Below are 58389 nucleotides of genomic sequence, written 5' to 3'. Positions count from 1 at the left end.
TGTACGGTTCAGCCGCACATACCTATCGCCCGATCAGCAGTTTACGTTAGTTGCACGATTCATTAGCAAAATACATCAGTTCACGTTCACATATCATCATCGTACAGCGCGTTCGTGAGCTCATTCCTAGCAATTAAATATTAGCAAATATATTTATATTTTAACTTTTATTTTTATATCTTTTATCTACCATAATCAGCAGCAGCAAGTCAGGTGTAACATACATCTTTTTGGTCCTTCGAGCTTATCGTGAGCGGGACTTATATCGCGAGTGACTTTTTTACGAGCGCAGTAAGGGCCGCCACGTAAGTTAACCAGCAGCAGCTTTGGTGAGTCTACAGCTCTCTATTATCAGCAGTATCAGTATTTATATCAGTTTATAAAAATGGAAGATCTTCTAGCTAGCCAAACCCAGATCATGGAGGCTATGAATCAATTTTTAATCAATTTTAAAAAAGACGATGCCGAACGCAAGGCACCGGCTCATATTAAAAAGCGTCTCAGCACTTTAGAGAGTTATTGGCAGGAGTTTCAAAACAACCATTTGAGGCTTTGCGATTCTGGCGACAAATCAAACGAATATTTCACTAGCAATTACTATAAGAAAACATCCGATTTTTACAATGACACACGCAGCTATTTACTCACATTTTTACCCAGTGAGTCTAAAGAAAAAAGCGTACTAAAGCCAGCCACCCCGTTGCAAATGCCAGGCTTTACAGCTATACCGTCGTCTGGCAGCGTGTCACGTCCGGTGACATCATCCGATAAAGAAACTTCGCGAACCCAAGGTAATAGCAGCAAATTAGAAGAAATGTTGAGACGGCAAAGAAGCAATTTTAAAGCATTTCAGCGTACAATTAGCAGCATCGATCTCGACATTGTCTCAGAAAAATGGGAATACGAAGATATTTTGAAGTCGGTACAATCACGCTGGACCATCATTGACGCGTTGCACTGGGAGATAGACAGCGAATTATACGAAGACGATCAAGAATATGAAGAGATGTTTAGCAGCTATGAATCCAAATTTAACGAAATTAAAAAAAGTATCAACAGCAAGATGTGGTCTGATCTGTATCGGGAGAAAACCACCCCGAAAATGGATATCCCTGTGTTTAGTGGGAGCTACCACCAGTGGTTATCCTTTAAAGACTTGTTTGTCGAAACCATCCACACGAATCGAGCCTTATCAAATAGTCAAAAAATGCAGTTTTTGAAAAGTAAATTAAAGGGCGAAGCAGAAAAGCTAGTGCAACATCTACACATAACTACAGATAACTATCAAGTATGTTGGGATCTTCTAAACAACCGATACAGCAACATAAAACTAATTTTTAATTCTCACATGAGTGTCCTACTCAACCAGCCTATTATGCAGCATCAATCCGCAATTGCAATAAAAAGGATTCATGACACCACCAACGAATGCCTTAACGCTATCAAAAACTTGGGAGTCAGCATAGAGAACTGGGACCCTATCATCGTATATATAATCACGCAGAAATTAGATGCGGACACTCACAACGACTACATCGAGTCACTCAAGCATCCGAGAGATTTACCAGTTTTAAAAGATTTATTACAATTTTTAGAAGCCAAATTTACCGCTCTAGAGTCCTCTAAACGAAAACAAGATCCCTCAAAATCTATCCCGCATCCGCAACATATCTCTCAGCCCTCAAATTTAAAAAAACCATATACATTTAAATCATATGTAAGCAATGAAAATCAATTATTTAAATCAAATAATTTTAATAGCAAAAGTAGGTTAACGTCAACAGCGAAGACAAAATGCCCCGTTTGCAATAAAGATCACGCCATTCCATATTGCGAAACGTTTTTAGCGTATCAACCAAATATCAAGCGACAAACAATTCAAAAGCTATCGTTATGCCAAAATTGCCTTTATAATCATAACGGTAATGAATGTTTTTCAAGAAAAAGATGTCATAAGTGCCAATTAAATCATCATACTTTGGTTCATGAAGCCTTTGCCGCATCAGCAAACACTGCAACGTCGAATACAAAGTCCAACAGCACCGTTTCGAAATCTAACGCGTCACTAGATGACACTCAGGAGATTTTATTAGCAACCGCTCTGATCAACGTCCAAGCTGTTGATGGTTCTCTTCATACCATGCGAGCGCTTATCGACCAGGGATCTCAAACGTCGATTATCACCGAGAATGGCGCTCAACGGTTGGGACTACCTCGTAAGCACTGCAAGGGAGTTATCTTAGGAGTAGGAGCGAAAGAAAATAATTGCAAAGGTACTATGAACATCACCCTATCATCTTGTCATGACTCGTACCAGCTTAATCTAGATGTATTTATCATGCGCCACGCTGTAAACAATCTCCCTAACAAATCATTCTCAAAACCATCATGGGAATATATTAAAAATATACAACTTGCAGACCCTGAATTTTATCGTAGCAGAACAATAGATTTATTACTGGGCGCTGATGTTTATTCTTCTATAATTATGGGAGGAATCATCAAAGAAAATGACAACATGCCTATTGCGCAACAGACGCGGCTAGGCTGGATTTTGTGCGGAAGTGTAAAATCCTACAGCTGTAATGTCATCATGGTGGACTTAGATAGCATTCACAAATTTTGGTCCATTGAAGATATTAACGAAAATGAGGAAATGTCGTTCGAAGATTATCAATGTCTACAAAAATACAAGGAAACTACTTTTCGCCAATCCGATGGAAAGTACGTGGTACGTCTTCCACTTCACTCTGACGCTGATGAGAAGTTAGGATTATCTGAACCCACAGCCTGCGCACAATTTTATCAGCTTGAGCGTAAATTCGACAAAAATAAAAATTTAGCTTATAATTATAAGCAGTTTATTAATGAGTATATCAATTTAGGTCACATGCACTTAATAACAAAAGCGAATATGACACCATTATATTATATGCCGCACCACGCTATTGAAAGACCCGACTCTATTACTACTTCGCTTAGAGTTGTATTTAATGCATCGGGTAAAACGACATCGGGTGTAAGTCTGAACGATGTTTTATACAGAGGCCCAAATTTACAACAAGAACTTTTGATTTTGGTTTTGAAATGGAGACAATATAAATACGCCTTTACAGCTGACCTAGAAAAAATGTTCAGACAAATTATTTTGCATCCCGATGACCAACGTTATCAATGCATAGTTTGGCGAGATAATTCAAATCAACCTTTAAATAGATATCAGCTTAGCACAGTGACATATGGCACTAAATCAGCCCCATTTTTAGCAATGATGACGCTTAAGCAGCTAGCTATTGATGAGCGTCATCGTTTTCCTACAGCAGCAAAAGCGTTAGAACAGCATTTTTACATGGATGACGCTTTATGTGGTAGTTATGACGTCATCTCAGCCAAAACATTACAGCATGACTTAATCGAATTGCTCAAAGAGGGAGGATTTAACCTTCGCAAATTTTCATCGAATGAGAAGTCGCTACTCGAGGGTGTTGATGTAGCACCCAGCTCCCCAAATGTCTATGACTTCAAACATCAGGAATCAACGAAAGCACTCGGACTTACCTGGATCGCTAAGGACGATAATTTTACCTTTCAGTGCAAGATGACAACGCCAATTACAGTCAAGCCTTCTAAAAGGGTTCTACTAGCAGAAATATCAAAAATATTTGACCCTTGTGGATTCTTGGCGCCAGTCGTACTCCAGCTTAAGCTATTGTTCCAGAGTGTTTGGTTAGAAAATCTGAAATGGGATGATGTCATATCCGATAACATTTATGCAAAATGGTTAATATTGAGAGCAGACATTGAAAAGATTAATGAAGTAAAAGTTCCTCGATGGATCGGTAGCGGTAAAGAAAGCATAGTTCAATTACACGGGTTTTGCGACTCTTCAACTAAAGCTTACGCATGCGTAATATACGCCTGTATTAAACATCAAAACGCAGCCTCTGTAACAATATTAGCAGCGAAAACGAGACTTGTACCGGCTAATAAAACTTCAAACTCCAGTCATGTTTCGTTACCCAGGCTGGAGTTAAGCAGTGCACTTTTACTTTCGAAACTAATGAGTAAAATTAAACAGAGCCTATCAGCACTAACTCTAGAGGTTTACGGTTGGTGTGATTCCACAGCAGCACTAGGATGGATTCATGGAGACCCCAACCGGTGGAAGCCTTTCGTTGCCAACAGAGTTAAGAAAATCACTGACGTCATGCCCCCCGTATGCTGGCGTTATGTAAAAAGCACAGAGAACCCAGCTGACTGTGCTAGCCGTGGCATGAAAGTCGAGCAATTACAGCAGCACAATTTATGGTGGAACGGACCTACGTGGTTGTCATCATTTTCTGATCCCCATGAAAATAAAATAACTTATCAAACCGACTTAGAAACTAAAGTAAAATTAATTAATACTTTACAAACAAACAGCAGTAACAATAACGAAATTGATATTATTAATTTAATAATTCACAAGCAAAGCAGTTTTACGCGAGCGACGCGCGTACTTGCATGGATATTGCGAGTGTTTTCAAACAAAAGCATTAAATTACAATATTTAACATCGACCGAATTAAGCAACGCAAAACAGAAAATTATAATGTACGTTCAAAAATCTGAATTTGAGCAAGAAATGAATGATCTTTCTAAACAAGGAAAAATTAATTCTAAGAGTAAGCTTCTCTGCCTAAATCCGTATTTAGATCAAAACGGATTACTGCGCGTTGGAGGCAGACTCAAAAATAGCAACATCCCTTACGATATGAAGCATCCCTACATCATTCCACACAGAAGTCATCTTACTAATCTCCTGATCGATCTAGCTCACAAATCTACTTTTCTAAAAAATCGGAAATATGCGCGTAATACAAGATCAATGGAAGTTAGTGGCATACTACGATATGGAACCTTATCTGTACGGCACAAGGATACTTAACAATTATATTAATCACTTGCAAAGTTTATGTAAAAACTCGACTAAAAGTATACATTGTAACATAATATTACAACAGCTGATCCACGAAATCAACGAGCTCAAGTACAACGACCGCATATTACTAAGTCAGCATTTTGATAATCGTAAGCGCAAGCGCCGAGGCCTTGTCAATGGTGTCGGTTACATCGCGAATACATTGTTCGGCGTCTTAGACGAGCGTTTTGCGTCTCAGTATGAAAAAGACATTAATTTAATTCGAATCAATCAAAACCATCTAGCACAGCTGTGGAAAAATCAAACATCGATTATAGAAGCGGAAAATAACGTTTTAAAAAGGATAGAATCCACAATGGAAAGACAGTACAAGACTTTTAATCAACACCTTAACAACTTAGAAAAGGAGTCATATGATATTAAGATTAAAATGTCGGACATAGAAAATACTAATGACTTCATCATGTCCAGCATCATAGCTAACAATGTCCTGGCAAATTTGCGTAATATTCAAGATACTCTTCTAGATACCATTACTAACCTTCAACATTTTAATGTGCATCTTTTGTCACCTATTCAAATGGAAAACGAGCTAAGTATCATATCCAGCCAGATAACAAAGGATTTGTCATTGCCGTTAGATAATCTCCGAAATAATTTATCCAACCTATACAGGATTTTAAAGGTCAAAGCTAGAATGACGAAACAATATTTCATTTTTGAGATTCAAATACCTCTTACAAGTAGAGACGACTACGAAATTTACAATGCCATACCTCTCTATCACCAAATCGCTAACTCATCACGTACTATGGTTAATCTTCTCCCAATATCTGATCACATAGCAATAAATTTGAAGAAAGATACCTTCATACCGGTAACTGAGAATGACTTTAAGAACTGTATAGAATACAACGATAATATTTTATCAAATTATCTTTGCCAAATTCAAACGCCCGTCTACGAGAGACAGACGGACGAGAACCTTTGTATAAAAAGTAAACAAACGAACAGCTGTGAAATCATAACTAGCGCGTGTCAAACTACATGGAAAAAGCTTACTAAGTTAAACACATATCTAATTAATTGTTGCGGGCAATGTACCTTTCGTTTCATATGTCGAGATCGGGTTACCGTCGAACAGGTGACGGGTATTAATATTATAATTCTCGGTACCGACTGCATCATTCGGGGAAATACGCTAGTGATAACGCCTCATAAAATAATGACTAATGAGTTAAATATCGAGCCGGTAATCTTTGCACCAGAGATCGCACCCGTCAATAGCATCATCAATATATCCATCCCTATCCACACGATGAATATATCAGACGGTTTCGGACAAGATATCGATAACATCGAAAACAATATAAAGCAGCTAAAATCGGCTTCGGATAGCCTAGAAAATGAATCCAATAGCCTGAGCTATCATGACGTCCATCACTACGTCGCCATCTACTGCCTGGCGGCCGCAGGGCTGGCGGTTGCGGGCGGCGCGTGGGTGCGCGCGACCTGCAGACGCGCTCGAGCCGCGCGCCCGCCTCCGAGCAGTGATCAGCAGGACACTACTGTACATTGTGTGTGTTCCAAAAATTTTAAGTGTATAAGTGTGAGTGAAAAAGCAGAGCAAAGTGATTACAGTGTCAGTGTTCTCGGTCAAGACATTCCAAATCAGACTAATCGATCGGTTCATAAAAACACTTCGCCTGTTTTATTAAAATGTAATTTTAGGCGTACTCGCTAACTAAAAATTGTCGGGTCCATTTGTAAATTAGCCGTTAAGATTTTATGTCGGTTTCATCCTTGTTTTAGTTTAGCTCACATCATCCATACCTCACTCATCTTCTCGCCCGGGAGCATGTACGGTTCAGCCGCACATACCTATCGCCCGATCAGCAGTTTACGTTAGTTGCACGATTCATTAGCAAAATACATCAGTTCACGTTCACATATCATCATCGTACAGCGCGTTCGTGAGCTCATTCCTAGCAATTAAATATTAGCAAATATATTTATATTTTAACTTTTATTTTTATATCTTTTATCTACCATAATCAGCAGCAGCAATTCAGGTGTAACATACAGTTACTTACGAATATTTTATATAAAGTCGTTTTTTATAGTGGTCACTCTAGAATTTTCGACGACTAGAATTTATAAATCGTTTTCGTATAGCGGTCTACACACATATATATATATGTACATATGTATAAATGATAGAATGATAATATAATAATAGAGATACAATGATATGTATGTACGTGTGATATTTTTATGACAATAGCTTTGTTACAACGTTGTTCAATTACATCGACAAGAAATACAACGTAAGTAGACGAAAAAAATAGTCAAGTAAATATCAGATCTGGGACTACAACACAAGTATTAGAGTACACAAGTATTAAGCGAGAATCATCATAATAACTATATTCAGTAAAAAAGTTATACGGTATAATAAACCATAGTAGGTCAACGAAAAAATAGTCAAGTAAATACGCATTATTAGATATAATTCGAAAATTACTTGTTTGATCTCAATTAAATTTAAAAGGTACCACTCGACTCGCACAACCTTTCGATTAAAACAAAATCATCGAAATCGGTCCATCCAATCAAAGGTTCTGGATCGAATTGAGAACCTCCTTTCTTGGAAAAGTATTACTCCTCTATCACTTGTAGGTACAGCCCTCGTACTGGATACTGTTCTTGACTAGCAGAAAAACAAGTTATGGTTGCTTTGAATAACTATTTTTTAAATAATTCTTAATTTAATGATTTTTTTTTGTAATCGGTAGATTTAATGATTCGGTATAAGGAAATACTCGGCAAAGATTGCACCGTTTCAAATAATTATTGCGAGGGGCTCGCCGTGCTCGCGTAGAAGGTCTCGCGCATTAATTTGAATTTAATATCGCGGTCTAGTCTGGCGCCCGTCGCGCAAGGTGTTCAATATGCTAGTGAAACATTTCGAATTAAGAAATGTTGTCAAATCGGCTTTGAGCTTTATTTTTATTTATAATTATAAAGCTTGATTGTTGGTTTGTTTGTTTTAACGCGTTTTACTCGAGACTTGCCAGTGTCACAGGATTTTTTGATTTTTTACGTTTTAATTATAATAAAATTAATAAATTTATTATGTCGAGCCCGTTCATTTTATGTCGTATGACGCGATCATACTAGTCTTTTTTGCACATATATTTTTGAATGCTTGAAATTAATATGTACGATTTTTATTTTTGTGTTACCCACACATTAGGAATTCTAAACATTTTTGAATATCATATAAAAAATTGACCGCTCCAGCGGGGATCTAACCCGCGTCTCTGACTGACCGTGTCGGCGCTCTAGCCAATTAAGCTATTGAACGATGTACCCGATCGAAATTTTTGATATGATGATTTTTATATTCGGTTTAGGTGAACCGTGGCGCCGTCTATAGTGAGTTCTTTACAGAGACCGATATATAATTCGATGAAGTAAGTAATTGTAAGGGGTATAAATATAAAGTTCGTATGTTAAGTGATACTCTCAAGTAGTGTCATGTTCTTGTGGTGAGTAAGGACAGGGTCGGCGGTAGGGTCGGCAACACGCTCGCGACGCTCCTGGTGTTGCAGACTTCACGGGCTACGGTGACCGCTCACCGTCGGGGCGGCGACCTAGTCGTATAAAAGTGAAGCGATCCAAAGAGTGAGACTAACCGGAGACAGCGAACTGCACGGTGAGCAGCGCCTCCATGATGCGCACGAGCGGCTTGGCGTCGGGCGCGGGCGGCGGCGCGCACAGCGCGTGCAGCAGCAGGCGCAGCAGCGCGGGCGCGCGCGCCACGGCCGGCTGCGCGGCGGCGTGCGCGCGGAACGACGCGCTGGCGCCGCACAGCCGCGCGCACGCGCCCCAGAACGTGCCGGCGCCGCGCAGCGCCGCGCGCGCGTCGCCCGCCGCGCCCGCCGCGCCCTCCAGCGCCGCGAAGCACTGGTCCGTCGCTTCCGTCAGCGACTTGAACAGCATCTGCACGGACGCCAGCGAGCGCATCTCCCGGAAGTACGTCAGCTCGGCGTTCTCCTTGATCAGTTTGAAGATCTCCACCACGATCGCTATCTCGAGGATCGCGCAGCACTGGTTGGAGAACTCCGGCAGCGACACCAGCTCGAGCACGTAGCTGAGTCCGCCCTTCTGGATGAACTGCTCCGCGAACGGAACCGTGTTCAGGAGACTCGTGAAGATGTTGAGGCAGGAGACGGTCAGGAAGTAGGCCGACTCCTCGAGCTTCATCGTGTAGCGATGCTTGGCGACTATGAACGTCGGGTAGACGACGCTGAAGAGCAGCTCGTACTTCATCTCGGTGCGACACTTGGGCGTCACCTTCAGCAGGTGCGCGACGGTCGCGTGCAGGACGTCGGCGTGGTTGTCGAGCTGCAGCAGCGAGTTGTAGTGGATAAGGAAGGACCAGACGCTGCGGCGCTCGATGGGGCTCACGCCGTGCGGGCAGTACTTGCGGCCCAGGTCGCGCGTGTCGTCGCTCTGCTCGCAGATGGAGCACGGCAGCTGGTCGGAGACGCGCGGCACGAGGATGCCGGCGCCCAGCTCGCCGTACACCGTGCGCTCCAGCAGCCGCAGGCAGGGCGCCGCCGCGCCGGGCCGCGACAGCACGAGGCGCACCACGCTCTCCATGAGGAAGCTGGGCGAGAAGCAGCAGCACACGCCGGCCGCCAGCATGACGCGCAGCAGCTTGCAGCGCAGCGCGCGGTGCGCCGCCAGCGCCGGGTCGGGCGCCAGCGCCGCCAGCGTGCCGTACAGCACGGACACGCAGCACGCGGCCGGCAGCGGCAGGCCGGCGCCCGCCTCGCCCAGGATGTCGTGGTGGTGGTGCATGCCGGCCGCCACGCGCGCGCGGCAGGCCTTGTGGCGCGCGCGCGGGCACGCCGCCGAGTGGATCACCTCGCTGCGCACGCGCTTCATGGAGCTGATGGAGCGGCCGATGGACTCCATGAGCTTCTTGATGAGCGTCACGGCCTCCTCGCGGTCGACGTCGGGGATCCGGATCATGAGCTCGATGCACTCCTTGAGCAGCCCGCCCCTGAGGCACTCGCTGTACAGCTTGAACTGGTCGGTGAACTCTCGTAGCTTCTCCACCGTCCTGCACTGCATCAGGAGGCAGTGGAAGAAGGCCATGATGGAATAGGCGATTCCGAATACGAACTTGAGCAAATTTGAAGACTCGGTCTCGCTCGGCCTCTCCGAGGTCACATTGTGGTTTTCGCATTCCGCTTTGGTATTATATTTGGCACTCGATTTACAAATGACGTCCTCGAGGACACGGAGGAGCATCGGCAGGATTCCGTTATTGATTAATTTAGCACAGAGATCGGAATGTATGAGCACCTGGTCCAGAGACACCATTAGTAGTTCAGTCAACGCAACTTTCACTCTGGACATCTCGAGCGGGTCGTACACCGTGTTCGAGGGCAGCGAACCGAACTGTAGCGCACACAAGTTCTTGAGCGTAAAGTTTATGCACTGCATCGATATCTGCGACCCCTCCGAGCCGGACAGACTGCTCTCCGCTTTGCACAACTCTTGTAACAAATCGATTATTAGTATCGTAAATTCAAAGGTACTGATTTCTGAATTAATGATTTCCCTATGCTTGTCTGTCATGTAATCATCTGCTCTGGGTTTAGCCTTGCGCGGCGAGAAAAATGGGTCCGAGTATAAACTCTGATCGTACTCGTTGGAGGAGCGCGTCGGCTTCGAGTCGAAGTAATCGAAGTCGTCGCTCGGCGAGCAGACTTTAATTGTCATGGATCTGTTTAATATCTGCAGGTCGTCATTGGAGTCTACGGACTCCGATGACTGGTCGGACCTCTTCGTGTATCTCTTTTTGATTTTGTAATCTGATTCAGATTTGGCTTGGCCATTTATTCTCGGTCTGAAAAACCACATCAAGGTTAGCTTATTTAAAAAAAATGTTTTATTGAAATTATTTAAAACATATTTTTCAATAAAATTCGAACAGTCTTACCTTGAGATGGAACTTTTTTCAGACGAAGCTGCTGAATGGTTCGATCCCACGATGTTTGCTTTCTGCTTGGACCATATTCTACAAAAAATAAAATATTATTTATAAATATAAGGATAATATGGTACTACTGTAATCCTCTCTCAATTCTTACGGCAGAGTCAATTTAAATAAAATTAGATTTTAAAATAAAAAAAACGAAAATATAACTTATACTTAAAATTTACTTCTTAATAAACTGCTGTACAATTTTTTTCGATATGAATCCAAAAATAATATTTTTTAAACTATAATAAATTAACAATGTAAGCAAAGATAAGTAATCCTTGTAAGCTAGTATCCTATTCGTCGCACTACCCTCGACCAAGAAACAGTGCCGGATAGCTCAGTCACCTGGTGGAGAAGAGTTCGTGTATGGCGGGGCGGTGCAGCGCGCGGGGCGCGCGGGGCGGCGCGGCGGGCGGCGCGGGGGGCGGGGCGGCGGGCGGGGCGGGGCCGCGCGCCGCGCACGTCTCGCCGAACAGCCAGATGAGCACAGAGCTGAGTTGGCGGCAGCATGAGAGACCCTGCACAGCACACATTACTGCTTTATATATTTCTCATAGACATTTAAGCAATATGTGACTAAAATATTACACAGTAGCAATCACTTTTAAAAAATGTCGGCTTCTGTAGGTTGAATGCGAATAACTAGTAAGTTTTTTTTATACGAATAGGTCGGCAAACAAGCGTACGTCTGCTTGATGGTGAGCGGTATCTTTGGCTTATAGACGCCTATAATACCAGAATCATCACAAGTATGACCCCAACTATGACCCTCCTCGGGAGGTCTGGCTATCTACCTCACAATAGGAACACAAAACTACTTGAAAGCAGTATTATTTAGCTGTGATCTTCTATAAGGTCAAGGTATTTCCCCAGTCGGGCTGATTCAGATTTTGAGCAAAATATTTCCTGCTGTGTCCGACCTCAATAATTTTGATCTGTTGCTAGCACTTTTTAAATTCCGTCTGTCTGTTTGTTAGATGCGCATAACTACTAAGTACTATGTTTACATAAAAAAAATGGCTTTATAAACTCATCCTAAAATAACAATCAGCCCTTCTAACTTAGAATTCGGAAAGTTAAAGAATGAAATATCGTGAACTTTGAAACGAGTAACACGACTGAGTTCTAAACAATATTACCCAAGAAATAAACTGAAAACCACATCCCAAGGAGTCGCATATATCGTCGAAATCACCCATCGACTTCTGTCCAATCAGTGTGAGGTCAAAATATGGAACTGTCGAACGGCCATTGATTACACATTATCAGCTTCGGGGTCGCGAAACTGTTCGTCGTAAAATATCAAGATAGCACGGTGCACTATAATAATGCATTTACAAATATTCAATTTTATACCCTATTTCTGTTACATAGGACTTAATATTGATCGGTTGTGTTGTATGCAATCTAGCGCGTAATGGACCGTAAAATATACTGGCGTACGCAGATCACTGAATTATTGTTAACGTTGTTTCAAATATCGACAATATTTGTGTATATATGGCGTCATTATCAACATTATAATTACATTACACATGTAATAGGTTACATAACAGTGCTTATGTTTGACATTACTAGTCTAGGACATATTCCTTGATAATAGTGCATGTCGTGTGTTACTTTATAAGGTATTTTTGTTTTATATTAGATACTAGCTGACTCGGCAAACGTTGTGTGGCCGCTAAACGCTATTTAAAAATAGGGGTTGGTGGTAGAAGGGTGAAAATTTAGGGTAGTATGTATTTTACAACGCCAAATCATAATAGAGTAAAGAATAAATAATTTATCTAAAACTTAAAAAAATGGGGTGGACTATCCTTAACATTTAGAGGGATGAAAAATAGATGCTGTTCGATCCTCAGACCTACCCAATATGCACACAAAATCTCATGAGAATCAGTCAAGCTGTTTCGGAGGAGTTTAACTACAAACACCGCGATACGAGAATTTTATATATTAGATTTAATTTAACATAAATCTTATTTAACCATTTCCAAATGTAATCAAACTCATAATTAACAACGTTGTCTTCTGGTAAGCGGTTATGTCTTAGTCTTAGGTTGCCTGCAACACTAGAATATTCAAACGCGCATAGCAGACTTAACTCCCGAATCTCCCTGAACTCTGAGTACCTTACTCATCGCAGGAAAAAAAAACATCTTAAGAGACTGACCTCAACTCCTAACGCTCGTAGCAGCACTAGACACCTCCAAGCGACGCCACCCAGGAGATACTTGTGGAGGATTTCTGCGGAAGATTGGGTGTTCAGGCGCGAAAACGCACTCACTAACTTATTCGTCGACTCGTCGCTTTTGTTTTCTGTAAATATAAAATTACATTAAAAAGAAAATAACATTTTGACCATTAAATAAAGTTATTTATTTTTCCGTACAATAAACTTTATTATATTTATCCTATTCAGTCCTATCAATAATATAACAAAAACCCAACAAGTTATAAAATTTAACGGATATTTTCTGAAAAATGTGATGTCTGAAAGAAATTGATTATTACGGCACATTATGCGAACTTATTGTTATTATTGTGCTTCAGAATCTGTAACTTTAAGTTTTATTTGTTACGTATTTATGGCATACAATAAAGTATAAAACAGTTGTACAGTAGTATACTGACCCACAGTATCAACAGCGTTCGCATCGACCGCAGGGCCGGCGGGCGGGGCGGGAGAGGCGGGCGGGGCGGGCTCGAGGTAGGGCAGCGAGTAGTGCGTGTTGATGGAGGACGTCACGCGGTGGATGCCGCAGAGCAGCTCGCAGCCCACCAGCGACACCACGCCGCTCACCGGGCTGGGGACACGAAATATGGATCTTTTGATTTACCCTCAACATTTTTATATATTGTATCATTGGGCAATGGGCATTTGGGCATTATTGGGCTTTTTAAAATTGAACTTCTTTAAACATTTTGGGTAAATTTTTTTAAAACAGATGACTTATACAATATGATAATTGCTAATGATAAGCTTAAAATTTAAATGAAATAAAACCTAAATTTTAAAATCAGTCTGAATAGACAAGTTTTCTAATGTTTGCAGATTGAAGACTCACCAGAAGTTGATCAGTTTTTTCGCGTTTTGTCCATCGTTGAGCCTTATGATGAACTCCGCGAGAAAAAGCTCCAGCCATGTCGATTTCTAAAGACAATATTTTAAAATTGTTATGCTGCGTTATCGCAACAAGAATAAAATATTGGACCCAACATCATAGTCTCTGACCTTTTCTTTTACAGAAGAAAACAATAGATAAAGTGTTATTTATAAAGATAAAAATGAATAAAAATTTTAACGACCCTTTCAGACTAATTGCTTATTATATAATTTTCAAGTCACACGATGGTCACGGCAGATGTCACTCAAACGAAACATTGGGCAAAAATCAGTCAAGAGCGAGTCGAATTTGCAAAGAAGAGTCTATTTTGGGTTTACAATGACTATCAAGCTTTTATCAGCCTTTTTTTGGATTTACAACAACATAAATAATTCATGAAAGGGTTATACTGAAAACAGTATTTTCTAAATTCTTATTATGTTGACATCACAAGTATCCACTAGATAAAACACAAATAGAAATGAAAACAATCTTTTGGTTATAGACAAAATATTTTTTTTTAAACTACGCTAAAGGGGCAGATTAAGCACTAACTTTCTTCTGGCCTGCTTAGTCATTGGAAACTATTATGGTTTTGTCTAATATTATTTTGAGTGCTCGTAATATCGCCCTAAGTACCACAGGACAGGCAGACGTGAACGTTACTAAAGCGGTTGGGCTTGCAACATTTGGATAGGGAACCCTAAAACAAGGTAGGCGATCAAAAGGCGATAACTCCAATTAAATAGCCAATTAATACATTTATCAATACGATATGCAAAAGGTTATTTACAAACTATAAGTAGACATAACGCAAAATGATTTAAACTCTTTTACCTATGAATGTATTTCTTGAGAGGATTTTATTGCTTGGTATAATCTAATATATTGTATAGAACATAAGTTTTCTTTTGTAAGATATCGAACTGCTTACAAAAAAAAAAAAGATTTTTGAAGTTATACTTCTTTTGGCGCGTTAGGGGAGAATTATGAGAGTAAATTTTTTCGACGCGCGCGCACACCGTCGTGAAAAAAACCGACACCCTGAAGTTAGCTAGTTAACGAAGAAGAAGTTAGCAACGTGAAGTTAGCTAGCCAATGAAGTATAACTCTTCTGGCTAAGCTTTATAAAACCGAATTACGGAGTTTTTGGGTGTGAAGGGCGGAGGGTGTAGGGGAAGCTATACAAGGTAACCCCGCCACACTTCGAAACCCCATGGTTATGGAGATATACATGGTTAAAGTTTTGAGATTACAGGAAGAATTTAAAGCTATTATAATACCTTTGAGCCCCGCGTCTGACTTCATCTTAGCTCCGGCACTACAGGCAGTGCAATCCATGCGCCGTTTCGCAACTTTATAGTTATTTTTGAACAGGAGTACGTAAAAACGATCTCGACTCCAAGATAAACAAATGATACAACTTGCGGTAACCATGCTTAGTTCCGTAGCTTTCACATGTTATATTCACATTTCGCACTTGATATTAACATTTCAGACGTTAAGTTATTGTTTTCACACGGTTTTTAACCGACTTCCAAAAAAGGAGGAGGTTCTCAATTCGACTGTATTTTTTTTTTTTTTTTTTTTTTTTTTTTTTTTTTTTTTTTTATGTATGTTACATCAGAACTTTTGAGCGGGTAGACCGATTTCGACAAATTTTGTTTTAATCGAAAGGTTTTGTGTGCCAATTGGTCCCATTTAAATTTATTTGAGATCTAACAACTACTTTTCGAGTTATATCTAATAATGCGTTTTTCTTCTTCTCAGTCGCACACTCTTGTCAGAGTGGTCGTGGCTGCGCTGACGAGGTACATAGTGGGGTGTTTGGTGGGTTGATAATATTTTCGAGGGTAGCTCTCCTGGCGATGTGCTTCCATTTCCCTCTGTTGGAGGCGTCGCGAGTACACTGAACCATGGTGGACTCAGTAGCTCTTGTGATGACGTCTGTCCAGCGGGTTGGCGTCCGACCGCGTGCTCTCTTGCCTTCCACCTGGCCCTGCACCACTAGTTTCTCCATCGAGTTTTCATTTCTAGAGATGTGCCCAAAGAACTTCAGTATTCGTAGTTGTACAGTTGATGATAGTCTGTCTTTGATACGAAGTTCTCTGAGGATGGATACGTTGGTGCGAAACGCCGTCCACGGGATCTTTAGGAGGCGCCTCCAGCACCACATCTCTAATACATCGATTTTACGGCGATCCTGCAGTTTCAGAGACCAAGTTTCGGCTCCATAGAGAAAGATTGGAAACACAAGGCATTTCATCAACCTGACTTTAGTCTTCTTGGTGATCCTTCTGTCTCTCCAAATCTTTCCCAGTCGTTCCACAGCAGACCTGGTCATGGCGCACCTTCGCCTTATTTCGTCGCCACATCCTCCAGTACTTGATATAGTGGAGCCGAGGTAAATATAGTTTTGTACCACTTCGCAATTAGCTATTTTGTGTACATTGCTTCCACTTTGTTCAGCCCGGTCCACTATCATCATCTTCGTCTTGTCTCGGTTGATAGCAAGTCCGAATTGGAGGCTGATATTTTCTAGACGGGTCAAAAGATTTTCAATGTCTTCTCTAGTCTGTGCGAGAAGGGCAGTGTCGTCAGCGTATCTAAGGTTATTTATCACGTGTCCCCCAACCGATATTCCTTTGTTCCAATCTTCCAGGACAATACGCATAATGTACTCTGTGTAGGTGTTAAAGAGTAATGGCGATAAGATGCATCCTTGTCGTACACCGGCCTCAGTCTTAAAATTACTTGAAAGGGTATCATCCACTTTTACCGCTGCAGTACCATCTTCATACAGCCTCCTCAACAGAACTATTAAATGATGCGGTACACCCATTTCTGCAAGTATTGTCCAGAGGTGTGTCCATATGACCGTATCAAATGCTTTGCGAAAGTCCACAAAGCAGATGTAAAGGGTTGTATTGAATTCTCTGGCCTTCTCAATAATCTGACGCAATATAAGAATTTGTTCGCGAGTGCCTCTTCCTTTAACAAATCCGGCTTGCTCGGGTGCGATTTGACTTGAAAGGTAGGCCAACAGCCGTCTATTCATTATGTGGAGCATCACCTTACTTGCATGCGATATCAAGGATATGAGTCGGTAGTTGTTGCATTTCTTGGTGGACCCTTTTTTGTGCAGTGGAATAAAAATGGATTTCGACCAGTCGTCGGGCCATATTCCGGTCTCCCATATTTTACTGCAGATGGTGTATAAGACATCTACTCCGGATTCTCCCATTACTTTGAGGACCTCGACTGGGATTTCGTCACAACCTATGGCTTTATTGCATTTTAGGTGTTTAATTGCTGCTCGTACTTCATCGCGCATTATGTCGGGTTCACGGTCACGTATATCGTAGGAAAAGCACGTGAAGCTTGATGCCGAGTTGTTGGAAAATAGTGATTGGCAATACTCCTTCCACACATTCACTATATCCTTTATCTCTGTAACCGTCATCCCAGCGGAATCCTCAATAGTCCACGTCTTAGGCTTAAATTGGCGTGTTATGTATCGCACCTTATCATACAGATCTTTGGTCTGATATTTGTTAGAGTGCTGTTCCAGTTCATCACATATCCTACCCAGATGGTTATTGCGGTCACGTCGACAAGCAGCTTGTATGATAGCTGACTTAGCATTCAACTCTGTAATACTAGCACCACTGGCTTTAAGTTTTCGGCGCTCTTCAACCATATGCCAGGTGTCTTCCGTCATCCAATGCTGTCGTTTTAGTATGACGGTTTTCGGCTGTGACTCCGCAATCGCCTCCATAATATACGTCCTTGCCGAGGTCCATAAGAAATTAGAGTCATTATTTCCGATGCCTGTTCTCCATGCGGTATGTCTGCTCTGTATTGAGGTTGCCAGTAACTTTGGATCTCTCACCTCTATTCTTTTAGCCATTTTTATTTGTCTTGCTCTCTGCAATTTCAGTCGTATGTTTCCAATGAGCAGTTGGTGGTCGGAATGACAATCAGCACCCGGCAAGGTATGCGCATTGGTTATTGAGCTTCTCCATCTGGTTCTCACCAATATGTAATCTATCTGATTGCGGTGCTTGCCGTCGGGGGATGTCCAGGTATATAGGCGTCTAGGATGGTGTTTGAACATCGTGTTTGTTATGGTCATGTTGTTGTCGGCAGCGAACTCTATGAGTCGCTCTCCCCTTGGGTTACGGACACCATGGCCATAGTTCCCAACAATATGTCGTATGCCTGTATCCATTGTGGTGTTTCCTACCTTGGCGTTAAAGTCACCAATGATGAGTAAAAGCTCTCTTTTAGGAATTTTAGCTATAGAAGACTCAAGTTGACAATAGAAGTCTTCTACTTCTTCATCTCTGGCAGAACTTGTAGGAGCATAGACTTGAATAATGTTGAGTGGGGTTGGTGATGCGCTAAGTTTAATGGACATAATTCTATCATTAATAGGGTGGTAGCCAAGCACCGAGTTTTTCCACGATTTAGGGATCGCAATAGCCACACCCGAAAAGCTACTTTTGTCGTTGCCGGAGAAGTAGATAGTGTGTTTCTCTGAGTCAAAGTGGCCGCTATCTTTCCAGTGTGTCTCGCTGATTCCTGCGATAGTGAGTTTGCATCGCTCAAGTTCTTGTTCCAGAATGTGAAGTTTCCCATCTTCAAGAAGCCCCCGAACATTCCATGTACCTATGCGAAGATTTTTTCTTAAGTTGACATTTATTCTTCTTCCAGTAGCATTTTTTCCATAAGATGCCTGGTTGCCCGCATCCTGATGGCCGGTATCCCATTTCACACCCTCAGCCCCGGAAAACTCAGGGCGCCGGTCGCTACGCGGGTTGCCAGGCGGTCTCACAGTGTCTTTACGCATACTCATCATTGCAACTCTCATGGGATAAATAATGTAGTAGGTTCCCGTTACTTTCTGTGCTAATGCGTTTTTACTTGACGCTTTTTTCGTCGACCTACGTTGTATTATACCGCATAACTTGCTACTGGATGTACCGATTTTGATAATTCTTTTTTTGTTGGAAAGGGGATATCCCTAGTTTGGTACCGTGATAAGGAAACCAGAATCTGATGATGGGATCCAAGAGAAATTGAGGGAAACTCTCGAAAATCCGTAATAACTTTTTACTGGGTGTACCGATTTTGATAATTTTTAACTTAATCGAAAGCTGATGTTTATCATGTGGTCACATATAAATTTTATCGAGATCTGATAACTACTTTTTGAGTAATCTTTGATAACGCGTATATACTTGACTATTTTTTCGTCTACCTATGTTGTATTACTTGTCGATATAATTGAAGTCGGTTTTTCTTCGTTTGCTTGCAAACATAATTATAGAATTTCCTAATGTGTTAGTAACACAAAAATAATTCGTACGCATTAAAAATAGCATGGTGTCGAGTCCTGTCAAAAGATTTTCATTGTAATATGAAACGTTGAATAGTTACGAGTTCTATAAATAATTCACTATAAGAGAGTTAAGGTATATTGTTTCAAAAAACGTTGGTTTTTAACACAGAACCATTAAACCGTAACTGATATACTCTCCATTAGAAGGCTTTTCATACTACATTGATATATACAATAAAATCGATACATAGTAGATATATGAGACAAAATATTATTTAACAAACGATACAACTGATGTTTAATGACTGAGATATAGATGCTTTAAAAAAATGGCGCGCCACTTATCGTTTCCCTCCAAAGCAATGTAAGCATAAATTCATTGTTTTTGTTTAAATAACTGTAAAGGCAAAGGTCTAAGACCATACAGCCTTGTTTCATGTTATGTTTTTTAATTAAATATATTTTATTTTTATTTATTTACTGTAATAAAATTACGTCGATAAACGGTGTAATTTTTAAATTAGATAGGTTAGGGTTATTTTTTTTTTTTTGTAACAAAAGTATGGCGATAAACGGTGTAATTTTTAAATTAAATAGTTTAGGGTTTTTTTTTGTAGCGGAACTATGCCTATAAATGGCCCCTTTCTGAAGTCAGATAGATTAGGGTAATGTTTTTTAATTCATGTCATGTTTTTCACTTCACTATATTTTTTTTTAATTTATTTATTTTAAACATTTTTTGAATATTATATCAAAAATTGATTTGAATTCATATAAAATGAACTAAAATATTGAGTATTTTTCGTAAATAACAGTAAAGAAATAAAATTAAAATATATTTAAGTAAAAAACATAACACGAAACAAGGCTGTATGGTCTTAGACCTTTGCCTTTATAGTTATTTAAGCAAAAACAATGAATTTATGCTTACATTGCTTTGGCGCGAAACGATAAGTGGCTTGTCATTTTTTATTAAAACACCTATCTCTCAGTTGTTAAACATCAGTTGTATCGTTTGTTAAAAAACCGTGTGAAAACGTTAAATTAACGTGTGAAATGTTAAAATCATGTGCGAAATGTTAAAATAACATGTGAAAAGTACGTAACGGAGCACGAGAAACGTAAGTTGTATCGTTTGTTGATCTTGGAGTCGAGATCGTTTTTATGTACTCCTGTTTGAAAATAACTTATAAAACGTGAAAATAACGTGTGAAATGTGAAAATAGCGTGTGAAATGTGAAAAAAACGTTTGTGAAATGTGAAAATAACGTGTGAAAGCTGCGAAATTCTTCTCTAACATCAAAACTTTAACCATGGATATCTCCATAACAATGGGGTTTCGAAGTGTGACAGTGGTACCAGGGGTAGCGTTCCCCACCCCCCCCTTCGCCCTACGATCCCGAAATTCGGTTTTTCCTAATCTAAAGCTTTACCTAACTTCTTACGTGCCGTACAGAAGTACACACCTTTTTTTGATATTAATTTGAGATTTTATTGATACTAGTACAACTAATAACCAAGCAATTTCTTGATACAACGTTTTTCAGTTGACAATGGTTATGCAAAGTGGTCACAGCGAATGAAAGTTGTGCCAGTATTTTAAGTTTGACCCCGTTCATGACAACTCTTTGTATTTATGGTCTGGGTCGTCCTACACATTCTTCATTCGCGTTTTTTTTTTTTACTATTTTCTTTATTTCTTTTTTTTTATTCTAGTGGGATAATTGATTATGCATACTTTACTTACTAACTTCTTGAGCCGTGTTTTCAGCGTACCCATTGAGTGGATATATGTACCAAAGCAAAGCAAATTATAAAAAATAAGTTCCTTTATGAATAATTATTCCCTTTATGAATAGCTTTTTTATTTAATAATATCATGTAATCACCTCATAAGTCCCAGTCTCCGCTTTGAAGAATCGTTCCCAGTATATCTTTAGCGCGTCCGTCTCCTCCTCCGTCGACATGTTGCCTCCTCGCCCACCTGCGAACAAAGAACATACCTACATTACTCTATAAAATAATCTACGTAGAATCTTCCACCTAACTTCTTAGTATTGATTTAAAGCCTAGTCTTATTACAGACAAAATCAAATCAAAATCACTGTATTTAAATATTCAAATAGGCTTCGAAAGCACTTTCGAATCGTCATTTTCCAATTAAAATTTTATTTGATTGTAATTTTTCAAAGATAAGCTACTATTATTATTCGACAAAGTATCCTCAAAAAACTCCGCAGTTACTCTTTTAAAAAAATAATACATGTATAAACTGTGTTTTAGTATAAAATTAGTAATATCTTGCATGAAATACGCACGCTTCAGCCTGTAATATCCCACTACTGGGCATAGGCCTCTCCCCATGCAGGAGAAGGATCAGAGCTTGATCATCTTAAACACTTTAAATTTATTATGAGATAAATGCAAAATAGTTTCTGGGATTTTATTATACATGCGAATACCACAACAGGAAGGAGTCGTTTACTTTACGCAGTCGGAAATCAATCAACAAGCGTTTGACAGTTAAATATCACAATGTATAATATCCAAAATCTATCACCGGTTTTACTGATCTATTGGCGTCAGTGATCCTGCGAATCTGTCTGCGAAAGTATGTAATATTATTTATTAAATTAATTTAAAAAAATGTAACAATAAGTACCAGTTAATTAATGCGTAAGACGGTAATGAAGTTCGACTGGAGCAGACAACTGAGGATGCGCTTATCATTTATATTTCATTGATAAATAAATAATTAATAAAAAAGAATGCAGATTGATATTTTATGTTTTCCGTTAATATATGGCTCGAGTTTATCACAAACGAGTTATAAATAGAGAATCAATATAATAACGAGGACGCTTCTGTAACTTAACTCTTTCTCATTACTACTGCAGTAAATTACACGTATTAACACACTTATTACATACTCAGGAAGTTAGTTGACTTTGCATCTAATTGCCGCGGGTTCAACCACCGCTCGCGACATACATTTATAAAATTACTAGCTGACTCGGCAAACGTTGTCTTGCCGGTAAACGCTGTTTAAAAATAGGGGTTGGTGGTAGAAGGGTGAAAATTTAGGGTTGTATGTATTTTTCAACGTCAAATCATAATAAAATAAAGATCAAATAATAATTTATCTAAAAGTTAAAAAAAAAATGGGGTGGACTACCCTTAATATTTAAGGGGATGAAAAATAGATGTTGTTCGATTCTCAGACCTACCCAATATGCACACAAAATTTCATGGGAATCGGTCAAGCCGTTTTGGAGGAGTTTAACTACAAACACCGCGACACGAGAATTTTATATATTAGAAATAACTATGTTTTCAGTCTGAGTGTATGTCCTAACTCCCTCCTAAATAATCCATCATCAAAGAAATCCTTTTCCTACATGTAGAAAAGGGGCCTATCTAGCCCAGCAGTGGGACATTACAGGTTGAAAGGTACAGGCCATTTACATCTATCATGAGCGTCGTACAGTTGTATTGTGATAGCCACTTGACTAGTCAACATTTTGACGTGTAATTAGCGTCATTCGATAAAGGGATTAGTATCAACCAGTTGATTGAGAGATATCATTGTTTACACAGGTATTGAAGTTTAAGCCATGTGCATAATGAACGCTGTTAGAATTACACGTTCGAATCTTTCTTATAATTAGCCTAGATTTATAACCTCAGTCAACACTCAAAATACCAAAAATTAAATCTATAAAAAATATTGAATTACGATAACAAATTTAAACACAGTAGTTATTTATAGCAGAGTATGTATAAATTTCTTTAAAGAGATACACAAACGAATTATACGCAATAAATAAAACTTCATGACTAAGTAATTTGGTTAGCAGATTTGTATATGTATGTAAAATTGTATATGTATGTAAAATTGTACGAATTGGCCATTTTTTGTCAGTCTGGTATTTAATTTATACAGTCATCTTCACGCCGCATTGGCGCAGCGGTCACAGCCATGGATTGTACCTGTTGCGCTGGCGGTTGCGGGTTCGATCCCCGCACATGACAAACATTTGTATTGGCCATACACGTGTTTGCCGTGGTCTGGGTGTTTGTGCAGTCCTTATGGGTCTCCCCACCGTGCCTCGGAGAGCACGTTAAGCCATCGGTCCCGGTTGTTATCATGTACACCTAATAGCGATCGTTTCTCATAGTAGGGAATATATGCGCCAACCCGCATTGGAGCAGCGTGGTGGATTAAGCTCTGATCCTTCTCCTGCATGAGGAAAGAGGCCTATGCCCAGTAGTGGGATATTACAGGCTGAAGCAATAAGTCACCTTCAATTAAATAATTAAAGTTTAATATATATTAATTAATTAATTTGATTTAAAGACTTCGATGCAACAAGCAACATGTTGCAACAAGTTGATATGAGATCGCAAAAGTCGAGTAGAATGGAGAGTACGCGAAAGAGATTGAAACTTACATATTATATTATGACTGTGAATGCAATTTAGTCTTATTAACTTTTAACTGAGGTAGGGCAGAACGGGAAATATCCTGCTCAAAACCTGGAGCAGCCCGACTGGGGAAATACTTCGATCTTACAGGAGATCACAGCTAAATAATACTGCTTTCAAGCAGTGTTGGGTTCCTATAGTGAATAAGGTGAGAGCTCCTGGGGGATTGGGGTAGGGTCGGCAACGCGCTTGCGATGCTTGTAGTGTTACAGACGTCTATAAGCTACGGTAATCGCTTACCATCAGGTGCGTCGTACGTTTGTTTGCAGACCTTGTTCTATAAAAAAAGAAACTAATATATAATAGTCTGTATGTATGTTTGTTACTCTTTCACGCAAAACTAGTGGATCGATTTTGATGTAACTTCATACCTACGTAGATAGTTATAGATCTAGAATAATACGTAGGCTACCTTTTATCCTGATATTTCGACATAGTAATCTATAAAATGACCAGTCAATTCTAGTGTAGGGACGAGCAACCCGCGGTCTGCGGGACGCATGTGGCCCAACTGTCAATTTTATTATAATAAGGCACACCAAAATCAATACTTGTACTAAAGTCTTATTATTCTCCATCATTCTGTGCTTTTTTCAAATATTAGCCGTCTAGTTAAAAAGGTTGCTCACCTATTGCAAAGGTTGGACATAACCGTGGACTTCCCCTAAGAATCGGGCGAAAGCATTGACGTATAATTTATCCAAACAGTATAGAATGAGGTGTCAGAATTCTCGGAATCACTTGTATGAATTGAATTGTAGCTGATAAACGATGGAGTTACTGTTTGATAAGGAGATACGTGCAGCTACTGTTTGTTCGGCTTAGTTTGTTGCACTTGCATCGAAAGGAAATATAACCTGGATTCGAAAGTAGATGAAACTCAAACGTGTAAGTTTTTACAGTATTTCTTGAATTATTTTCAATTTTAAATAAAATCAATTTGGAAGAGTAACTGTCGAATTTCGTGCCAGTCTTTCTCAGCCGAATATACATTCGAATTAGTTACATCATCTTTATTAAGTTATTAGCTTTTACCCGCGGCTTCGCTCGCATTGTTTTTTTTTTAAATATAAAGTATCATATGTTTTTTTTAATACCTCTGAGAATATGCGTACAAGGTTTCATGATGATCGGTTAAGTAGTTTACGCGGGAAGGCGTAATAAACAAACTTACATTCATTAACACACACTCATACACACATTACATAAAATGACATTAAACATTCATATTTATACTATTAACTAGCTGACCCTTGCCATATATGTTATTATTATCCTTAATCCCCCCCCCCCTATAGCTTAGGGGTATGAAAAATAGATATTGGCCGATTCTCAGACCTACCCGATATGCACACAAAATTCATCATTCATAAAAATCGGCCCAGCCGTTTTGGAGGAGTATGATAACTAACATTGTGACACGAGAATTTTATACATAAGATAATATATTTGGGATATTGAATTACTTTGGTAAAATGTCGATTCTAAAGTGCTTTTGAAGTTTGTGAGTGTGTGGTTACAATTAATTCATTTTATTTATTATAATACTCTATACACAAATTTTGGGTTGTTTTCCCCAAAACGTTGTCACAAGATAAGATTTAGTTAAAAAAAAAGAAAAACAAAGCACAAATAAACTTGGTAGATTATTAAGTATAGATAGATAAGCAGAATTAATTGTACTTATCAAAAATACAATTTAGTGCAAAACATTTTGTTTTAAGCAAAAATATATAGGGCATTAGAAGATAGAGAAAATGATATTATTTGCTTGAAATAAACATATCAATTATTGAAAGAAAAAACCGACTTCAATTACATCCACCAGTAACACAACGTCGGTAGATATAAATATAGTCAAGTAATTACAATTATAAGAGATAACTCAAAAAGTATTGGTTAGGTCTCGGTCAAATTTAAAGGGGAACATGGGGTATGCCCACCTTTCGATTAAAAAAAGAATCATCAAAATCGCTCTACCCAGTAAAAAATATTTAATCTGTGGTTGATGCTGAACTAATAAGTCTATAAACGACACGATAACCCAGATTAAAAGAATAGCTGATTTAACACTTCTACCGACGAAAGTACGGCAGGAGAGGCTAAAATAATGATTTCTTGCACTGGGCCAAGTTTTAGTTTTTTTTTTTTAAACGGCTGACGCTCAGCGATTTCTGTTAGGATTTACTTCTATGTGGGGGGTTCGGAAACAGAAAAAATACAGAAGCACAAACGTGCAGACTATGACAAACCTCTGTATGACCAATACAAATGTACACCATGTAAGGGGATCAAAACCCCCAGTACAACAGCCGCAATTCAGTGCCGTTTACGCTAACGCGTTCGTCCTAGTTAATTAATATGGTAAGAAAAAATAAATGAACGGGGGGCGAATAGATATAGCTGTCGGGAAATAGTTTTTTTCTTTCAACCAGATTTTAGTGCAATAGCGACATGACGCTGAAACTAGCAGCCACTCTTTATATCTCTGCTTCTAAACAACAGATTGATTTGTAACTTTACACAAATTAGTATCGTTTGTTCATCTAACTATGGAAAAAAATCCAAAGGGTAAATACCACCCCTTCTATTTTTTTTTAAATTTAAAAACTAAAAAAGGAGGTTAATTCGATATAAAAGCTAAAAAATTAATGTTACTAAGCATAAAATAGGGTCAAAATTTGAAAACAAAGGTAATTTATAATAACAAGAAAGTTTATAAAAAAAAAAAATTACTTAAATTTTTTTTATTTTAGGATTTTTTCTAAGCAGACGATTAAATAAAATTTATTAAAGTTATCATATCTCGGCTCATAGACACTGCATTTTGTTGTAACTTCGCAGAAACCTTTCTGTTACTGTCTAGAAACGATGATAAAAATTTCAAAAGGGATACTCAATCCCTTCTATTTTTTTTTTATTTTTTTTTTTTCTCTAAGACAATGCCTATATACTACTTCTTCAAATGTCTATATCTCTGCTCGTGGACACTACATTTTGTTGTAACTTCGTAGAAACCTTTATAATACTATCTAGAAACGATGATAAAAATTTCAAAAGGGATACTCAATCCCTTCTATTTTTTTTTATTTATTTTTTTTCTCTAAGACAATGCCTATATATATACTACTTCTTCAAATGTCTATATCTCTGCTCGTGGACACTACATTTTGTTGTAACTTCGTAGAAACCTTTCTATTCCTGTCTAGAAACGATGATAAAAATTTCAAAAGGGATACTCAATCCCTTCTATTTTTTTTTATTTTTTTTTCTCTAAGACAATGCCTATATACTACTTCTTCAAATGTCTATATCTCTGCTCGTGGACACTACATTTTGTTGTAACTTCGTAGAAACCTTTATAATACTATCTAGAAACGATGATAAAAATTTCAAAAGGGATACTCAATCCCTTCTATTTTTTTTTATTTTTTTTTTTCTCTAAGACAATGCCTATATATATACTACTTCTTCAAATGTCTATATCTCTGCTCGTGGACACTACATTTTGTTGTAACTTCGTAGAAACCTTTCTATTACTGTATAGAAACGATGATAAAAATTTCAAAAGGGATACTCAATCCCTTCTATTTTTTTTTTTTTTTTCGCTAAGACAATGCCTATATACTTCTTCTTTAAATGTCTATATCTCTGCTCGTGGACACTACATTTTGTTGTAACTTCGTAGAAACCTTTCTATTCCTGTCTAGAAACGATGATAAAAATTTCAAAAGGGATACTCAATCCCTTCTATTTTTTTTTTTTTTCGCTAAGACAATGCCTATATACTACTTCTTTAAATGTCTATATCTCTGCTCGTGGACACTACATTTTGTTGTAACTTCGTAGAAACCTTTCTATTCCTATCTAGAAACGATGATAAAAATTTCAAAAGGGATACTCAATCCCTTCTATTTTTTTTTTATTTTTTTTTTCTCTTAGACAATGCCTATATACTACTTCTTCAAATGTCTATATCTCTGCTCGTGGACATTACATTTTGTTGTAACTTCGTAGAAACCTTTCTATTACTGTCTAGAAACGATGATAAAAATTTCAAAAGGGATACTCAATCCCTTCTATATTTTTTTTTTTTCGCTAAGACAATGCCTATATACTACTTCTTTAAATGTCTATATCTCTGCTCGTGGACACTACATTTTGTTGTAACTTCGTAGAAACCTTTCTATTCCTGTCTAGAAACGATGATAAAAATTTCAAAAGGGATACTCAATCCCTTCTATTTTTTTTTTATTTTTTTTTCTCTAAGACAATGCCTATATACTACTTCTTTAAATGTCTATATCTCTGCTCGTGGACACTACATTTTGTTGTAACTTCGTAGAAACTTTTCTATTCCTGTCTAGAAACGATGATAAAAATTTCAAAAGGGATACTCAATCCCTTCTATTTTTTTTTATTAAGTAGTATATAGGCATTGTCTTAGAGAAAAAAAAATAAAAAAAAAATAGAAGGGATTGAGTATCCCTTTTGAAATTTTTATCATCGTTTCTAGACAGTAACAGAAAGGTTTCTGCGAAGTCACGACAAAATGTAGTGTCCACGAGCAGAGATATAGACATTTGAAGAAATGGTACATAGGCGTTGTCTTAGAGAAAAAAAAAATAAAAAAAATAGAAGGGATTGAGTATCCCTTTTGAAATTTTTATCATCGTTTCTAGACAGTAACAGAAAGGTTTCTGCGAAGTTACAACAAAATGTAGTGTCCACGAGCAGAGATATATACATTTGAAGAAATGGTACATAGGCGTTGTCTTAGAGAAAAAAAAAATTAAAAAAAATAGAAGGGGTTGAGTATCCCTTTTGAAATTTTTATCATCGTTTCTAGATAGTAATATGAAGGTTTCTACGAAGTTACAACAAAATGTAGTGTCCACGAGCAGAGATATAGACATTTGAAGAAGTAGTATATAGGCATTGTCTTAGAGAAAAAAAAAAAATAAAAAAAATAGAAGGGATTGAGTATCCCTTTTGAAATTTTTATCATCGTTTCTAGACAGTAACAGAAAGGTTTCTGAGAAGTTACAACAAAATGTAGTGTTCACGAGCAGAGATATAGACATTTGAAGAAATGGTACATAGGCGTTGTCTTAGAGAAAAAAAAAAAATAAAAAAAATAGAAGGGGTTGAGTATCCCTTTTGAAATTTTTATCATCGTTTCTAGATAGTAATATGAAGGTTTCTACGAAGTTACAACAAAATGTAGTGTCCACGAGCAGAGATATAGACATTTGAAGAAGTAGTATATAGGCATTGTCTTAGAGAAAAAAAAAAAAAAAAATAGAAGGGATTGAGTATCCCTTTTGAAATTTTTATCATCGTTTTTAGACAGTAATAGAAAGGTTTCTGCGAAGTCACAACAAAATGTAGTGTCCACGAGCAGAGATATAGACATTTGAAGAAATGGTACATAGGCGTTGTCTTAGAGAAAAAAAAAATAAAAAAAAATAGAAGGGATTGAGTATCCCTTTTGAAATTTTTATCATCGTTTCTAGACAGTAACAGAAAGGTTTCTGCGAAGTTACAACAAAATGTAGTGTCCACGAGAAGAGATATAGACATTTGAAGAAATGGTACATAGGCGTTGTCTTAGAGAAAAAAAAATAAAAAAAAATAGAAGGGGTTGAGTATCCCTTTTGAAATTTTTATCATCGTTTCTAGATAGTATTATAAAGGTTTCTACGAAGTTACAACAAAATGTAGTGTCCACGAGCAGAGATATAGACATTTGAAGAAGTAGTATATAGGCATTGTCTTAGAGAAAAAAAAATAAAAAAAAATAGAAGGGATTGAGTATCCCTTTTGAAATTTTTATCATCGTTTCTAGACAGGAATAGAAAGGTTTCTACGAAGTTACAACAAAATGTAGTGTCCACGAGCAGAGATATAGACATTTGAAGAAGTAGTATATATATAGGCATTGTCTTAGAGAAAAAAAATAAATAAAAAAAAAATAGAAGGGATTGAGTATCCCTTTTGAAATTTTTATCATCGTTTCTAGATAGTATTATAAAGGTTTCTACGAAGTTACAACAAAATGTAGTGTCCACGAGCAGAGATATGATTACTTTCACAAATACAATATAATTGGCTCCTTAGGGAAATTGCAATATTAAAAAAATAATCAAAGTGGATTATTTATTTTTTTACCTTTTTTTCTATTTTTTTTTACTATTCTAAACGACCTTTGATTTAAATTTTAACCTTATTTCATGCTTAAAGACATAGATTTTTTTGCTTTTATATCGAATTAACCTCCCTGGTTGGGTTTTTAAATATAAAAAATAGAAGGGGTGGAATTTACCCTTTAGATCTTTTTCATAGCGAGATGATATAACGTCACTAATTTCTGTACAGTTACAACTTAATCTGTTGCTTTTTTAAGAGATATAAAGCGTGGCTTCTAGTTTCAGTGTCATTTAATTTTGGCTGCTAGCTGCTAGTTTCAGTTTCATATAGCGACGATGACGCTTCCAACAGCGCCGAAATATCAGAAACTCAAAGTAACCGCCAAGGAAAATCATAAATATCTCGTTTTACGTACAAATCATACTGTTAGCGACCGTGAAATTTTAAAAATGTATATGATGTGTATAATTGTAATCACATAACAGTAAAAATAGGGTAGCTAACTATATCACTACACGCTCTACTTTAAAAATACGCAAAAAGTATTTAAGATAAAACTTATTAAATATTGTGGAGTCAAGATGTGACCCTAACCTCACCCATGCACTACAAACATCACACAATTAAGATGTATCTACTTTCAATCTCTCAGGGTGGTAATCATTACATTTAATGAAATTGTAACTAATGTCTGCATATGAGAGATATTAAGAATAATCGAATATGGGTGTTTATGGCGGCAATGCATGGTGATTAAACTAAGGTAGGGGAAGGCAGGAAATATCCTGCTCATAATCTGGAGCAGTCCGACTGGGGTAGTACCTCGACCTTACAGAAGATCACAGCTAAGTAATACGGTTTTCAAGCAGTGTTGTGTTCCTATGGTAAGGTGGCCAGAGCTCCTGGGGGTATTTGGGGTAAGGTTGGCAACGCGTTTGCGATGTGACAGTAATCGTTTACCATCGTGTGACAAGTACGCTTGTTCGTCGATCTAGTTGTATAAAAAAGAAAAAACATTTTTTTTCTGTATGTACCTGTATTCAGTAGTGATTATGAAGGTCTAACTCAGAATCTGGTGTTACACTTACACAAGTATTTGATAAAACGGCACCGACTCGAAGTGGAGTAACTCTATGCACAAAATCATTGTAAGTACCTAATACAAAGTGGAATAAAGTTCTAGCATACTAATCGTGAGTCGGTAGATAAAAGCTATGGCGGTTCAAATACGAATAATAATTGTGTTTGCTAGCAAACGAAAAAAAACCGACAATTAGATCAATTATTAATAATATTATCATTATTCAATTACATCGACAAGTAATCGATACAACGTAATTAGACGAAATAAATTAACAAACGCACTAGTCACCACTACGATTTTCGAAGATTCCCCTCGATTTCTCTGGGTTGGCATAATCAAATCCTGGTTTACTTCTGATGGTACCAAAGAATCAGAAAAATCGATTCATAAACGACGAAGTTGTCTGTGGACACACATAAAAATATAACTATATATACGGTCGAATTGAGAAACCTCCTCTTTTTTAAGTCGGTTAAAAAGTAAAAATAATTATTTTAACATAATGTCTTGTCACATCTACACGTGCCTAATTTGCCATTGCCTGTGCCTTGATAATTATAACTAATTTTAACAGAAATCATACAGTGTGATAATACAATTATCATCGCAGATGCCTAAATTATACAATTTTAAAACGTCTGGTCAGCTTTCGCTACACGTGTAAACGTTTCATTATCAATGAACGAATGAATGTTTTACTGAAGATTTTGGTCTGATGTCTAAGGAAAGGTTAATGAACTGCTCGTAGTTCTGTGTCCAACTCTTTGCGCACGCATCGGCGAATTATAAAATTGTACAGTATTTTTTGTCAAATAAATAAAGAATTATTAAATCATTATTATTAATAATAATAACAAATAGATGCTTCACACTCCGCGGCCCCCAGTAGGATTTTCTCCTGTGTCGGGGGTCCGGAAACACATACAATACACAAGCGAGCGAATTGAGTGAAATTAACAGTAATTTTATTATTTTCTTTAATTTTTTTTTTATCAAAAACTTTTTTTATAAGTATTTTCTAATTAGCTATAAGCATGCAAATATTACACAATATAACTGTTTCAAAACTAAGTTTAATATTTACTAAGCTTTTGTGGTGTACTAAGATAATATCAATTTTGTATTAAGACATTTTTAAACAGTACTAGTATGTACATATTTTTTAATAATATGAACCTACCACACGAAAAAAAAATCTAAAAGGAGCTCTATTATCAACATATTGTATTGAAACAACTTATCCATTATAACCAGTATTTCAAACAGAAAATAAATTACAAAAAAAGAAATTATATTTTACCTGTTCTCAGCATACAACAACATATAACGAACTAATTCGTAGATTTCTCTAACCTCGAATCGCGCGTCACTTGCACTATCACTAAGTTATCATTGCACATCAGTTATTAACCTTTAACAATAACAGGTAAACGCTGTACACCGTTCACGAACGCAGCATGGACCGGCCGCGTCGAGACTGGCTACAAGAAACATTATCAATACGGTCATTACAAGTGATAACACTACTCGTACACGACCGCGACGATACATTTTTAGTTAAATTAAAACTAAAAACTAATTTTAAAAATATATAAACCCAAGACAAAATATTAATAAATTCATTAATTTTTCATTTTTACTATTACAAATTGAAAAGTAAAAATTATACTGCCTAGTTACTTATATGTATTATTATAAAACTACAAATAACTCCCTGTACAAAGTATAAAAGAAAAAATAACAGGTCAAGAAACCAATCTTATACCAAACATCAAAAACAGCAAAAACGCAGGGAAACATTGTAGTGAATTCATAAAACGGTAAAATTGAAATATTTCTTATTTAATTTCAATACACTTAACCGAAAAATATACTTTTTTTAAAAGCTTTTATTTAACTTGCAATGTATGTAAGCATGTATATTTGTTAGGTTGAAATATTGCAACTAAATTTTGAAGCACAGCATCTTTAACCGATTGAACTGAAATTTTGCATACACGTTTAGTTTGGATGACAATGCATGTTTAGCTATGTGACGTCATTCTAAATCCAACATGGCGTCTACACCCAAGATGGTGGCGTAGTTATTTTTTACGGACTCCTACATTATGGAAATCAAATGAAAGGGCTTACTGAGAATAGCTCGAAACATAAAGTGACGTCACTCTAAATTCAATATGGCCGACTTTTAAAGAAGGTGGACTAGTTATTATTAGTACCAATTAAAAGAGCTTGCCGAGTCACTCGAAAAAAAGTAGGTTAGAGTAAATCCAATATGGCGGACTTCTATAAATAGCGGAATAAGTTTTTTTTGCTTTCCTACAATTTGGGTATCAAATGACAGGGTTTGCTGAGAGCACCTCCAAGTTTTTAATTTTTTGTAATCATTAATTCCTGGCGGAAAAATTTTAAAACAATGATATCTTCTAAAGTAGTCATTGCAATCAAATGATGTCAAGCACAATTTTGTTCAAAAAGAAATCCTTGTGATGAATAGCGTATTTATTTGGATAAGAATTTATTTAATTTCAATAAAACCCCCTTCGCAAATTATGCATGAGTTTAGAAACAAACTTGATTACCGTTACAAAAGGTTATAATGAGTTAACCTTATAATATGGGCATATGATATCGCGGACTTTTTTTTAAGAATTTTTAATTGCAATCAATTCCGTTATACATAATTTTTGGGTAGCTTTAACCGTTTGCGCAGTGCGCGCAACGGAAGCTCACAAAAAAGGATTTTTTTTTTTCGTTTTCGTAACATTTTACAACGTACATATGATTTATTGTTTTCTTTACGCGACGACGCGTTGGCCCAGCGGTCACAGCATTGATTGTTCCACTGGCGGTCGAGGGTTCGATCCCCGCTAACGCCGTATAGCCGTATAGCCGTAGCGTGATATATAGCCTATAGCCTTCCTCGATAAATAGACTATCCATCACAATAATAATTGTTCAATTCGGTCCAGTATAGTTCCTACGAGTAAGATTAGCGCGTTTAAGTAAACAAACAAACTCTTCCGCTTTATAATATTAGTGTAGAAGATATTGCATTTTTATCATACTTATTATTATTTTTCGATTATTATATTTCGATGATTACTTTTTTTGATTTTTAGAAGCTTCTACATTTTACTGACAAACTAACTGCTGCCTGTGACGCCATCTGCGTGAACGCTATACAGCACCAAAAATACCTACGATTATACCTTTTAAAATAACATTCATTTACCCGTTTCTTCTTTACATTTCATATCTACAGAAAAATTTCATAGATGGCGCTGCTTTAATTGCTTAATTGTCTTGTCTACTTATATTCATTTAATTATGTTTATCGACTTAGTTACATATATTGCGTGATTTTTATAGTGTGAAGCTAGCTTATATAGCATGGTTATTAACATAATAATAACAACATTCAAATATGCGTCGTTAGATTACACGTTGTTACAGAATGCGTTGAGGAAATAAAGGTTCACTGCTCGTTCCCGGTAGGTGATAGCATGATAATATGTAGGCTATATGTTGACCCGACTTCTTAATAATATTCATGCCAAATTTAAAGTAAATCCATGCGGTACTTTTTGAGTTTATCCCGGACATACATACAGACAAACAGACAAAAATTCTAAAAACTATATTTTTGGCTTCGGTATCGATTGTAGATCACACCCCAAGTATTCTTTTAAAAAAATATTCAATGTACAGTTTTGACTTTCCTACCATTTTATTATATGTATAGATAACAGACAGATTACAAGCCAATAAAATTAAGAATTCATATTTAAATAGTGATATTATCGATACAAACATAAAAAAAAATATCGATACACAATAAAACGGACGGACGGTTAGATGTTATTTATACTGAATGCAAATAGTTCTGTTTATTTAATGTTATCAGTATTTGATACGATGTCCGCGCTCGTTTCATTGTGAATGAACGTTTTAATTGGAGACTTTATCGCTTTTAGCGAAATTTTGCTTCAACTTGGGTACTTATTGAGTGATGTTGTTGTCAATATAATATTCTTAGTAGTGCTTATTGTCTTTTTTTTTTGTATTGTTGTGCCTGGTGGGATATCGCATTGCCAATTCTTTTGAAATTTATGCATATTATGCTTATTTTTCAGACACACATAAATTTTAAACTTTTCAACCTCATCTGTCACTATAGGTAATTAATTTTTATAATACGAGTACATATATATATATACAATGGACAAAGTACTTATTCTATAGTATAGAAGAGGATGTTGTAGTTGCTCAACCGTATCTAATAACAGTTACTGGAAAACAGCATAATAGCCCAAAGTACAGAAAATTTCAGACCTTTCGGTGAAATCCATGTACCTGTAGCTAAAAAAATTCTTTTTATACAAAAAAATAATAATTATGAGAGTAAATTTTTACGATGGCTGCGCACACCGTCACGAAAAAAACCGACACCCTGAAGTTAGCTAGTCAACGAAGAAGTTAGCAACGTGAAGTTAGCTAGACAATGAAGTATAACTTCTGACGTGCTTACATACGTACACACCACTTTTTTTGTAATTTGTAGATATTAGTTTAGCCAAATATTATAACAGTTACCAGGTGAAAACAACTATTGCCCATCATTATTTATTACGAGGAACTGCAAGTCAAGGAACTCGCTACGTAAGTAAACCGTATTGCAACAAACACGCACATTACATAACACTGTAAAGTGCAGGGAAGTGGTATATATGTGTTTAAGTATTACGTTTACCTATAAATAATTAGTTACCCGCAACTTCATTCGTATAAAACAATTCATATTTTACGTAAAACTATTTAAAAATATCTATTTTTCCCCGTTTTGAAACCTTTTTCAATGATGCTTGGCTATAGCAGAGTTTACCAAGCAGTGTGTCACGATGTTGGTTTAATTTAATTCATTTATAGTATTAGTAGCCCTACTGCTATTTTTCCTGGGAGGTATAATTTGGAGGTCAATCGTCATGTGTACAAACCCCTTTTCCCTAAAGGCCGACAGCACCCGCAACTGCGTCAATGTTGCAGATGTCCACGTGCAGCAGCAACCGTTTAGCAACAGATGGCGCTGTCTGTTCATTTGCCGTCTTTTTTATATAAAAAAAAAAAAAAAATAATCAAGGCCATAAACCATCATGTTAGAAGAGAAGTCATGTATTTGTATTCATCCGCTTCTTTATCAACTAGGTCTTATACAATTAGGTCGGCAAACAAGTGTACGGATCACCTGTAGCATTACATGCACGTTGTCAACCCTACACTCAATACCCCCAGGAGTTTTGGTCACCTTACTCACCACAGGTACACAACACTGCCTGAAAACAGTATTATTTAGCTGTGATCTTCAGTAAGGTCGAGGTATTTCCCCAATCTAGCCGTTCCAGATTTTGAGCAGAATATTTCTATATAAAAAAAAAAAAAACTACTATTCTACGCTCTAAAATACATTTGACATTATTTACATCGACCCCTTTACAAAGCATCAACTACGCAAATCTCACCTAATTAAGTTATTTTTAAGATAACGTACAATGTAAGTTATCAGTACAGTTCATAGAGATGTTATTTATGTATGTTAAGTGCTGTTATCTATATTAATACAAGCTGATCTCGCAAAGGTTCTTGTGCCATATGGCGGTATATTACCACCAGGGGAAAAAAGCCTACGACCTGTTTCTACGATCTATCAAATATACTTAAATAAAAAAAAAAGTCATAAATATTGGTCAAGCTATTTCGGAGGAACATAACGAGCGATGTGACACGTGATTTTTGTATAACAGATTGTTAGCGACCCGCCCTAGTTTGGGTACGGGTCTAAAATCAACGACGGGGTGGGTGTATCTAGCGAGTCATCGGTGTGAGACACGCGCTTGTTTATTTTCGCACGCATTTTTTTATATTTGGCGATAACTATTAAGATGTTCATTAAAATTACACGGTCTAAAGTATTATCATAATTTGTATAAAATATTTAAAGAAGCCATCGTATTTTAATCGTAAAGGATTACAGTATTAATCCTATATATTCGTCTACTGTGCTGTGCTGTGTGGCTACGGCACTAAAGAATTTAGCCACCCCCTCTCTTCCCGTGGGTGTCGTAAGAGGCGACTAAGGGATAAAACAATTCCACTACCACCTTGGAACTTAAGAAGCCGACCGATGGCGGGATAACCATCCAACTGCTGGCTTTGAAATACACAGGCCAAAGACGGGCAGCAGCGTCTTCGGTGCGACAAAGCCAGTACTGCGGTCACCAACCCGCCTGCCCAGCGTGGTGACTATGGGCAAAACACATGAGTTCACGTTATTTTTGGCGTAAACTTGTGGAGGCCTATGTCCAGCAGTGGACTGTATAGGCTGTAATGATGATGATGATGATTCGTCTACTAGCTTTCGAATTACTGTACTCTACGTGACCATATTTTTGAAGTTAGAACGGGCGTAGGAATCTATCCCTAAAAGATAGATTTACATATACCTACATTCAGGATCCTTTTTTTAAGTTTATAAATTAATCCAATCATACGTTGTTTTCTTAATTTTTATTGTTAGTTACCTTCAAAGGATTAGTTCCCGATGAAAGTTCCTAGGCGACTTAATTTCCGACCTTTTTAACAATGATCGCAATATTTTAACAAATATATTTGACATCTAAACAAGTTATACACCAATCTTTTTATCATGAATCTCTCTGTGTATTTGGTAACCGCATAAAAATCCATTCGGTACCTACTTTTTAAATTTGCCGCGAACAGACAGACGTGGCGGGGCGCTTTGTTTTATAATGTTAAGGCTTGCTCAGAATTCAGATGGGACATTTTTTTTATTATTTTAAAAAGTGTGTGTATCAAGAAATATTAAGGGCGCGTAAGAAATATATACGACTTTGGACAATATGGGGTAGAAACCACAATAACAAATGTGTGTAAAACGATACTGATTGTTTAGTTAAATTGTTATAAGTAGTTTTAGAATTTTTTACACATCACGATTCAAATTTTTTTTATTCTTATTAAAACTATATTAATTCAGTAAATGAAAGTCGTTCCCACATTATTGATGATTATTGATGTTCAATAAAGAGGAATAAGTTGGGGTAAGCCCCTTCACTTAAAGATTTCTCATTGTCAGACGAGTCCCAGCAGATACTGAAACTGGGGTTTCTTTTAATAATGTAAATTGACTATAAGAAATATATGACATACATCAATAAGAATAATAGGTCACTTAGACCGAATATAAAATCATCATATTAAAAATTTCGATCTAACGAGTACATCGTTCCATCGCTTAATTGGCTAGAGCACCGACACAGTCAGCAGTAGATGCAGGTTCGATCCCTGCTGGAATGGTTGATTTTTGATATGATATTAAAAAATGTTTAGAATTTCCTAAAGTGTGGGTAACACAAAAATAAAATCCTACAAATACAACAATAACTCCAGAAAGACATTAAATTAATTCCTAATCATGAAGTCATGGTCAGTAACAATTAAATGTAGGGAATGGCAACTGATTGAAGCAGTAGTTGGTGTAACTGGATGTGACGGTAGTGGTTGTGAGTTTTATCTCCATTCATAACTAACGTTTGTACAATCCGTACACATATGTTGTGACCTAGGCATATTTGTTTGTGTTGTGTATGTATCAGATATGTGGTATAATACGTATGTCGCAATTAAGTATAAGCATTTATTATTATATATTTTCTTTTTAATTTATCATTTATTTTATTTCACAATTGTCTAGTGTTAGTGTGTGAAGTCTAATAAGTTTTTTATTTTATATAATTGTAATTATTTTTTATGTATTAACTAAAGCTAACAGTTAGATCAATATATAAATATATTATTAATTTTAATTACATTTAAAAACAATTGCACTAGAGAAAATAGCACACTATAATCTGCAATTTAATTAATTGTTGATTTTAACATACACCGACAATCTCATAGAAAATAAAAATGAACAACAAAATAATGGAATCTTGCTTTTTATGTATTATTTAATTCCCTATGATTAAGTAAGTTTTATTTAATCATGAAAAAAGGGACTTTCACTAATTTACTAGCACAATTTCCATTTCATTGCTAGAGATAAGGAAGGATATGACATTTATTTTATAAATAAATACCATTTTCAAATTTATTGGTCTTAATAAAAAACGGCTTTATTTCATTATACCAATAACTTTTCAATACTTAAATGAGTGAAGGTGAAAGTCATACAGCCATACAAACTTTAAAACACTAGATTTTTATATAAGATTGTTTGTAAACTTTACTCGAGTAGTTCGAATAATAAATAATGTTAAACTTTGAAACTTACATGAACTAACTGTCCGATGGGGGTGAGTTATAACTACAATTTCAAAACACTTAGACTTTGTTTATATTTTTTAACTATACCTAACTAAAATAAAAGTATTAAAAAGATTTGTATATATTCGATTTGCGGGGGTAACACACTTTGAACTGCGGCACTACGTTGTCAGATTTGACTTTTGACTTTGACAGCAATATAAAAATAAACCAAGAATAAAAGAGTATACAAAAAAAAAGCTAGATAGAAATTTTAAATCCAGACACGAGTGGAAAGCTGTGTGTGTGTGTGCACCTAATAATATATCACCGCTTCTCTTATCCTAATAAGAATACTTTCTGGAAATTGTGATGAATTATCGTGGCTCAAAAATCTTCTCTCTCGGAAGTCTTCAAAAATTTATAAGGTCGTGACATATTATTATGCGTAAATAAATAATCTGGAGTTGCCTCTGCGGTAGAAATGTCATTATAAAAAATAAACAGCAATTTTAAAGAAACTTAATAATCAAGTTAAAGTCATTTAGAAATTAATGTAATGCTATTTATTTAATTAAAAAGTACATTTTCATTATTTGATTGTTTCATTTGAATATAAAGAACTCAGAATTCAGATTGTTCTTTATCTGTTACATTATACGAGATCTGTGGTTAATAATTTTCTTTGGTCATATAATCCCTTATAATCCCAAAAAAAAAAAAAAACTTTTCCACATGTTTAATGTCAGGTGTTACGTCAAACTTGGCAGTTTCTAAAATATCAAAATACTTTATCTTATTGACCGAAAGATAAAATTTTATTAAACAGTTTTAACAAGATACTTACTTAAACCATATTTTATTGGCACAATTGCAAGTCGTCAGATATATCAATCGGTTAAACCATTACTTTCTTTTGTACTTGTTTACTTTTTTTGTTGTGGTCTACTACAGTACGTACAATAATTTATTTAAAACTAGTCCATCGGAACTATTCGGTAGAAGTTTGTTATAGAAATGAACGCTATCTGAGTGGATTACCCTCATATTAATAGTTTTATTATTTTATTTTCGCTTATTATTCATTCTAAAATGTGGGATGATATAATAGAATATTTAAAAGATCCTCTATTAGTGATTAAAGTGCAGAACTTCTTTGGTGTTATCTACAAGAAAAGTAACGTCAGTGACGAAACATGTGTCATACATTCTGATAGACATGATCACGATTCAGAATTTGATATCAGGCAGCATAAGAGAGTTCCCAGCGATATATCAGCGACATCACAGTCCTCGAGTGAGACAGACACTTCGTCGGAAGGCCGTGAAGAGGTAGAATGTTTGATCAGTAATAAATTCTGGTACTACGTGTTTGTGTTGGGAACCATGCTTGGCGATGAAATATTTTACGCAACATTCATACCGTTTTGGTTTTGGAATATTGATGGAGCAGTTGGAAGGAGGGTCGTGTTGGTCTGGACCATCGTTATGTATATAGGTATGAATTCTTGTTATAATATTCGGTACATAGGTTGCTAAAGAGTTTCAAAATAATAGTTTTTTACTTCCTACGGTTTGCTAAAAATATGATTACAGTTTTATGAAGTCCCCTTTTTTAGTTGTAATTTCTTTGAAGTTAAAGCCTGCGTTGGTTAACTATTTATTGATCTGTTTACATATTTCAAATATATCATGATTGTTTAACGCCGAGTTGCACGAAACAAAATTAAAATTTAAGTAGAAATTAAACTAATTTAATCACAAGAATTTAATACAATTCTTGCGATTAAATTAGTTTAATCACTACTTAAATTTTAATTTCTTTTCGTGCAACTGGGCGTAAAACGAAGTAAATAACAGTTAATTGATAACATATTTAATATACACTCAATTGTCTGTTCCTAAAGTAATGTAACCTAATGTAATGCCCGTGTCTTAGGAGGTATTCATTAATTACGTGAGCTATTTTTCGATCAGTTTAGACCCCTCCTCCCTTTAGGTGGGATTTAGTGAGATTTGCCTGGACCCCCCTTCCCCCTACGTGAGATTGATGCTGAATATAATACAGATTGACTGGAAATAATAAACTGTTCAAGTATAATATTGTTAATTATTTTAAATTACTTAAATAAATTTTAAAACAAAAACAAAACGATTTCAATAGCCATGAGATTTTATTAGCGGTCAATATGAACACTCAATTTTTTTTAATATTTTTGACTTTCTGAAGTTGTTGTGAGACTTTCGAAAATACCCCCTCAGCTTAAATGAGATTTGGTGAGATTTCATTGGACACCTCCCACCCATTTTTTGTATTGTATTGTATTGTAGTGGGCTCGGTTTTCCGCATTTAGACGCAAAGGTGGTCCATTATGCGTGAAAAGTGGGCTGACTAGTTCAGCCACCCCAGCCCCTTCCAGAAGCTCAGAAGCCTCCTGGGGCATTCACAGGCTTCTCGGAGCATCCTTATTTCACCTCCCACCCATTCTGAGCTCACGTAAGTAATGGATGACCCCTTATGTAACAGCTGACTGATATACATTTCTTCAATCATATCCATAATCATACCCATAACATAGTATCAGAAAGAAGGGTAATTTCAAACAGGTGGGTCTATTATAAATTAGAAAATAAATAATAAGGCTGAGAAAATCAGCATAAACAGATAATGATGTAGTAGTGCAGTGTAGTAAATTTTGTTTGACAATGCGTTGACGTAATGCTCACATTAGTGCCCCATGATATGACATTTGTATAATTGTCTGGGAATTTATACTTGTCTATTGTGTGTTTCTGGCCCTCTGACCCAGGAGTAAACTCTAGTGAGCGCTATTATTATTTTTTATGTGTAAGTTATGTCTCACGGTTCCACCCTGGTTAATTGGAGGAAAAATATTATATAGCCTATAGCCTTCCTCGGTAAATGGGATATAAAAATAATTTTTCAATTCAAAGAAAAAAAAAAAAAAAAAAAACAGACAGACAAACAAATGAAGTTATAATATTAAGTAGTATAGATTATTAAAAAAAACGATGACTACATATCGTCGTCAGAATTACCAGAATTAATATATCTAAGAAATTTAAACAGGTTTTATATATTTCCTGGTACAAATTTCAAGTTCAATAAATTATTTTATTTATAAATAGATAATAAAAATAAGATAAAGAATAATTTGTATTTTTGTTTAGCTTCAACGTCTCAGAAACAACTGATTTTTCTGCCGTCTGACCATATTAAATTATAAATTCTGATAAATAGGCCAAGGATATAAGACTACTTCCCAGAATTTATCTCTATACACATGTTACTATCAAACAAAACAATTGTGATTTCTAACTGAGAAGAATCTCTTTATCAAGTTTCTATTTATATAGTTTCAGGTTTTTTTTCATTTTCCTCAAGAGTTCAAGAACTTATTTTACTAGCATATGAAGATTGACTTTCTTCATTAATTTAGATTAAACACATAAAAGTCTTTCTGCTTGCTTTGCTTTTCTGCTTTACGTACAGATAAATAATAAATTGTGTTAGATTCCTTTGTTTATATATTTATTTTCCTTTGTTTGTTTTTTTTTTTTGTTTTGATTTATTTCCCATATGGTTTCATTCTGACCTGATCTACATATTTTTTTTTATTAGAAATTGACTTTATAAATAATCACATACAATTATTACTCATTAAATAAAAAAATAAATGTGTTTGCTAGCAATAAAAAAAAAGCGACTTCAATTACATGGACAAGTAATAGAACGTAGGTAGACGAAAAAAATTAACAAATGCACTAGTCACCACTACGAATTTCGAAGGTTCCCCCTCTATTTCTTCCGGATGCCATCATCAGAGTCTGGTTTCCTTATCATGGTACCACTCTTGGGATTTCTCCTTTCCAACAATAAAAGAATCATCAAAATTGGTGCATAAATGACAAAGTTATCCGCAAACACACATAAAATATATATATATGGTCGAATTGAGTAACCTCCTCCTTTTTTGAAGTCGGTTAATTAAAGAACAACTCAAATATAACTGTAAATGTAAAGAAATTTAAATTACTTTGAACTAGCTTGTAATAAAATGTAAAACCTATTTGAGCCTTATTTAACCTATTCACCAGTTCTTTTAAGATTTTTTATGTTCGGTCAGTAAGTGATTGGAAATAGTTACAACTAATTTCTCGGAAGATAAGCAGATAATTCTTCTGCCCCTGCTAACAATATCAACAAGGCAATCGAAGACTTGAATTCTGACTTGAATAAAATTAGTTCGTGGAGTGAGTCTTTTGGGATAGCGTTAAACCCCAATAAATCCCAGGTGGCTTTCGCGATCTGTTTTGCGCCACCTAACAAAGGTTAGGTGGCGCAAAACAGATCGCGAAAGTTAATATTGTAATGATTTTGTAATATTTCAAATATTTTATACGCTTTTTATAAAAATATCTTTACAATGAGTAGTGATTTTGACTATTTTTGGTGCTATGGATCTGTGTTTACTTTTAAATGAATTGTTTGTAAAATCAAATTTATTTTGTATTATACATTTTATTTTATATTTTCATACTTATTGTAAGCAAATAATTATTTGAGAAGATTGCCTTTTTATTTCTTAAATACGGATTGTCAAAAGCATTTGTTTCCGGTCGTTGGTTATAAATAGTTGTTGGCTTATTAAAAAGGGCAGTCTTCTGATATCAACGGTACAGAATAGAAGTCGGAAAAGAAGTTGTAATAGTAAAATTGAAGTAAGTTGTGTGAAGTGGAGGATATCAAGTGTGAATAAAGTTATTTGTAACAACTGGATTTTGTTATTTCACAACAAGTCAGAAGTGGGATCAGGACCCAAGTTAAGGTATGAAAAAAAAAATATTATCTTTTTATGACCATAAGCTTTTAGGATTTTTTTAGTTCTTCATAATGGATTTTATATATGATTTTGAATTGGATGTTTTCTATAAAGTTACTTTAGATAAATAATTTTTTCAGTTTTTATTATAGATTACCCACATATATTTAACATTTTATTGGGTTATGAATTTTACTAAGTATTAAAGATTATTAAAATGAAGTGATAATTAGAATTACTATGTATGCTTCAGCAATAATTTTACGTGTAGTTATTTAGAAGCCTAGTGTGCTTATCGATAAAGGTCATGTGTACCTAGCGAGCCATGTGAGCTCTAGTTATTTAGAAGCCTAGTGTGCTTATCGATAAAGGTCATGTGTACCTAGCGAGCCATGTGAGCTCTAGTTATTTAGAAGACAAGTGTGCTTATCGATAGAGGTCATGTGTACCTCGCGAGCCATGTGAGCTCTAGTTATTTAGAAGCCAAGTGTGCTTATCGATAGAGGTCATGTGTACCTAGCGAGCCATGTGAACTCTAGTTATTTAGGAAGCCAAGTGTGCTTATCGATAGAGGTCATGTGTACCTAGCGAGCTAAGTGAGCTCTAGTTATGTAGGAAGCCAAGTGTGCTTATCGATAGAGGTCATGTGTACCTAGCGAGCCATGTGAACTCTAGTTATTTAGGAAGCCAAGTGTGCTTATCGATAGAGGTCATGTGTACCTAGCGAGCTAAGTGAGCTCTAGTTATGTAGGAAGCCAAGTGTGCTTATCGATAGAGGTCATGTGTACCTAGCGAGCCATGTGAGCTCTAGTTACTTAGGAAGCCAAGTGTGCTTATCGATAGAGGTCATGTGTACCTAGCGAGCCACGTGAGCTCTAGTTATTTAGAAGTCAAGTGTGCTTATCAATATATCAATAACAAGCTAAATCTATCAAATTAAATGAAATCTTAGGAGGATTTGTAGAAAAATATTTTACGTACATCTTTTATTTAGTTTTTATTTTAATGATATGAATCTAATATTGATTTCTTTTTTTGTGGCAATGAACTCCGACAAAGTGATGACTCCTAGGAGGAGCGCCAAGGTCAAGGAGAAATCAAAGAAAGCGAAATTCCGCGACTAAGACCGATAAGGTGCAGTCTGGGACTAAAACAAAGAGGAGACGCGGACTGGCGCCCAGCCCGTCCGCGTTCAGCAGTGACTATTCGAGCGACGACAGGTCAGATGACATCAACTGGTCCACAAAAGAGGCAAAGAGGTGGTTTGACCCTCTTCCAAGCGCTAAGAGGGCGTTTCCTAACGAGCAAAATTATGGTCAGCTTCTTGAAGAGATGTTAGCCCGAATCACTAGGGATAGTGAAAAATTACACAGCTGTGAAATTAGAGGTAAAAAGGCCGTAGATTGTGTGATTCGATATCAGACAAGTCAATTAGAAATAGTGCCGAGGCATTAAGATGTGATGAAACCGGAAGACTTATTGAATTTTCTTAGTTCACAACGACCAATATAAGTTTTCGGTACATTTGTAGGTAGGAAACGTAGCAACAATATCGTGTCAAATCCGAACAAGTAGCGTTCAACTTCAAATAACTAGTAGTCACCCAGCGGTCGAAATTCGAGCATAATTAATTTAGATTATGACTTTGAACATTATTATGGTTCAGTTGTCCAAGACTATTCTTCTATAATAAAAAAAAGAGTATATATGCGTGTGTGTCAAATACAAGGTAGTGGGTGTAATGTAAAAAAAAAAAAAAAAAATAGTGGCAGTCTACACTCCTTCTCTATATAAACTATAAGTGTGCGAAATTTCAAACTCCTCTGTCCGCGCAACATTCGTAAAAAAATGTTACAAAGTTTTTGATTCATGTATTAATATATAGATAACCTTATTAGTTTCTCAATTGCCGCTTAGGGACTCTCTTACTTTAGATGCCCAAGTCCATTCTTAAATGCTCAGTTTCACAGAGAAGACCATAACGATAATAATTTCAAGCTTAAACCCTTAACTTTACGAAACGAAATCAAACAAAATATACTATTTCGACCACAAATAATGCTGGAAACAAATTTTATAAACATGTAAAAGTTAATAATACAAATTTAGTAGTTTTTATCGAATTTGGTAGCGACTCAAGCTTATTTCGTGAATTTGATGCTTAACGGTTTTTATTTGCTAAAATACTTAAATTTACCTGCTATCAAAGGATTAGGCAATTCAAAAGGTTTTACATTTTACCTATATTTAGGAGTAACGTTGAATTAAAATTAGATGAATTTGTGGCTAGCATAGAGATATTGGTAGTCAATGCCGAATTTCTACAATCATCCGTGCTGATAGGTCAAAATATCACTGAACTTCCTTGTGCGACTGTTTTTAAGGATGATATATATCATACTGATTATTATCAGTTTATTATTTTACCCAAGTCCTAATATTAGTGATAAATCTCAGTCTTCGGATTGCCTACAGTTAAATTTGGTTACTAAAAATAATATTACGATGCCAGAATTAGTCGAAGTTGTCACATCTGACCCAAAGTTCAGTGATGATATAGCTATAAGACTGAAAAATAATATCAAATACAGCAGCGTTCTTATAAGAGTCGATAATGGTAAATAATTACTAGCAATAACTAAATTGTCCATATTCTGTCCATTCGTTTTTCTTGTTGACAGTTCAGAAAGCTTGAAATTAGCGAGTCCCTCACACGTTACCGATCCGATTTGAAGTAATAATTGCTTTTATTTAAAAACAATTTTCAATCGATTTAATGAAATATTTTAGTTTAAAAATATTAATTATTCGTTTATTAGTTACTAGCGACCCGTTGCGTCGTTAGATTACACGCTGTTACAGAATGCGTTGAAGAAATAAGGGTTCACTGCTCGTTCCTCGTAGGTGATAGCGTAATAATTTGTAGCCTATATGTTGACCCGACTTCTTATAATATTCGTGCCAAATTTGAAGTAAATCTATGCAGTACTTTTTGAGTTTATCCCGGAAATACATACAGACAAACAGACAAAAATTCTAAAAACTATATTTTTGGCTTCGGTATCGATTGTAGATCACATCCCAAGTATTCTTTAAAAAAAAATATTCAATGTACAGTTTGACTTTCCTACCATTTTACTATATGTGTAGATTTTGTTAGTTTAGTTTATAATTTTACTTGTTATATTTGTATACCCAACTAGCTTTCACCCGCGGCTTCGCTCGCATTGAATATTTTTCAAAAAAAAGTATCCTATGTTACTTCTAATATCTCCAAGAATATGTGTACCTACGTATACCTATGTACTTCATGATGATCGATTAAGTAGTTTTCGCGTGAAAGCGAAACAAACTAACAGCTAGTTTTTTAAACAAATAAGTAGGTAGGCGTGTGATTTTCTAAGTATATTTATTAGTAAACTTAAGTTACACTTTATTAACTGTGCGTTTGAAAGTTAAATTTCACTAGCTCTTGAATAGTTACATTTTAAGGCAGCCTTCAAAGGATAAATGAATGAACAGAGTTATTGTTCTTTACTCCTTATTTGAAATGCAATTCCTAGATTTCGACTTAATTCCTAGCAAAAAAAATCAATTTTGGAATCTTAGATACTCTTTCTTTTGTTTCTTTAGTTTTGGTTGTTTGTTAAGCATGATGGTACATTTATAGGCGTGAACTTTCAAGCGGGTTAGACAAGGTATAATCAGACCTAAAAGTTTTCAGACAAATGTCACATAGTAAGGTTATGCGTTGATTATAGGGCCCTTGATAATCAGACTAGAAAAGATTGTTTTAATTTACCCTCTTTCGAGTTAGAAACGTTAGCAGTCTTGTGCGCGTTAAAGAAATTTAGATTTTATTTATAACCAAGTACGATCTTAGTCCCCGCATTGCGAGATTGTAACTTTTAATTAACGAATTTAATTCCAGTGTAGAATACCGTCCAGAGGCACGTATGGGTCAGGTAGATGTATTGAGCCACAATACTTATCTATAATACTATCACCTAACGTGACTGAAAACTCAATAATTGTGTATAGTATTAAAACTAGTGATTAGCACTTAACCTTACAAATAACTAACCCAAATATTTCGCGAATAGTTAAAATTCTCTTCTTAAATTAATCATGAGTCTGATGAAGAAACTAAAGATATAAAGAAGAATTACGTTATTAAGAATAATAAATAGGGTGTATAGGAGAGTAGGCAAAAAGCACTTATCTGGCTGTACCTGCTCGTACTTGCTGGCAGATAGTAGGTCTAATACGATGACTCCGGTTACTTAGGTTTTCCCAAAACAACTAATACAATTCAATATGTTTACTGGTTTTCGAAATAGAGATAGTTTTTTAAAAATATGATTAAACATGTATTAAATGTGCATATAATAAAGACGACACATCACGATGTAAAAATGGCCAATTGGCCTCTTCAGATCCAAAACTACTACTGTATTTATGAAATATTTTATGACTTTGGGTTACCATCACGAATAGTGTCGGATCGAGGTAGCTCATTCACTTCAACAGGTTTCATATAGTAAATGCAGTTGCGAGGCATAATCACTAATTAGATAATTCTAGGTTCAATATATGTATGTGTATAAAACCAAAATCAATTTGAGACCAAATAATGACCGAATGTAATGATTAAAACTTCAACAATAATTATTAAATAATAATCCGTTATTAATACTTTAAATTATATAAACATTTTAGTACACATTTATTTGTACGTGCGTCAGGAGACCGCACGTAGTAGGACGGCCGAATGTAATGATTTTGTAATATTTCAAATATTTTATACGCTTTTTATAAAAATATCTTTACAATGAGTAGTGATTTTGACTATTTTTGGTGCTATGGATCTGTGTTTACTTTTAAATGAATTGTTTGTAAAATCAAATTTATTTTGTATTATACATTTTATTTTATATTTTCATACTTATTGTAAGCAAATAATTATTTGAGAAGATTGCCTTTTTATTTCTTAAATACGGATTGTCAAAAGCATTTGTTTCCGGTCGTTGGTTATAAATAGTTGTTGGCTTATTAAAAAGGGCAGTCTTCTGATATCAACGGTACAGAATAGAAGTCGGAAAAGAAGTTGTAATAGTAAAATTGAAGTAAGTTGTGTGAAGTGGAGGATATCAAGTGTGAATAAAGTTATTTGTAACAACTGGATTTTGTTATTTCACAACAATATTAATAGTCTGCCTTTAATTAAAATAAATAATACTAGCTTAGTTGTGGGAACCTCAGTAAAGAATCTTGGTATTATTATTGACAGTACTATGTCATGGGCTCCACAGGTGAATGAGATGAGCAGAAAATTTTTTGCGACTATTGGCTGTTTGCGACGGTGGAAGCGTTTACTTCCTGTCAATACCAAATTATCATTAGCACATTCACTTCTTCTACCGCTTTTAGACTATGCAGACTCCTCTTATCCCGATCTTTCAGAGGAATTGCTAAACAAACTTGAACGACTTCAAAACGATTGTATATGTTTCTTATATGGATTGCGTAAGTTTGATCACATATCCGAATACCGAACAAGACTCAAGTGGCTACCAATCAGACTGCACCGTAATCTCCACATGCTTTCCCTTCTTTACTCCATTCTTTATAATCCCTTATCTCCTTCTTATTTAAAAGAACGTTTTTTATTTCTTGGCTCAAATTCTGACCTAAACCTTCGATCACGTAAAGACAATCGGCTGAAGATGTTTGTTTCGCAATCGCAAGTGTACAGCAACTCTTTTACGATTAAGGCTGCGAAACTATGGAATAGCCTACCTGGAAATGTTCGTCATTCTGATTCGTTATCAATTTTTAAGAATCGCTTATACAAACATTACCTATCGCTTTAAATGTTTTTTTTTTTTTTTATATTATTTTGTGATATGCATTTGTGTACTTATGTTGTATGTGTATGTATTTATGTATGTGTACATACACATGTATGTATGTATTTTGTGTATGTTGTAAGTATTTAATATGTGTACCTATATTCTTACGTATGGTTTACGTAAATTTATTTATTCTCATGATTTTGTATGTTTATCTTATTCTTCTGTAAGTGAATGTATGTATTTTTTTTAATGTATTTATAATTCTATTTATATTTATCTACTTTTGCACAATCCCGCACTTTGTTACTAATAATCTCCTTTTACCTGGGGTTGTCTGGAAGAGATTGCTTAAAGCAATAAGACCGCCTTTGCATGCTGTCATTGTAACTACTTTTTGTTTAATTTTATTTCTGTTCTGTTGTTTTTTTTTTCTTTTTTTTACTACGTAAAAGTGTTTGATTATATATATGCAAGAAGTAATAAATAAATAAATAAATAAAAATAATTATCATTGGTTGTTTAATTTCTTCCTAGTGGATTAAGCTCTGACCCTTTCTACATGATGAAAGAGTCCTATGCCCAGCAGTGGAATGTTAAAGGCTGAATCATAGTTAATTATTAAAAACTTAGGTATACATTCCTGTTATAAATAAAGAACATAATATATGCAAAATGTTTTTAAAGTGAGACTGTGATGAATGAACTAAAAAAAAAAAAAATATATATGATTCGAGAATTTTATATATAAGATATGTTTCTCGATTTCCAGGTCAAGGTTTCAAAGACATAATACGATGGCCACGGCCCGGGTATCCGGTGAAGAAACTCCAAGAGAAGTGGGCGATCGAGTACGGGATGCCGTCAACGCATGCCATGGTCGGCGTGTCCATACCATTCTCGGTCCTATTGTACACCATGAATAGGTACCAGTATCCCGTGCCCTGGGGTATCGTCATAGCGGTCTCGTGGTGCACGCTGATCTGTGTCAGCAGGGTTTATCTCGGGATGCATAGCATTCTGGTTAGTGTTCTTGTATAAGTTCTACGATACCCATTAGCTAAATGTTTGTTTGACGTCGAATTAATAGTGTATACTATAGCAGTCCCAAATTTTCTTGCGGACAAATTTGCGCGAAAATAGCTATTGTACCCATAATTAGTTTGCATGTGTAGACTGTTCTATGTCTTTATTAGTTATAGCGTGATGTTTTATAGCCTATGCCGGTTCTGGACAATGTAGCTTTTTAATGGGGTAAATATTGAGTGATGGAGTGTAAAATTTTCGATTGTTCGAATGTAATTTTGGCATCACTACACCAGAAAGATTGAAACTATTGATGCCCTTAAAGGTTTTTCATCCGTCAAGCCTCCGTCTGTTAAAACAATTTGCTTATGCTGGTTGGACTTCTGATATAACAAATTTTTCAGACTTAAAAAATAAAAAAAGCAGTTAGAAATAGTCCAGACGTTCTCGACTTAAGCACTTAGCGACATATATAATAAATTACTTCTATTTATATAAATATATAATTAGGGTAAATAAAGAATTTTCTTTCCTATTTTATTTTACACTAGCTGAACCCTGCGCGTGTTGCTACGCTTTATTTTATATTTTTTGGTCGTACCAACTCAGAAACCTTTGTGGGCTCATGCACAACACATTGATGAAGATCATGACATGATCAAATGCATAGTTTACGATTCTGTAAAGGACATATAGACAAACATTCATTTATATATACATAGATATCTTAGATTAATTTTATATTTTTAGGACATAGCAGCGGGTTTGCTACTATCGTCAGCTTTGCTGGTAGTCCTGATCCCTGTGGTGAATGAACTGGATGGTTTCCTGCTCACCTCGCTGTGGTCGCCGCTCCTCGTTATCACAGTCTCCATTCTTGTTATAGTGTACTATCCTCAATCTGATAAATGGACGCCTACAAGGTGAGAGAAACTGGTCAAATCAGATCTCAGGCCAAGCTCATCCTAGGCCAAAATTTTGTAATCATAAATCGATAGGTTAGTATGTATCCGTTGTTTGACGACGCTGTTACAGCATTGGCTGTTGCGCTGATGGCGCGGGTATTTGTATAAGCTGTACCGGTGTCTGGGCGTTTTGCTTGTGTGTTTCCGGGCGACACAGCAAAAATCCTAGTGGGGTCGTTGATTTAGGCGTTTGTTCATTAATATATTTTATTTATTTTGTATACTTTTCAATGAATTAATTTCTTATTGGTTAAACGAGAAGTTGGATTGAACAATAATAACCTTATTTTCATCACTTTGGGGTTGCCATGGCTAAGGTTGTTATGATGTACAACAGTAGTACAATATTCATATCTTCCGAATTTACTCTCCTTTCTCTTTCTCTTCAAAAGGTAGTTTTAAATTTTTCAAAGAAAGCTGAAAAGAAGAAATGGAATGATGATTTTTTTTTTAAAAACCACATCTTTTGTACACGTTAATGTTATATCTGTTTTAAATAAACTTTCTATTATATTTTCCAGGGGCGACACAACCATGATAGTAAGTGTATGCGCTGGTATCCTCACCGGCTCCTGGACTAACTACCAGCTGGGAAACATGGTGGCCAGCCCTTTAGACCCGCCCTACGAGATCATATGGCCCTCCATAGAAATGTTCGGCTGTACTTTGCTGAGGACAACACTCGGCTTCTGCGGGGTTCTAGCGACCAGAGCCCTTGCAAAGTCCTTTTCTTATGGCTTTGTGTGCGCTCTTCTGGGCAAAGACAAGAATGAACTGAGAAACTCTGAGAACAGTCTAGATAACAAGAACAAGATCATCGTAGAATGTAGTTACAAGTACTTTACGTACGGACTCATCGGTTTCAACACAACATACATCTTCCCGAATGTCTTTGACTTATTGTTCATCAACAGGCCCACCTATTACACTGAGATTTAGTATTTAAATCTGTATGTATGTGTAAGTCTATGGAAATTTTTCGTTTTAGTTTGACGCACAAGTGAACGGAATATGTAAAGTGCCTTGGTTAAATTAAGTAAGTTACGGCAGTAAAGAGGCTAGAAATTTAAATAGTATTTTAGTCCTCTTGTACTGCTCCTGTAAATTTCGCTAGAGCATTCCAATTATCTAATTAATTTATATGTAAATTGTAACATAACATAACATATGAAATTATAATGATTATCATATTCACTTATTTCCATATAACCTTTGTAGTTGCATTAACTCTTTTAGTTATTTATACTCTATTTATTAGTAATACACAGAAACAAACTTACAGCTTTATTAGCATACTAGCTTTTAGCAGCTACTTATTATTAAGAAAACTAAAATACGATTTCGCTACAATTATCTTTCTTATAGACAGAGCTGTTAGCACTTGCAATATCTTAATAAATAATACTAAAATAATACTAAAAAGGGGTCATCCGTAAATTACGTGGCACTTTAAGGGGATATCTCCTCTTGGGGTCGACGGAGTGTGACTTGTGTGACAAGGGAAGAGGGGAGGTTCAAAATTTTGACATTTAAAAATATAATACATGTAATTGTTAGTATTAAGACATGATATTTAAACTACATTATGTACATACTATCGATTAACTTATAAAGTACACGGATGACCGAGCTTTGCTCGGTATTTTTTTATGGTGTACAGTATTATTTTTAAAATTATATAATATTTAAATACGAATTATATACTGATGAAATATGAATAATATTTTTCGATATTACTGAAATAATTAAAAAAAAAATATGAAAAAAAAATCACGAAAAATTGAAAAAAGGAAAAAAAATAGTCAGATTGGAGACATTGTGGATGTTGGCAAAATTTACCTTCGTATTCTAATGATGTTGTAGCAGAATGAAAACATTGCCTGAAAACACGGATAAATCGACATTTTCTAAAAATGAATCCTAGCTAGATCGATTTATCGCCCCCGAAACTTGTGTACAAAACTTCATTAAAATCGTTAGAGCCGTTACCGAGATTCATATTGAATTGCCCGTTTAAAGGTACTTTTAGGTTATTTAAATGGAAATAAAAATTGAATTACTTGAACTAATTTAAAAATATGTGACATCACACTAGGTCTAGGTCTAGGGGTTCTTATAAGTGTGACCATCTGTGACAAGGACGGGGAAGGGGTCGATAGAGATTATATATATCGTGGGATATTCTTGTGACGTAATTTATGGATTGTCCCAGATGCAATGCCGTGTGAACGAAAAAGAAAATTATCATTAAAATGTTATAGATATTTTCGAATTTAAGGCTTACTTTATATTTTTTATATGTTTTTACCATGTCAAGTGTTCATTGTGTTTAATGAAATTAAAAATAGTAGATAAAGTAGTTGTCGATACATCGCTGTACTGTAATAATATTGTGATTATAATTGTGATGGAAAGAAAAGTGAAAGATACACGATGTATTTACTTTGTTAATAAACTTGTTATATAAAATAAAGTGTCACGTTTAGTTCTAGTCCTAGTCTAGTAGAATTTAAATTTCGCCATTTAAAAGACTTCATACTACTAGCATTCGTGATTTTAATAATGTAGATATTTGATGGCCACAACTATTTGCTTTATATAATTATATTTTCTATTCTAAATAAAACTATTTACTATCGTTTACTTTTTAATTTATTAAAATCATTCATCTCCGATGTAATAAAAATACAACTAAAAATCCCCTGGGGATTGGTAGGTAGGGTTTTCAACGCGTTTATGATGCGTCTGGTGTTATAGACGTCTATAGGCTACGGTAATCGCTTACCATCAGGTGTGCCGTACGCTTGTTTGTCGACATACATATACATATATTTTACACGGTACACATACCAAAATAACATTTTTTACATTTTTTGTCTCTGTCTCTCTGTCTGTTTGTTCCGGCTAATCTCTGAAACGGCTGGACCGATTTTCACGGGACTTTCGCTGATATAATAAGGAGTAACTTGAGCTACCTACTTTTAATTTAGAAATTTATTTATTTTATAACTCTGCGAACTAAAAACAACTTTATTGTTAAATTCCACACGGACGAAGTCGCAGGCACAGCTAGTAGGTATATTTATAAAATATATATAAACATATAAATTGCCGTTTATTTACGGTAGGTACACAAAATTATATCAACTGTCGCCGAGCGTTCATGAGTATCAATTAAAGTGTACTATCTAATTCTAAGCTATACGGCGCTCGGCATGGTTATCATATAATCGCATGCTCCTGATCCATCATCAGTAGGTGTATACGTAGGTTGGACCAATTGCGTTATCAATCACATGCCTACCGCCTATTTACATAAATTTAGGATTTCATAGAATTTGGAGCGTCATCTTTCGACGTCAATGGCCGCTGGAATTTTTTATGATTGCTGTAGACGATAGATAAGATAAATAGATTATTCGGATGCGTTGTCTGCACGTGTTCTTGTGAAAGTTGCTACCATCGCGTCTTGTTTATTGTTGAATACTTCATTCAATACAAAAGCGGCCTCTTACGAATAACGAGGGCCTGTGACATCCCACTGCTGGGCACAGTCCTCTTTCTCCATGTAGGAGAGGGAGCGGAGCTAAGTTGGCGGATATATTCCCTTTTATGAGTAACGATCGCTATCAGCTATTTATGATAACAACCGGGACCCACACGGACAGACATTTAAAAGGGAGAAAAAAATCTATAAATACCTACAACTATAAACAAAGTGTATAGGCATCTTCTAGACAAGCGCGCACTATCTTAGGCTGCATCTTCACTTACCATCAGGTGAGATCGCAGTCAAGCGCTAGTCTATATATGTTTAAAAAAAATGATTATTTATTTTTAGCGGGAATTGTATCGTACGAGGCACGACATACTACTATACCAGAGCAGCTCTTAGGATGAAAATACAAAATTTGACTTTAAATAAAGTGTCTATCTCAATCATGTTTCGGAAAGTACCTACTTTCCGAAACAAGATTAGACTCAAGGGTTTTAAAAGACGACACAAAAAGAAAAGTTTATATATTGTTTACATACTCAGTAACTCATTTAAACTGAACTCAGTGTTTTATAAAGATGGTGAGTTAATTTTATATGTAGAAAATATATTCAGATACAGTGTGGTTGAAAATCACCGCTCTATATTAGTTTTGACATAAAATAATTATTTTTTATTTTTCAATAGTTTCCTTATACGTGTATGTGTAATATGGATTAAGCTCTGATCCTTCTCCTACACTACATCCTTTCGCAGACGGATTCGCGGGGTCACTGTCCACTGACACCAATAGATCAGTAAAACCATTGATAGATTTTGGATATTATACATTGTGATATTTAACTGTCAAACGCTTGTTGATTGATTTCCGACTGCGTAAAGTAAACGACTCCTTTCTGGGTTCTGGTATTCGCATGTATAATAAAATCCCAGAAACTATTTTGCATTTATCTCATAATAAATTTAAAGTGTTTAAGATGATCAAGTTCTGATCCTTCTCCTACATGGGGAAAGATGCCTAAGACCAGCTGTGGGAATATACAGGCTGAAGCTATGAAGCGATATGATATTGTTAATTCAGTGTCACTGCAGAAAAATCATCAGGCTGTTACCTTTAAATATTTAATTTGGTATCGAAATGTTTCTAGTGAAACCTAAATAAAATGCTGTAATTGTTTAGTAAAAAAATATTCAGTTCATGGGTACGTACCTACTACTTAGGTACAATGTGCGTGAATGTTAGTAGTGGAACGATATTTTGATGTCGCATAAAATATAAGTAAGAAATGAAAAAAGTTGTGCGTGCCATTTAAATTTAATTGAAATCAAACAAGTACTTTTCAAGCTATATCTAATAATGCGTATTTACTTGACTATTTTTTCGTTGACCTACTATGGTGTATTATACCGTATAACTTATCTACTGTATATACCGATTTCGATGATCCTTGTTTTAATCGAAAGCTGATGCTTGTATCGTAGTCTCATTTAAATTTGATCGAGATCTGATGACTACTTTTTGAATAATATTTGATAGCGCGCATTTACTTGACTATTTTTTCGTCTACTTACGTTATATTATTTGTACTACTACTTACTACCTAATTGAAGCCGGTTTCTTATTCGTTTGACAGCAAACACATTTATCATGGCTTTCAAAGTGATTCATTTAATTGTTCTAAGCTCCTAAATTTCAATCAACTGGTAACTGAATTGGAGTCCGCGTGAACTGTTAATTATCACTGTGTCTGTGTGTTAATTGTTATCTATTAAAAGAGACAAAGTGTGAGCGAGCGATTTTTTCTTTTCGAATCGGCCTTTACAGCGTCATCGGGTGGGGTGGCCGGGTACTGAGACCCAATCGTGAAAAATGAGCGAGCGAGCACGATTTCTGCCATTTATAGGCCTTTGTTTGATTCGGTATCTGTCAAAGCCACACACAGTTTTATACTTCATATTTAGCCATTGCTTCTACAGATGTTGGGAGCATGCGCTGAGAAACCTTCAGCTTTTATTAAATGACGTCTGAAAGAATGAAGGTCTGGTCTGGCCCTCACGGGCTCTTGGGCTATAACATCATAAATAATCCAGCGTTTGCGGAATTTAAGTATGACAAAATTGGAGAGTAATTCGTATACCAAGAAATACTAATACAAAGAAATCCAATTTTTTTAAATAACTAGGTCTAACAAAACGGTCTGATAGCTACGTTGTTGTAATATAGGTAATGGTTAACCCCTATTTCGACGACCCCTATTTCGTCGCGATATATATACATATACTAGCTGACTCGGCAAACGTTGTCTTGTCGCTAAACGCTACTGAAAAAAGGGGTTGGTGGTAGAAGGGTGAAAATTTTGGGTTGTATGTATTTTTCAAAGCCAAATCATAATAAAATAAAAAATAAATAATTTATCTAAAAATTGACTACCCTTAACATTTAGGGGGATGAAAAATAGATTTTTTTCGATTCCCAGACCTACCCAATATGCACACACAATTTCATGAGAATCGGTCAAGCCGTTTTGGAGGAGTTTATGTTATGTATATTATATATTTATGTGTTATTTGCTATGGTCTATATTGTTACGTAAGGACGACTTTATTGCGTCTGATTGGTAATTAGCAGATATCGTTAGTGTTAATTAGGTAAAGATCTAGAAACGTCTCATTTGTCCTCTTCAGATTCTATTCCTATTCTGGTCTTATTTGATTTGAATATTTGTCGA

General features: G+C 35.8%; 1 protein-coding gene across 1 annotated transcript; it reads left to right on the top strand.

The window, feature by feature from the left end:
• Positions 1-40569: 40569 nt before the first annotated feature.
• LOC123655956 (sphingosine-1-phosphate phosphatase 2-like) lies at positions 40570-53373 on the top strand. The gene is made up of 4 exons (XM_045591692.1): positions 40570-40975; positions 50946-51196; positions 51950-52122; positions 52686-53373. The coding sequence occupies exons 1-4, from the start codon at positions 40570-40572 to the stop codon at positions 53101-53103; spliced, it is 1248 nt and encodes a 415-aa protein (XP_045447648.1). The 3' UTR covers positions 53104-53373.
• Positions 53374-58389: the final 5016 nt, after the last annotated feature.

The sequence above is a fragment of the Melitaea cinxia genome, chromosome 8, assembly GCF_905220565.1.
Source record: "Melitaea cinxia chromosome 8, ilMelCinx1.1, whole genome shotgun sequence".
NCBI classification, from domain to species: domain Eukaryota; kingdom Metazoa; phylum Arthropoda; class Insecta; order Lepidoptera; family Nymphalidae; genus Melitaea; species Melitaea cinxia.
Note: the sequence above shows the minus strand (reverse complement) of the source record. Positions and strands in the feature narration are given on the sequence as shown.

Coding starts and splice junctions, on each gene's coding strand:
- LOC123655956 (XM_045591692.1), top strand. CDS start 40,570: ATGTGGGATGATATAATAGAATATTTAAAAGATCCTCTATTAGTGATT. Junction 51,197..51,949: donor TCGGGATGCATAGCATTCTG/GTTAGTGTTCTT, acceptor TTATATTTTTAG/GACATAGCAGCGGGTTTGCT. Junction 52,123..52,685: donor GATAAATGGACGCCTACAAG/GTGAGAGAAACT, acceptor TATATTTTCCAG/GGGCGACACAACCATGATAG.